Source organism: Mus caroli, unplaced genomic scaffold, assembly GCF_978045245.1.
Source record: "Mus caroli unplaced genomic scaffold, Mus_caroli_1 scaffold_14, whole genome shotgun sequence".
Classification (NCBI taxonomy): domain Eukaryota; kingdom Metazoa; phylum Chordata; class Mammalia; order Rodentia; family Muridae; genus Mus; species Mus caroli.
Genome location: NW_028227269.1, coordinates 85406959 through 85478021, shown reverse-complemented (window position 1 = coordinate 85478021; position 71063 = coordinate 85406959). Strand labels below are relative to the sequence as shown.

Sequence of the window (71063 nt, the reverse complement as noted above, 5' to 3'; positions counted from 1 at the left end):
AAACTCAAAGCAGGGAGAAGAGATACAGCTTACCTGTGGTTACAGAATGGCAGAGACTGAACTAGATTCCCATTTGGAAACAGCCTTAGTAGACACTAAAGTTAAAACCAACTAACTGCCTGGCAGTGGTGGTGCCTGCCTTTAATCCCAGGATTTGGGAGGCTGAGGAAGGCGGATTTCTCAGTTTGAGGCCAGCCTGGACTACAGAGTTCCAGGAGTGCCAGTGTTATACAGAGAAACCCTGTCTTGAAAAACAAAACAAAAACCAACTAACCAAATCCTCTAAAGATTCTTGGTTTAACTACATTTGTCTACCAAAAGTAAGGACAATCGATGGTGGGCAAAGTCCCCAGGGAGTGGGGCACACTGTCTTCATTAACTCTTGGAAGATGGCAAGCATCATTAGTCTCGTGGTTTTTGGTCATACCTTAGCAACGTTTCTAGTTTTCTGACTATAAATGTCAGGCAGGATTGAATTGTAAAGTCTTTTCTTAACCTTTCATCTCTGTAACGCCAAACCTCCTCCCCATTTGCTAATTGGAAACTTCTGAAGGTTTAAAGACAGACAATGGACTGCAAACCCAACTAGGGACAACCGTCTGGGCGAGCAAGGAAGAGAGGGTGGGGGAGGGAGAGACACTGGGGACTCTTTCTTACTCTCTCAAGCTTAGGGGTTCTCAGCTCTCTCCTTATCATTCTTCTTGCCTGGCTGATTCTCCCACTGCAAAGAGGGAACTGAAAGGGACAGTAACAAACCAGATGCCAGGTAGAACGAAACACACTGAGTGGCCAACCTTCAGGGTATTCTGAGAGGAAGATGTGTCATCCTGTTTTATGCGGAGATCAACTGAACACAGAAAGACTGAATTACCCCGAGTTCAAGCCCAGGTTGGCCTAGATCCTGCACTCCTCTGATATCGGTTTTTCTGCACCTTTTACTTCTGACCTTCTGACCCCTGGAAGCCAAGGCTCTGAGCATGAGTAACAGCCATTCCCATGGCCTTCTTCCCAGGTTTCAGTGTAAGCCTTAGAGCCATCTTCAGGAAGACTGGAGGTGATGCACTATCCCAGCAAGGTGCAAGGTTCAGTTGGGGTCCTGAAGCAAAGCTGTTTTCCTGGAGTCTTCCTCCATTACCTCCTACTGTGGTGTCTGATAAAATAGAGATGGGCAGGGAGCAGATGATCCGTCTCCACTCTAATGGCTATTGCTCCTGTGAGGGTCATCAACCCCACTGACCAACTCGATCCCTGACATTTTCAATTGTGTTAGTGGGAAATTGGCGCATTTATTCTTGGACCTTGTTTGGTCATTCTCCCTTGTTAGTGGACCTCAGAAATGCATCCATGAGCAGGACAGTCCCTGTTCCGATGGTCCTGAGAAAGCTCACCTTTTTTTTAAGAGCTGTTAGCTGTGAGCCTTTAGTTTAGACACGACTAGAGAGACATGCCCGAGCCTCCCCACTGATCTCCTCATGGCTCTGTTTGGTCTCTCCCTACTTCAGGCCTTGATTTTGTGACAATGAATCCTTTTCCACATGAATATATCACCCTTTGCTTAGAAAGGCCACTTAAGACTGGACATATAGCAACAAAACAAGAGGCGGTTTTGTTGTTTTGTTTTGTTTGTTGGTGGTTTTGGTGGTTTTGGTGGTTTTTCTAAACAGGGTTTCTCTGTAGCCCTGGCCATTCTGAAACTCATAGGCCAGGCTGGTATCAAACTCAGCAATCCCCCTGCCTCTGCCTCCCTAGGGCTGGGATTAAGGGTGTTTGCCACCACCTCCTAGATGAGTGTTGTAATCCCAGAATTTGGGAAGTAGAGGCAGGAAAATCAGGAGTTCAAGGTGACCCTTTGCTATATAGCACTTTAGTGGCCATCGTGGGCTATAAGAGACCCTGGGTTTCTGAATAAAGCCACATATGATGGTGAGAGCCTGTAATCTAAGCATTTAGGAGGTAGAGGAAGATTAAAGTTTAGTGTCATTTTGGCTAACCCTGGAATTTAAAACCATCTTGGGCTACCTAAAGCTTAATCTCAATAAAAGTAAATAAAACTAAAGTAGAAAGTTTTGTTGTTTGTTTGTTTTTTAGGAAAAGGAAAAAGAAGACATCTCCCTTGGCTATAATCCTATCCTGGGCACATGGACCAAGCTTCCTGATAACAAGAGGCGGTTTTGTTGTTTTGTTTTGTTTGTTGGTGGTTTTGGTGGTTTTTCTAAACAGGGTTTCTCTGTAGCCCTGGCCATTCTGAAACTCATAGGCCAGGCTGGTATCAAACTCAGCAATCCCCCTGCCTCTGCCTCCCTAGGGCTGGGATTAAGGGTGTTTGCCACCACCTCCTAGATGAGTGTTGTAATTTTTAAGAAAAAATTAAAGGGTGGTCAAGAACACTTATTGTGCTTCCAGAAGACTCAAGTTCTGCTCCTAGCACCTGCACAGTGACTTACAGGCATCTCTATCTTAAGGTCTAGGGAATCCGACACCTTCTGCCATCCTCAGGCACACACATGGTGCACATACAAACACGAAGGCCAAACACTCAACTACAAGTTACTACATGCCTTTGATCCCTGCACACAGTGAATCGTAGATGAGGCCATTCTACTGGAGATCTAACCTAGAGATACCTTACACAAGCAAGCAAGCAAAAAATGCACCACACTTATTTATATTAAGAAAAGAAAATATTACTCCCGGCACTTGGGAGGCAGAAGCAGGCAGATCTCTGTGAGTTTGAAGTCTGTCTGGTCTACAGAGTGAGTTCCAGATTGGCAAGGACTACATAGAGAGACCCTGTCTCAAAAGACTAAGAAAGAGAACGACAGAGTGACAGAGACAGACAGAGACACAGATAGACAGACACCACAGGGGAGAGAAAGAGAGAGAGAGAGAGAGAGAGAGAGAGAGAGAGAGAGAGAGAGAGAGAGAGAGAGAGAGAGAGTTACAGAGCTACTCAGAAGAAAGAAGGCCACTCTCCTTTTGTTCCACATCTTCAGCTCTCCACAGAGGGCATCACAGTGCAGTCCTGTGTGAGGGCTTTCATCAGTACTCAGTGTGCAAAGAAGCTGAGATCTATACCACAGCTGTCCTGGGGCTTAGCACATGCCAGAGACAAGGAGAACAGTATAGGATAAAGACCTGATTTTGGGTCACAGAGGCTCCCTACCTGAACCTGGGGAGTCCCCATCCCCTCAGCAAGGGTTAGCTTTTTTTTTTTTTTTTTTTTTTTTTTTTTGGTTTTTCGAGACAGGGTTTCTCTGTGTAGCCCTGGCTGTCCTGGAACTCACTCTGTAGACCAGGCTGGCCTCGAACTCAGAAATCTGCCTGCCTCTGCCTCCCGAGTGCTGGGATTAAAGGCGTGTGCCACCATGCCCAGCTTAGTTTATATTCTTTATAAAGTTCTGGACAAAGGGCCAGTATACAAAGAAACTTTGTCTCAAAAAACAAACAAGCCGGGCGTGGTGGCGCACGCCTTTAATCCCAGCACTTGGGAGGCAGAGGCAGGCGGATTTCTGAGTTCGAGGCCAGCCTAGTCTACAAAGTGAGTTCCAGGACAGCCAGAGCTATACAGAAAAACCCTGTCTCGAAAAACCAAAAACGAACAAACAAACAAACAAAAAAGGGCCAGTGTGCCCGAATGTATGTATGGGTGCATATATATGCATAGGTGTATATATGTCTGTCTTTGGCTTACATCCAGTGCACTTACATGTATGGTCCAGCTCCTTAAGCTAGTCTCTATATGGTAGCTTGAGTGTTCTTTGGAAGGGATGGACAGCGACAGAGCATGGAGCAGGCCAGGTATCCCCTGCAATGTTCCAGAGACCCCCCACCCCCACCCCATTGCAGCTGGCAGAATTGTACCCAAGGAGATCACCTGAGGAGCTTGGCTGAAAGGAAAAAGGGCAGAAAGAGGACAGGGAAGGGGTATAGAGCTTGTCTAGCAAGCACGAGCCTTGAATTCTACCCTTAGCATCAATAAATAAATATGTAGATAAATAAGCAAAAAAAGTATGACATTTTATTAACTAAGATTATCAGCTTATGAATTGAGTCTTGATGTTTGTTTTTGTTTTTGGTTTTTTTTTTTTTTTTTTTTTTTTTTGGTTTTTCGAGACAGGGTTTCTCTGTGTAGTCTTGGCTGTCCTGGAACTCACTCTGTAGCCCAGGCTGGCCTCGAACTCAGAAATCCGCCTGCCTCTGCCTCCGGAGTGCTGGGATCAAAGGTGTGCGCCACCACTGCCCAGCACTATGAGGATTCTTATTTGAGGAACTAGATGAGATTGGTATTCAGGAAAGACATACTATAAACAAATGAAAGAATAATAAATAAAAATATACAACAGGGCAAGCTAGGAGTGGTAGTGTATGCTTGAATTCTAAGCACTTGGGAGGCAGGAGGATCAAGAATTCAGGGTCAGCCTCAGCTCCATAGAAAGTCCAAAGCCAGTCTGGGTTTATGTGACAACCTGTATCAAGAACAAGAAAGAGTCTAATGTAACCTTCAGACCCGCAGTGGTATAACACTGTCATGTATAATTTCTCCATTATCACGACTCATCTTTGAGGTTGGCAGTGATAGTGTTCTCGACAGAAAAACATCCCTAGTAGGTCTTGTCAGTGCCTCTCCCTCCTTCCTGAGGCTCGCCCTCACTCCTTTCTGACAGCCGCCTCTAGCCTAGCTCCCTCGTCTTCCAGGGAGCCAGGGGTTTTGGTTGTGAGGAGAATCGGAGAACTTGAAGTCCCACTCCAGGGCCCAGGCTCTGGACCACCTGTAGCTCTAGCAGCCCCAGGAGGCCTGGCTACAGCTGAGAACAGGTTTGGGTGGCTGGTGGTGCCTGCAGTGCTGATGGCCAGCGCCCTGGGAGAGGCGGCTGTGGAATGCTGGCCCTGTAGACCTGAAGGAATTAACTCAATGCCCTGGGCCGCAGCCCAGACTGTCATGTGACTACCTCCCACAAGCTCCCCTTCCCCTAACTTCTTGTCTTCCTGGAGTCTAAGCTTGGAGCACTACTGGTCTTGGATCAGAGCCCAATGGCAGCTGACCACTCCTTGGGGAGCAGCCGACAGTCTCACTAGTTCACTCTTGGTGGGGTCCCGGTGGAGTTCTGGAAATATTGTTGCAGGGTGATAAAGGGCGGTGGCTGAGAGCATCTCCAAGGTAGAAGAGGATGGGGGCGGATAGGGAGTCAAAGAAGCAGCAGCAGGGAGTGGTAGTCCTCCACTTCACCAGCACCCTGCTAGGAAGCAGCCTCTTTGGTTCCAAGCCTCTCCTGCCCAGCTGGGCCTCCAGACAGTGTCTGGGAAAGAGGCCTGGGAGAGACAAAGCCACCCTAGGGCAGGAAGCCAGTACCAACCACTCCTAGTAGGCCTCAGGGACCAGCCCCCCCCCCCCAGTCTTGTGACTCCCGCCTGTCCTTAGATCCCACCCATCTTGTGCAGGCAAAAGTAGGGGTGAGCATGTTTCTGTCTACCTACTGCTTCAGACTCTAGCCACTGGGGCAAGAGGGCTGTGCAGGCAATCTCCACCATTTCCTTCTTTGTTCTGTACAGTTCAGGTCAAGCCCTTGTCACTGGAAACCAGCTTAGTCAGGACCTGTGGCTTCCCTTCAACACCTGCTCCACCTGCTGCTGGGGCCTGTTCCCAGGCTCTCTCCTTCCACACTGTGGTTGATGGCCTGGAACAGGGCTGGGGTCTCTTAAGATGGCAGAGGTGGCCCTCTGAGCAGACAGTGAGAGTGTGCACAGCCCAGACAGTAGCTTCTGCTCTAATCCCCTCCCTCACTCTCAGTTCTCCAACACTCAACTGTTGGTAGATGTCTGAGTTCAAATTCTGGCTCTGCTATCAGCTCTGAGCAAGCTACAGATCTCTTCCGGACCTTAGCATCTTCCTTTGGGACTGATATTGTCTCCTTATAACAGTGTGGGTGAAAAAAGGAAAGATGATGCTCACTGCCAGTCTAGGATCCAGGGCTGCCAGTGGATTTTAGCCATGACTTTTCATTTGTTGGTTCAGGGTGTGTGTGTGTGTGTGTGTGTGTGTGTGTGTGTGTAGGAATAAGGATGGGAGGTCAGGAAGGGGGGGCGGCGCTAAGCACTCAGTGGTTTAGAACACTTACTGTTTTAGCAAGAGGACAGGGTTTGGGTTCAAGCACCAAGTATAGTGGCTCACAATGGTCTGTAACTCCAGGTCCCGGGGTTCTAATGCCCTCTTCTGGCCTCCTCAGGCACTGCATGCATGTGGTACACCTACTTACAAGCAGGCAACATACTCATGCAAATAAAATAAAAATCAACAAAGAGAAGCTGGCGTGATGGTGCACATTTTTAATCCCAGGATTCTGGCAGCAGAGGCAGGTGGGTTTTTTTCTAAGTTTGAGACCACTCTGGTCTACATAGTGAGTTCCAGGGCAGTCCAAATTACATAGAAAGACCCTGTCCCGGCTGGAAAGATGGCTCAGCGGGTAAGAGCACTGACTGCTCTTCCGAAGGTCCTGAGTTCAAATCCCAGCAACCACATGGTGGCTCAGAACCATCTTTAATGAGATCTGATGTCTTCTTCCAGTGCTTCTGAAGACAGCTACAGTGTACTTATTTATAATAATAAATAAATCTTTGGGCCTGAGCGAGCAGAGTTGACTGGAGTGGGTGGGGTTGACTGGATCGAGCAGAGGTCCTGAAATTCAATTCCCAACCACATGAAGGCTCACAATGTACTCATATACATTAAATAAATAAATAAATAAATAAATAAATAAATCTTTTAAGAAAGCAAAAAGAAAAACCCTGTCTCAAAACAAAAACCAAAAAGAAAAAGGGAAAGAAAGAAGGAAGGAGGTTAGTTAACACATAGATGGTATAGCGGTACATGCCTTTAGTCTCAGAACTCAGGAGGAAGCCTGATCTACACTGTGAGTTCCAGCCAGGGCTACATAGTGAGACTCTGTCTCAAAACAAACAAACAAACAAACAGGCAGGTAGTATCAGAGAAAATCAATAATCAGTTGTTAGAGCCGCAGGGAGGAAGAAAGAGTTATTTTTATTTATGTATATGTATGGGTGCGTGTCTTTGTGGAGGCATGTGCACATAAGAAGGGGTGCCTGTAGCAGGCCTTCTCTCACTTGCTGGATCACAGTGCCATGCATCCCCTATCTTAGCCAACACTGTAACTGCTGACTTTCAGGGACTCCCAGACTCCCAGGTTCCACATGTGATCTGGAAGAGGAAAGAGGAAAGGGAGGGAGCCCTGTGCACCCAGGAGAAGATTTCCACCCTAAGTCATGCTCTCAGGCCCTGGAAGCCACGTCCATTTGACTTGGTCTAGGTTACATGGTTTCCTAAGCAAGAAGCAGTTTGGGAACATTGTGAGTTCCAGGAAGAACGGGCTTCACGGTTCTGGGTTTTGTGGTCACACAGGAACTCAGATCCAAAAGGACAGTTTGAACCTTTGCTGACTTTTTTTTTTTTTTTTTTTTTTTGGTTTTTTGAAACAGGGTTTCTCTGTGTAGCCTTGGCTGTCCTGGAACTCACTCTGTAGACCACGCTGGCCTTGAACTCAGAAATCTGCCCACCTCTGCCTCCCAAGTGCTGGGATTAAAGGTGTGTGCCACCACTGCCCAGCATTTTTTTTTTTTTTTCTGACTTCTTGTGGTAGACAAGTGCTTGACACTAAACCATGGCCCTCCCGTCTTTTACTTCTGAAAACCTTAGGTTATTTTATATTTTGGAGTCTCACTAGATAGCCCAGGCTTGCCTCTATATAGCCCAGGCTAGCCTCAGACTCACCATCCTCCTGCCCCAGCCTCTTGGCTGTTAGAATTATAAACATGCCCCATTATATGCCTGACCCAGCTGTTATTTTCTGGTTTTGTTTTTTTTTTTTTAAGACAGGGTTTCTCTGTGTAACCCTGTAATCCTGGTACTCACTCTGTAGACCAGGCTATCCTCAAACTTCCAGAGATCTGCCTGCCTCTGCCTCCTGAGTCCTGGGATTAAAGGTATATACATGTCTGGCCATTTTCTTTTTGAAAAAGATTTTATGTAAGTTTGTATGTGTATACTTTATATGGGATCTCTAGCTGATCTATAGGGCTGACCTTAAACTTGCTATGTGAGTGGTAACTTTAACTTCTAATTTTCCTATCCCTACTTCCTGAGTGCTGGGATTATAAAGATGCCCTGACTCACCCGGTTTATGTGGCACTAGGGCTGGAACCCAGTGGCATGTCCCAACCGCTGCTGACCTCCCCTCCCCCTCCTCCTCCCCTCCCCTCCCCTCCTGGTAGCACAGAAGTCTTGATGCACCTCCTCACAAGGGCAAATGCAAAGCAGAAACACTTAAACCTTAAAGTAAACTCCACGGAGATGACCAGCCAGGTGCTCATCTCTCAGTGTGGAAAAGGCTGCTTCCTCGCTATTTTTGAAGCACCAAGAGTTTGCCTACCAAAAAGGAAAAAAAAGGGTGGGGGGGACCTGGAGTGAGATGGTTCAGAAGGTAAGAGACATTGCTCCTGTTCCAGAGGACCCTGGTTCAGTTCCCAGCATTCATATCAGGTGGCTCACAACTGCCTATAACTCCAGCTCCAAGGGAACCCACGCCCCTGGCCTCTGAAGTCACCTGCACTCATATGGACACACACACACAAAGGCATACACACATACACATAATTAAAAATAAAGCCGGGCGTGGTGGCGCACGCCTTTAATCCCAGCACTTGGGAGGCAGAGGCAGGCAGATTTCTGAGTTCGAGGCCAGCCTGGTCTACAAAGTGAGTTCCAGGACAGCCAGGGCTACACAGAGAAACCCTGTCTCGAAAACCAAAAAAAAAAAAAAAAAAAAAAACCAAAAAAACACAGCTGGGCGTGGGAGCACACACCTTTAATCCCAGCACTCGGGAGGCAGAGGCAGGTGGATTTCTGAGTTTGGGCCAGCCTGGTCTACAGAGTGAGTTCCAGGACAACCAGGGCTATACAGAGAAACCCTGTCTCGAAAAACCAAAAATAAATAAATAAATAAATAAAATAAAAATAAAACACCCAATTTAAAAAAAACCAAAGGAAATCAAAATGCTCTGATACCTCTTCTCTGCCAGTACCATACATCTGTGTGTCCTCTGCCTCTTGGGCAAGCTGACCTTGCTTGCCCTGTCTCTAGTGCCAGAGGCAGGCTGGCCTGAAATACCAGGGCATTGGGCCACTCTGCCCAGAGCCTTCCTGTGATACATGGAGGCCCTGGGCCAATCAGCCTCTGCTAGGGTGGTTACATCAGAAAAGCCCAGAAAGTTCGGCTGATTTCACCCCACCCCAGTAGAGCGGGGAGTCCTCTAACTGGCAAGGCCGAGCAGGCTGCCCTTTACCCACACCTGCTGCCCAGACCCCCCTACCTCTCCAAGCACGGTCCAGCTACTTACTCTTCAGGTGGGGGAGGGAAGCAGAAAGACTAGAAGCTGCCACAAACTGGCTTTTCCAGATCCTGCCTGTAAACTCAGGTTAAAAATAAAACCACGTGTCCAGGAAGGAGAGGGGAGGGTGGAGGCTCAGTGCCCGCTGGAGGCTAGGACAAGCCCAGGCTACACAGAGAAACCCTGAGAAACAGGCAGATGGGGCAGGCCATCCTAGATCATTCCAGTGAGAGGCACCTTTCAGGTCGCTACCCAGAAAGAGCGACCCTTTTTGGAAGGTCGCTGTCCGGAAGAATTGGGTGGGATCCTTCATGCCTTTGTTCTCTCTGACTTTCTCCTGCTGTGGTTCCCAACTCCTCCCCTGGAGTGATCCCCACCACGGTGGAGCACTCCTCTCTCCTTGCTAGCCCTCCGTGGAGAGGCTCCAGTACCCTGAGTACCACTCCGCGTGCGCGGTACCTCTGACTAACAGGCCAAAGGCAGGAAGCTGGCTGTTGTCTGAGGGAAACACCACCCTTGAGGAAAAGGGAAAGAACGTGTGTGCTGAGGATTTGCCCACATGCTGGTTGCCTCTCACAGGGGCTGCTAGCTTCAGGACTGTCCTCAGTGAGAAAGTCTCACAGCCTGAGAGACGCCCACAACACTGGAGCCATCCTTGCACTGAAAGACACTGAGTGAAGGCTGGGACCCTGCTGCCCAGCTGTGAGGTCATTTGATCCTCACAAAATCCCTTTTTAGTCAGCAGAGAGGAAACTGAGGCAAAATTGAGGTAGAGACTGGGAATAATGGCTACATGTGTTTGTGTGTGTGTGTGTGTGTGTGTGTGTGTGCGCGCGCGTGTGTGTGTGTGTGTGTGTGTGTGTGTATGTGTGTGTGTGTGTGTGTGTGTGTGTGTGTGTTGAGACAATATATTTTTTCTTTTTTTGGGTTTTTTTTTTTTTTTTTTTGAGACAGGGTTTCTCTGTGTAGCCCTGGCTGTCCTGGAACTCACTCTGTAGACCAGGCTGGCCTCGAACTCAGAAATCTGCCTGCCTCTGCCTCCTTAGTGCTGGGATTAAAGGTGTGCGTCACCACACCCAGCTCCACAATATTTTAAATAATGTATATTTATTCATTTTAATTATGGGTAAGTGTGGTTGGTGCCTGTGGAGGCCAAAGGTGTCAGATCCCTTGGAACTGGAGTTACAAAGAGTTGTGGGCCATTATGTGGGTGCTGAGAATTTAACTGTGGTCCTCTGGAAGAGCAGTCAGTGCTCTTAACCACTGAACCATCTCTCCAGGCGCTTCTCTCTTCTAGGGAATCATCCCACCCAAGCTCATCCCCAAACTAGAATTGAAACACAAGGCTTTCTGCCTAGTGGCCTAGGCTCCTAATTGCTGCATCATCTGACTTGTCTGTTAGCCCCACTCTGATGAGCTCTCTTCTGTCCAGGGATCTCTCCAATGCCATTACTCTGTCCCTCATCCTTTCTCACTGACAGTCTTGGGCAGGAAGTTCAGGTAGAACTGGCTGGCAGCTTTCTGGGGAGGACAAGGCTGTGTGTGTGGTGTGTGGTCACTTGGAAGTCAGGACAGATAGGGGTGAGGCTCAGCAAAAACAGCTAACTTGGAGAAGGCTTAGTGGGGCTGAGATTAGTGTTTATGAATACCCCCCCCCAGCTCCCCCCTCCAGGAGCTTATGTGTACCTGTCTTCTTCTTGCACTGTTTACAGTTTTCATTTTGTCACCACTGTCCCAGGCACTAGCTCGTGTGCCTCCTCCCTAGGCAAATGTTCTCAGAGAAGATTGCGATGTATTGTTGGATTTTCGGGGAAAATGTGGTGAACGGAGCAGGTTCACATTTCCTCTGTGCTGATTGATGACCTAGGGAAAGCCACCGTGGCTGCATTTCTTCTTTGTCAGGTAGGAAAAAAAGAGTATCCGTTGAAGCTTTGTGAAGGAACCAAGTGAGGTTACGAGTGGAATAGTCTAGAATGGGAAGCCCTCCACAGCTGTGGCCTGGGAAAAGCCATGCCTCTATCATCTTTGTCCTCTCTCTCTCTCTCTCTCTCTCTCTCTCTCTCTCTCTCTGAGACATGATCTCTATAGCCCTGACTGCCCTAGAACTCACTCTGTAGACCAGGCTGACTTCAAACTCAGAGATCTGCCTGCCTCTGCCTCCAGGAGTGTTGGGATCAAAGGTGTGTGCTACCACACCCAGCCCTGATGTTATCCTCTTAAAGGACAAAGCTATTCACTTCATGTAGTCAGTGCCCAGGGTCTGAAGGTCGTCCTAGCACTAGGAGGCCAAGGCTCAGCCAACAGAATGTTTGTCTAGCATGCACAAGGTCCTAGGTTTGATTGTTAGCACCACCGGGCTTGGTGATACACATCTGTATTCTCAGCACTTGGGAGATGAAGACCAGAGGACTATAAATTCGAGGTTATTACGCTCCATAGTGAGTTCAAAGCCAGTCTGAGACACATCAGACTATTTCAAAAGAAAGGAAAGAAGAGAGAGAGAGAGAGAGAGAGAGAGAGAGAGAGAGAGAGAGAGAGAGAGAGAGAGAGAGGTGGGGATTGGAGAGATAGCTGCACAGGCTCCTTTTGAAGACAGTGCTCCTAGCATCCATATGAGGCCTATAACTCCAGCTCTCCTGCTCCAGGCTGGAGTTACTTTTAGCCTCTATAGGCACTGGTACTTATGTGTACATTCCTACTCAGAGACTCACACCCATACATATACATAAATAAAAATAAGACTTAAAGAAGAAAGAACCCAGCACTCGGGAGGCAGAGGCAGGCGGATTTCTGAGTTCGAGGCCAGCCTGGTCTACAAAGTGAGTTCGAGGGCAGCCAGGGCTATACAGAGAAACCCTGTCTCGAAACAACAACAACAACAAAAACCACAAAAGAAGAAAGAGAAGGAGGAGGAGGAGGAGGAGGAGGAGGAGGAGGAGGAGGAGGAGGAGAAGGAGAAGAAGAAGAAGAAGAAGAAGAAGAAGAAGAAGAAGAAGAAGAAGAAGAAGAAGAAGAAGAAGAAGAAGAAGAAGAAGAAGAAGAAGAAGAAGAAGAAGAGAAGAAAAAGCAATAGAGTTAGTGACCGAGGCACTGGGGGTAGAACTCAGTGCCACAAGGAAGTAAGGATAGTTGCAGTTGCCTCCTGGGTTTGGATTTGCTGTGCTGTGCTCTGGCCCTGTGCCTACAAAAGGGAGCTGGGGGCATCCATTGCCTGATGGTTCACTGAATCCATGTACCTTCCTTAGGGCGGAGTCACAGGGCCTAGAGTAGCCAGGAGCTACTAGCACCCAATTCCTTAACCCTGGTGTTCCCAAAGGAGAAGGGACTTCCTTCCACCTGGAAGACCTCTAATCCAGTCAGCTTGGGAGACTGAGGAAAGTCTGGTAGCTGGAGAGGGGCTGAGAGACCTGCATCTAATAGAGCCAGAAGTCCTTACTAATGACGGGGACTAAATTCCAATCTGGTTGTGACCGGTCATCAAAATCCGGATTGTCCTTGACAAACAGGAATGCCCAGCCCCCTGAGCAGAAGCGGGGCCCCTGGGTTACAGGAGAGGAATGAGGAAATACAACCCGGCTTACAGTCATACTTGAGTTGCTTGGCCATTTGGTTAATTATCATTTATTCAGCACTGGGAATGTGGCCATAAGCAAATCCAAATCCCTATTGTTATGCACAAGTCTAGAGAAGAAGGAGAGGTCTACAAATCTGCAACTTGGTAATGGGGTATGGTGGGGGGAGCTGCTTCGATTTGTCCAGTGTGGCCTGGGGTTTTGATGACTGAATAGGAGCTCACTGGGCAGGAACAGGAGAATCCCAGGACAAGATTAGCTGGCTAGGGAACTGCCCCTGCACAAGATTTATGAGTGGTGGGAGGTGTTCTAAGGCGACAGAAGAGCATGACTTAGAAAAGAGGCCATTCTAAATCTGATGATGCGATAATTTGGCTTCTGCCCTACTGGTCCAGTCTCCAGCTTTTCCTTAGGTGTGACTGGACGAAAACTCGACCCAAATCACATTTCTGTCTTTGACTGAATCATCTGATGTCTTGGTGGTGGAGGACAGACAGAATCTGTAGCCTCTGCTCCACCACGCTCCTGTCAGCAGAGAGACCACCTATTCATCTTGCCTTTGGTGAGCCTACAAGCCCTCTCCAGCCCTCTGTGCCTGCTGCAGCCTCTTATGGGGCACCTTTAAACCTTTCCCTGGTTGGAGGTACCCAGCAAAAGCCAGGACCTAACTTTATCTGTACTTTTAGCTTGGCTCAAGGTTCAAACATAGGCCCTGACCTTATGCCAACATTCTGGGCATATCTATGGCTGTCTTTGGCTGTCTCTGGTTAGGTTTTCTGGGTGGCTGAGTCCCTCAGGCTGGCCATGGATGGGCATTGCTAACTTGGGCTATCCCAGTTCAGCATTTCTGCTGCCGAGTGGGGCCATGGATGGACAAGGCTTCTTCGCTTTGTCACCTAGGTGTCAGGAGCACACAGACATGTGCACAGGTTTGGTCGTCTTAGCTGAATCAGTGTGCACCTTCAGGAGACGTAAAGGTCTGTCCACCAAGTTAGAGTTTCCCTATATGACAGTGTCTTAGTTATTTACTGCTGTGAACAGACATCATGACCAATGCAAGTCTTATAAAGGACAACATTTAATTGGGGCTGGCTTACAGGTTCAGAGGTTCAGTCCATTATCATCAAGGTGGGAACATGGCAGCATCCAGGCAGGCGTGGTGCAGGAGGAGCTGAGAGTTCAACATCTTGTTCCTAAGGCAAACAGGAGAAGACTGGTTTCCAGGCAGCTAAGATGAGGGTCTTAAAGCCCACGCCCACCATGACACACTTCCTTCAACAAGGCCACACCTACTCCAACAAGGCTATGCCTCCAAATAGTGCCCCTTCCTGGGTCAAGCTCATATGAACCATCACAGGCAGGTAGATAGGACTTAGTCTCTCACTTTATCAAAGGGACCACTAAGACATTCACAACTGATTTGTCCACATGTCTTTCTTGTTTTGGAGTTGTGAACATGGAACCTGGAACCTCGCTCAGGATAGGCAAGCCCTCTACCACTGGACTGTATCCCTAGCTCTCTTTTTACTTTTATTTTGAGATGGGGCATTACTAAGTTGCCCAGGCTGGTCCATACTATGTAGCCCAGGCTATCCTTGACCTTTCAGTCCTCCTGCCTCAGTGTTTCCAAGCAACTAGGATGACAGCTCTGAGCTATTTATTTATTTATTTAGGACTTATTTTTTATGTATGTGAGTACACCATTGCTCTCTTCAGACACACTAGAAGAGGGCATCAGATCTCATTACAGATGGTTGCGAGCCACCGTGTGGTTACTGGGAATTGAACTCAGGACCTCTAGAAAAGCAGTCGGTGCTCTTAATCACCGAGCCATCTCTGCGGCCCAGTTCTGAGCTTTTTGTTTAACACTCCCGGCATATTGCTTCATTTTGGGGGCTCAAGGAATTTCATATTCCTGGGGACCTCAAGTTTGTCACTTCAGTGTAAATGGACCAAAAGCAAACAAACTCTAGTCTGAAGGGAGGTGACCTTACAGACATTGCATACATGAGGTGAGATGGCTTATGCTTTTTAGTGGACAGCAACGTCAGACTAGGCAGAGTTGATTGCAGGCTCAGAAGAACCAACCTGCCCACACTGGTCAGTAGTCATTCTCCTGGTCCTCCACCCATTGCTGCAGGGTCTCAGCTCAGTGTCTGACACTTGGCCTGTGCAGAGGTACCCAGCTGAGGACATGTGAGGTGTCCTCATCCTTCCTCACCATCACCTCACCTCATCACCTCACCAGCAGAGTAGACGACACTGGGAGAAGTAAGGACATTTCAATGCTCCTGCTTCAATTCTGAATTTAGTGTGGATGCTATTGACGGGTTTTACATCCCTCCTTTCCCAAAATGTGGGTGGAGCTGAGTCTTCGGGCAGAAGCAGGACCTGGCACACAGCAGAATGCTTCTTTTTTTTTGGTTTTTCGAGACAGGGTTTCTCTGTGTAGCCCTGGCTGTCCTGGAACTCACTCTGTAGACCAGGCTGGCCTCGAACTCAGAAATCCGCCTGCCTCTGCCTCCCGAGTACTGGGATTAAAGGCATGAGCCACCATGCCGGGCAGCAGAATGCTTTTTGACTGACTGCTGCCCACAGTAAGCAGTGAGTGGGAGCCCAGAGGCCTGTGGCAGAAAGCAGAGGGGGCCATGGCAGAAGCTCATCTTAGGTGTGAGTGCACAAGGTAGGAGAGGAATCTGATTTCAGTTCCTGAAGGCTTCATTGTTGTCATCTGCAGGGAAATCTCCGAAAATCTCTACATTGTGTCTGCATTGTCCTAAGCCTTTGTTAACTCATGAGTTGGACTGGAAAGATGGCTCAGCAGTTAAGAGCACTGACTACTGCTCTTCTGAAGGGCCCGAGTTCAAATCTCAGCAACCGCATGGTGGCTCACAACCATCTGTAATAAGATCTGACGCCCTCTTCTGGTGTGTCTGAAGATAGCTACAGTGTACTTACATATAATAACAAATACATCTTTAAAAAAAATTTCAGGAGTCATCATGAAAACCACATGTGAGCAGAAGTCTGTGACTTCATGTTGATTTCTTTTCTTTTTGTTTTCAAGACAGGGTTTGTGTGTGTGTGTGTGTGTGTGTGTGTGTGTGTGTGTGTAGCCCTGACTGTCCTAGAACTTGTTATGTAAACCAGGTAGGCTTCAAACTCATAGATATCCACCCACTTCTTCCTTCTGAGTGCTAAGGTTAATGGCATACAATACCACTGACCACATGCCTTTAATCACAGTGCTGGGGAGGTAGAGGCAGGTACATCTCTGTGAGTTTGAGGCCAGAATAGTGTACAGAGCAAGCTCCAGGACAGCCATGGTGTACTACACAGAGAGACACTGTCTTGGGGTGGGGGTGGGGAGTGTATAACACAATGCTAACCTGATTTCCCTGTATTCTAGCATAAGCTCATATACACAGACGACTGTGACTGTCCAGGTGGACGTGAGTGGTAGTCCTGCATAGACCAAGTCTGTGTCAGGTGGAGTCCTCTGTGAACCCAGGGACTGAGGACAAGTGAAGGGACCTCTTAAAGAGTGTCTGGTGTGATCCAGGTCTGGAAAGCTACCTCATAACACTGAGCCATGGAGGTAGGAGGGGCTTGGCCACCCAGACCTGTGCAGAGCAGTTAGCTGTGTCTGCCCACAGCTGACAGAGGCTTTTGTGGCCTGCACTCTCTGTTCCTGTCAAGCCCAGGGGCACCTGCCTTTCCCTGCCATGTGACACAAAGTAGTCTCCCTGGGAAGGGGACGGCTGCGGGATTCTTGAAGGCAAAAGGAGAGGAATGTGAGCTGACATTTCCCCTAGTAACTGGCAAAGGGCTGACACACACCCGGCCGAGGGCCAGCCTGGTCATTAATGTGCCTGTAGTTTCATTGACAAAGCAAAAAAGCAAACAGAAGAGAAGGCTGGGTGTGAGAGATGGGTGGGAAGGATAGGGCCAGAGGGGGAGTGTCTTGGGAGAGGGCAGCAGTCAGGAGGAGGCAGAGATGGAGGAAGCAAATGAACAGAACAACCCACATCAGTCAGTGGCTGTGTGTGAGGATGGGTGAGAACGTATCTGGGAAGACCTGTCTGGGAGGATGTGGGTGGGGAGAGGTGCCTACCCATGCGTGTCTGTGTGTGTGTGTGTGTGTGTATGTGTGTGTGCATGATAGAGAGGCAGGCAGACAGATAGACAGACAGACAGACAGACAGATGGGGGAAGGGATCAAATGGAGAGTGGCTTGTGCTTCCTCTGCTCAGCCATCCGGCTTCTGGCAAGCCTGGCAGAGCGCAGTGAGGAATCTGCTGTGGGGAACTAGAAGACTACCTTGCTACGATCCCTTTCCCTTTGTGTGAGATTTTCCTGTGAAAAAAACCAAGTCTGGAGCTATAAATAATCCAGGCACAGCTGCCGCATCCTGGAGACTCATGGAGCATGCTGATGCCAGGCAGCCAGGGCCTGGGGGACAGGCCTTTAAAAACCAAGAAGGAAGGCTTTCTTCCCCTCTGTGGTTCCTCAGTTCCAGATGGCTCCCACAGTCTAGGGCTTCTCCTCTGACCCATAGAACCTTGGTGGCAGTTCTTGGGGGACTCTCAATGATCAGACCCCAGCCTTGACTTGAGCAGACTGAACAGCTATAGTGTGGCACAGTCGCTGGGGCAGATCAGGGAGTCCGGGGGCAGAGGGGATAGCAGGTGCCTTCCTGCCCAGGGGCCCCATTTTGTTCAACTGCTTCAAGGAGGGTCATGGTGTTCCTGGCTGGCATGCAGATGGCTAAGAGTCAAACGGTCTTAAGGCCTGGATTGTGGGACAATCATATCCTCATTCCTGATCTCATTTACATACAGTACTGAGCCTTTTTCAAGGTCTCACAGGGGATGGGCAAGTGGGTTCCACACAAGACTCCTGGGGAACCCCCCTTCTTAGGAGAGTACACACATGTGGTTCTTGGGATGAGGACATACATAAGGGGCTCTCCCAAGACCAGCTCCAGCCTGTTTCCAGTTTCACTTTCAGGGCAGAGAGCAGGCAGAGGTGAGGCATTGCCTTTAAAATCTATGTGCTCTGGAGAGCTAGAAGGAGGGAGGTGAAGGGGAGAGGAGAGCCTCTTTTCTACAGCACTTCCGCTCCATGCTTGTGCCTCTGTCCCTCACCCACCATGTTCTCTATAAGCTCCAGGATTCCCGAGAGCAGAGAGCAAACACTCGGGCTGTCTCTCACCTTGGCCCTGTGACTATGTGTGCTCAGGCCCCTGGTCAGCTTCCATTGGCTGCAGAACTTCAGTCTTCTATTGCTTTGTGGGAAAGAGGTCAGAGCCACCTGACTCTCTCCTGGTCCCATCTCCTGTCAGGCTCTATCTAGGTTCTACTTTGGCCTAAGGACTTCCAAGACCCCCGCTCCCAGCCTTTCCTGCCCTTTCCCCAAATTCCAAACTGATGGGCCCCAGGGGACTTTCTAATTGGCTGGGTTTAGGTCCTGTGTTCCCATCCTGGTTGCCAGCAGATACAGGGCACAGAATTCCCAGCTTTTGCAGAGGCAGGCAGATCTCCAAGTTCAAACTAGCCTGGTCTACAGAGTGAGTTCCAGGACAGCCAGGGCTACATAGAGAAACCCTGTCTCAAACAAACAAGCCAGCAAACAAATTTCTAGAACGGTATGAGAGTGATTCCCTAAGCAGTTGGCAATAAAAGATTGTGAGGCAATGGGGAGGTCACTCAGTGGGCAAAGCACCAGCACCAACGCCCAGTACCCATAAGAAAGATGGCCACAAGGATCCTTCAGTAAACCTAATTCTGGGAAGGCAGAGCCATAGTAGATCCTGGCAAGCCAGTCTACTTGAAACAGGGAGTTACAGGTTTCAATGAGAAACCGAAGCCACCCTGGTCTACAGAGCAAGTTCCGGGACACCCAAAGCTACACAGAGGAACCCTGTCTTGAAAGACAAAAATGAAAACAACAACAACAAAGGTGAGGTGGCTGGAAAGATTGCTCAGTGGTTAAGGGTACTCACTCTGCTTCCAGAGGACCCAGATTCTACTCCCAGCACCCACAAGGTGACTCACAACCATCTGTAACTGCAGTCCCAGGGGATCCAATGCCCTCCTCGGGCCTGCAGGGGTACCAGGCATGCATGCACACTGTGCACAGGTAGACTTGTAGGCAAAACACCTATATACATTTTAAAATGTCTTAAGGTAAAAGAGAGAGAGAGGGCCACAGAGAAAGACACCTGGCCGGGCGTGGTGGCGCACGCCTTTAATCCCAGCACTCGGGAGGCAGAGGCAGGTGGATTTCTGAGTTCGAGGCCAGCCTGGTCTACAAAGTGAGTGCCAGGACAGCCAGGGCTACACAGAGAAACCCTGTCTCGAAAAACCAAAAAAAAAAAAAAAAAAGACACCTGATACTGACCTCTGGATTCTACATATAGACTATCACACACACACACACACATCACCCATATGCACATGACCAGAATAAAGATAAACTAGGCCAGTGAAGGCCGAAAGGATCTGCCTGCCTGACAATAGCTCTCCGTGCTGGTGCGGAGCTTCCTGGAGTTCAATGCAGAGGATTCTACACGTGGCCTGGAGGTGATGGGGACATTCGTGTGTGCTGGTGACGCTTGTCCTAGGCATCTTTAGTAGACACTTACTATAGTATCGCTTTTCCTATCTCTTGCCCCCTCCCTCCCCCAGGAAGGATGCTTCTGGAGACAGAAAGGCCAGGATCACACTTGTCCACTCCCGACAGCGCTGTCCAAGTCCTGAGTCATCCAACCACCTCCCCTGGGTCAGCACCTCCTTTTCCTCAGAGTGGATGCCCTCCAGCCCTTTCCTTAATCAGCAGTCAGCTCCAGCACCAGCCAGGTTGTTTAAGGTCTTCTTTCCTGGGAACTTCTCCAACCCTTTCAAATCCTCAGATGCCCTGGCTGATGCTCCCTGCCATCACAGATCCACACCACGCACACACACTCACTTGCATTGCACATGCTGTCTCTGCAGAATAAGTTATAAGGAAATACATACACACAGTAGCTTGAATCGCTCAGCTCCATAGCATCCCACTCCCCAATATGATCTCCCATTACAGGGAGCCTGACAGTATTCCAACAACATGCAGCCCAGTTGGTCAAAGGTGTAGAGATAGAAGAGAAAGGAAGCCACGGGTACTCTGTGGTGGATGCTAGAGCCTTGATATCTCCACAGGGCCTCCTGGATACAGAGAAGCCCTCCAAAAGCAAACCTGCGGTCTTCTGCCTGCAGTTGTAACTCAGGGGTACAGAGCTTGTCCAGCGGGTGTGAGGACTCAAGTTCAACACCCAATACTACATCTATCTAGCTTCACTCCCACACAAAAGCAGCCTTCATTTATTCATTCACAAAAGAACTATTTAAAGCCATCTGTTCTGTGCTGGTGCCCAGAACAGATATGCATGTGCACTGAAGACAGACAGATCCCAGGGAGTCTGGACAGTGCAGTAAAATGCCAAGGCAGAGTGAGCCCAGGAGGGACTCTAATCAGGGTACCATGGTGGGGCAGTCATGCAAGAGACTGTCCGCAGAGATTTGAAGGTGTGGCTGGGATTTGTTTGTTTGTTTGTTTGTTTGTTTGTTTTCGAGATAGGGTTTCTCTGTTATAGCTCTGGCTGTCCTGGAACTCACTCTGTAGACCAGGCTGGCCTCGAACTCAGAAATCCGCCTGCCTCTGCCTCCCAAGTGCTGGGATTAAAGGCGTGCACCACCAGACCCGGCTCGGTGGCTGGGATCTGAACTGGAGGAGAATGTGTGAAGAAGGCTAGGTCCTCAGCGCCCTGACAAGTCCTTTCTTGGCCTGGGGATATGACTCAATGGATAAAGCACTCGCCCCCCAAGCATGGGGACTAGAGTTCAGATCTCCAGCACTCATGTAAGGCTGGACAGAGTAGCAGGCATCTGGAATCCCAGTGCACCTTTGAGGAGATGAGAGGTGGAGGTAGGAGGATTCCGCAAATGTTGCTGGGCAGCTAGCTTGATACATAGCAGTGAACAATTGATCTCGCCCCAATAAAGCAGAAGGTGAAGACTGATGTATGAGGTTGTCCACTGGCTGACCTCCACACACCCACCATGGCTCTGGAAGGAGTGCCCTTGAGTACACACACACACACACACACACACACACACACACACACTCATATATACACTACTCACATATCACACACCTGAGTGAAAGAAAGAGGAAAAAGAGAAGTCCACTTTGATAGGTCTGGGTTTTTCCAACACAGTCCCCGACACCCATCAGCTTGGCCCATGCCTGAGACCTAGATGGGACCCTGATAGGAAGCGTCCGCCGCCCCTCCCTTCCTGTGAGTCCTAGCGCTTCAGCTGCCCCAGAAGCCAGGAGTGCAGAGAGCTGATGACAGCTATGGATGGGGATGGGCGGCAGAGCTGAGAGAGAGGAGGCGTCACAGAGCAGGACCGCCCCTCCCCCAGCCTGCTGAGTAAAGGCTTAAATGCTCTCTCCCGGGAGAACTGGCTGGCTCAGTAAAACAGGCTCTCTGGAATCTTCCAGTTTCTCCGACCAAGCAAGAAGGAGGTTTGCCACTACCAACTCCTCTCCTAAACTTGCTAACCTCTCTTTCCAAGTCAAGCCCTTGGTAAGCCATTCCTCCTTCTGTGTAACAGGAACTGCCCAGAGGGGTGTGGCCCTGAGTATGTGTACTGCTTTGTATATGTGTGTACATACATAGAATCTGATATACATGGGTGTGCACACATAGAATCCTATATCCATAGAGATGTTTTATAGGTGCGCAAAAATAATCATTGCTGATACAGTGTGCACAAACATGTATGAGACTTGCATGTTTCCCTGAGTGTGTGGAACATGGATGTACAAGCAAGCATAGGGATCCTTATGAATGCAGTCAGGGGATATGTATGTACATGTGTGTGTACAAACATGCACACAGCTTTGCAGCTCCAGCGTCATGGCTATATTTGCAGAAGAGACCATGTTTAGCTGGATTACACCCACCCGAGCTATAAAACACACACCACACCGGCTGCTGCCGCTGCCCTCTTGCTCCTTTTTTATCTGTCCCCCACCCAGCAGCCAGTGCAAGCTTTTAAACAGTGCAGAATAAGCTGTGGCATGGTGGCACATGCCTTAATCCCAGGGCCTGGGAGGCGGAGGCAGGAAGATCTCCATAGTTCAAGGTCAGTCTGGTCTACAGGGCAAGTTCCAGGGCAGCCAGACCTATACAGAGAAACCTCATCTTGAAAAAAACAAAAGCATCCACTCTCCCGGGCCCCCTTGAAGGTCCACTCGTGATACTGCTAGGCTGTAACCCCCTCATGGCTTCTCTTTGTATTTGGAATAAATCAGACTTTTGAATATGGCCTTCAGGACTCCAGTGTTTGAGACTTGGTACCTCTCCACATTACCTCTCTAAGTGAACTCCTGCTCAGGACTTGGGCTGACTGTTGGACCAATGCAGAAAATGGGAAGAAAGGGATGCTTGGCTGGGAGGGGTGAGTCCTCAGACTACAGAGCCCACCTGACAAGATTACTGCAGGAGCTAAGACTGTCAACTCAGAAGCTACGGTTGTCTGAGAGAATGAGACAAGGCGCCACAGCCAGGAGGAACTAGTTGTAAAAACACATCTGACAAAGAGCTGATATCCAAAAATATACAAAGAGCTCTTAACTCAATCAGGCACTGCAATCCCAGAAAACCGAGGATGGGGGCATGAGGATTAAGAATTCAACATAGGAGTTGGGGTTCATCCTGGGCTTTATGAGATCTGGTCTCAAAACACCAAAAATGGAGCCGGGCAGGGTAGTACATGCCTTTAGTATCAGCACTCGGGAGGCAGAGGCAAGTGGATCTCTGTTCAGGAGTTTGAGGCCAACCTGGTCTACAGAGTAAGTTCTAGGACAGCCGGGGCTACACAGAGAAATTCTGTCTTGAAAAAACAACAATTAACCGATTGATTGATTAAAAAGATATAATAAACATACTCCCATCACCCAATCCAGCAAACATGCTCCTTGGTATTTGTCCAGATCACTAAAACACCTGCAGGAGAAGATGGCGTATGTTGTCATGGTAGCTCCTGAGAAGTGGAGGCAGGAGGATCAGGAGTTTGCCGTTCTCAGCTACATACTAAGCTGGGGACCAGCTGGGCTACAATGGGACCTTGTCTCAAAAAACAAAATAGAATATTTAAGTCTACAAAAATGCGAACATAGATGTTTATAGCACAATCGACAGAACTCTGAAACAACCAAGATGTCCTTCCGTATGTAAATGGATAAATAAATTGTGGTAAAGCCAGACAATAAAGTCCAATTCGGTGCCAAAGAGAAATGAGCTATCAAGTCCGGAAAAGACATAGAACAAACTTAAACGCATGTTACTAAATAAAAGAAGCCAGTCTGGAATGCCAACATACTACACAAAGCCAACTATATGACATTCTGGAAAAGGCAAACCAGTGGAGACAGCAAAAAGATGGATGGCCAGTGCTGGGGAACAGAGACAGATAGATAGAGCTCTCTAGTGTAGACAACTGGTGAGCTCTTGGCTCTGTGAGAGACCCTGTTTCAGAAGATAAGGTGGCAAGTGGCGACTGGCAAGTGATACTTGAAGACAGCTGATATCAACTACTACCCCCACACACATGAGCACACACACTCAAATGCATGTATGTGCACACATACACACATGCACACATATACTACACAGTCACATGCATACAACTCACAGAGATGGACACAAACAGAGACAGACAGACAAACACACTCACACAGAGAGGCAGAAAGACAGAGACACAGACAGACAGACAGACAGACAGACAGACAGACAGACAGAGACAGAGTCAGAGGTTGGGGATTTGGAGGGATGGGAGATGTGGATAGGCAGAACACAGAGGATCTTTGAGGCCATGAAGTATTTTGTAAGAGCTACAATGTAGGGCATAGGCCATAACACATTTAGGGAAACCCACAGAGTGCAAATCCTCAGGTAAACCCTGATGTCAGTTATGAGGTCTGGACAGTGACGACTGTGTTCACATAGTCTCATCAACTACAACAAGCACGCTGGGCAGTGGTGGCACACGCCTTTAATCTCAGCACTTGGGAGGCAGAGGCAGGCAGATTTCTGAGTTCGAGGCCAGCCTGGTCTATAGAGTGAGTTCCAGGACAGCCAGGGCTGCACAGAGAAACCAACCAAAACCAAAACCCTACAACAAGCACATACTCCTGACGGGGGATGTTGGCACTCATGAAGGCAAGGGGCATGTGGGAAAGCTCTGAACTTCTTGCTCAGCTCTGCTGTGAGCCTAGACTGCTCGAAGCTCATTAAAAACATTTTTAAAAGGCTGGCTATGTGACTCAGTTGGTGGAGCACTTTCCTAGCATTCATAAAACTGTATAAACTGGGTGTAATCGTCCACACTAGTAATCACAGCATTGGGAGGTAGAGAAAGAAGTATCAGGAGTTCAAGGCCACCCTTGGCTCAATAATGAGTCTGCCTAAGATTCCTGAGATCCTGCCGGGCGTGGTGGCGCATGCCTTTAATCCCAGCACTCGGGAGGCAGAGGCAGGCGGATTTCTGAGTTCGAGGCCAGCCTGGTCTACAAAGTGAGTTCCAGGACAGCCAGAGCTGTCCTGGAACTCACTTTGACAGCCAGAGCTACACAGAGAAACCCTGTCTCGAAAAAAAAAAAAAAAAAAAAAAAAGATTCCTGAGATCCTGGGTTGCCTACAAGAAAGGAAGTGGGGTGCAGTGGTGAGCTTTCCTTTAATCCCAGCATTCGGGAGGCAAAGTTTAGGCAGAATTCTGTGGGTTCTGGGACAGCCTGGTCTACGTAGAGTTCTAGGCCAGACAAAGCTACATGATAGACCCTGTGTTAAAAACAAAGGTTAGCCGGGCGGTGGTGGCGCACGCCTTTAATCCCAGCACTCGGGAGGCAGAGGCAGGCAGATTTCTGAGTTCGAGGCCAGCCTGGTCTACAAAGTGAGTTCCAGGACAGCGATGGCTATACAGAGAAACCCTGTCTGGAAAAACCAAACCAAACCAAAACAACAACAACAAAAAAACCAGAGGCTAGTGAATGGAGCTTAGGAGGGGGGGATGAAGGAGAAGAATCTAGACTAGACCCCCCTCCCTGGGATCCACTCTCATTCTTCCTTGAGCTCGGAGTCTTGGCTTCCTTAGCAGATGGATACATTCACGGGGCTTGCCTGTCTGTCTGTCCTTTCTTTCAGGTTTGCTGGATCCCTGTTTCTGGGTTTCTGTGGTTCTCTTGGCAGGCAGCCTTGCTGCCACCCATCCCCAGCATCCTGTCAGCTTCTAGAATGAATTTCATGAGCAAACAAGAGCTCCGACCTGTGCTTGCAAGCCCCGTCCTGAGATAAACATGTAACCCCCACACCCACCTAAGGTTCCTGCTCCCAGACTAAGAGAAGAAAAATCCTGGAGAAGCCATTAGCACCCCTCCAGCCAGGCTTACTCTGGCCTCCTTTGGAGTCAGGCAGTATTGAGGAAAAAACAAAAAACAAAAAAACCCATCTTCCCGCCGGGCGTGGTGGCACACGCCTTTAATCCCAGCACTCGGGAGGCAGAGGCAGGCGGATTTCTGAGTTCGAGGCCAGCCTGGTCTACAAAGTGAGTTCCAGGACAGCCAGGGCTATACAGAGAAACCCTGTCTCGAAAAACCAAAAAAAAAAAAAAAAAAAAACCATCTTCCCTCTTGGAGTAGGGATGGTGTTGTCATGTGGAACATATTTAAGGGGAGCCCACCGACTGTGCCTGTCCCACTTCTATTACCCTAGGCTTTGATTAACACTCAGCAGTACTAAGCGTTGAAAAGACTGGACCATTTCTACACAGTCAGAAGCAGAACAGCATAAAATCAATGCTAAGTTACAAGTAATCAGGAAATTCTTCAGAACTTCAAATTATTCCTGGCGACCATGTCGAGGCCTTTTTAAAAATATGTCTTAGGTAATATTTTGTGTATATGAATGTGTGGTATGTATATATGTATGTATGTATGTATGTATGCATGCATGCATGTATGCATGTATACTGACTGAATGTAAGTCCTCTTGCCTGAGGAGCTCAGTAGAAGGAATGGGATTCCCTGGAACTGGAGCTGTTGGTAGCTGTGAGCCAGCATGTTAGTGCTGGTGACTGAACCTCTGTCCTCTGCATCCTTTGCCAGAGCAACCGGGGCTCTTAACCACTGAGCCATCTCTCCAGCCCTTCTTTTTTATTTTGTTTTCAAAGAGACAGTATGAAATTCTCAGATGACTCCCTCCTTTGATGATTGCCTTTGCATGGGTCAGATACTTCACATGCCCTTGTCATCTGTTAGGAATTCTCATGCCTGGCTGCTTTTCCCCATCCTGTGCTGGGGCTATAACAGGGTGGTTCCAGAGCTGACCTTAAAGACCTAAAGGGCCTTTCTGTGAATGCAAGGTTACTCAGAGAGTCAAGTTCCTTGTCAAGAAGGCTAGGGGACTTGCTTTATATTCCAGGGCAAATCCATCAGGCTCACCGGAGATGAGTTGAGCTGTGACGGGGGTGGGGGGTGGGGTGGAGGTGGGGGTGCTTACAGAGTCCTGCGTAGCTGGACTGGGGAGGGGCTTAGATCAGTTCAGCTTGGAAAACCAAGCTTGGCTAAACCAGTGACTACTAGGTTCCATTCATAGGCAACAAATTGGGCTAGCACAGGAGACCAACAGCATATTCTCTGATGGCTTGGGGATCCTCTGATCTGGGGGCAGCCCAGAGAACTGAACACAATGCCCAAGCAACCTTTCGGGTGCTGGCTACCCACTGCCTCCTGGTAGTGGAAGAGAGTCAGAACTGCATTAGAAATAGCAACCAAAGTCATAGATACAGCGGCGGTGTTGCTGGATCTGCTAACTGGGTCAATCATTGAAGGTGTGGCTCACGTTGGTTCCCTGGGGGCTCTGTACTCCAGTTCTGCCACCATATGACACTTCCTGAAGCTGAAGGAAAAGGTGAGAAGCCTGCAGGCACACTGATGTCATGCCTGCATATTCCTTCTTACTTTGTGCAGTGCATTGTTGGTAAGCAATGTCAGTGCATAAATTGACGAGTGACTGACTGATGGACTCCTTGTAACTCTGTCCTGGTTTTTACCTACTCTGGATTGTTGGAAGATGAATGCTAGAAGCTTGGGCTCCCTGGGAAGAGCTGATGAGAACAGAAGTGAGCACAGAGCCAAGGCATCTGCCCACCTGGAGACGCATACCCTCTCCCTTGCCTGGCACAGTAGCCACTGCTGGAAAACATGTGTAGTGGCAGAAGATCCGCTGTAAAACAAAGGCATGAACTCTACATGCAGCCATTCAGAAGATGCTGTTGTGCTGGCCTCCTTCATCCCCAATCGGCCCTGTTCCCATAGCAACTGGCCTCCCTCCAAACCAGAGCTTTCATAGGGCATCCAGATTAACTCCTTCCGATGTAGCAGGGTCTTCTGTCCACATGGCCCAGATGCTTAGAGCACTAATGTCTACTGGAAGACAGAGACACTGTGATATTGTGAGTGTTAAAGGTCCGAGTTACATCCTTAGGAGGCACTTTTGCAAACCTGAGTATTCCAGGAACGCTTTTGACCTCAGTCGAATTCTCACTATATGTCTGGAAGAGTATACTTGTTCCTAAGGTACCTCAGGGAGAGAAGGGAGTGCACACTGATGCTTGGGGGATACTCAGCTTGCAGGTAGCTCCCATCACTTGGGGCCAGGTGCATGCAAGCTCACTGCTACTGTGATGGCCCTGCACAGCAGAGAGGATCTATCGCAAATGTACTGTGCTGCGATTCATCTGGGAAAGCAGAAACTCACAGCCACTATGACACTACAAAGCCTGCAGGTTGCCCAGGAGAGCCTTATGAAAATAGCCTAAATTGATTCCATCTTGAGTGGAGTCACATCAGAGCTTGCAGGACTTCAGACTTCCAAACAGAGTAGTTGGATGAAACCCGGGAATGGATGGAAAAGCAAGGACGTGAGAGATGGTCTGGGAAGGGGAAAGAAGGTGAGCTTGGTGCTAGATTAGCTAGACTCGTGTGACAGGTTGTGGGTATGGGGTCACTGCTGTCTCTGCCAAGTGCTATGTGCTCAAGTCATAAGGAAAGGTCCCTGGGGAAAGGGACAGCAGAGCCAACTAGACAAGACAGAATCCATGGCCCCTTTTTTGGAGGGTCAGGAAGAGTGAACAGGGATGAAGGCCTATTGAGTCATGTCTCCTGTCCTGATTACAGGGCTTTGATGGCTTCTTCTGCTGTTGGTTCGGGGCCTCAAACCCTGGGATGTCCCACAAACCCTGGAATCCTTTCTTGTCCCTCAATGTCTTCTGTACCTCTCTGCCCCAGCCACTCAGCTTTTCCTCTGATGTCTTCAATTGAACCTTCTTTCTAGCCTCGGCTCTGCACACTTGGGACAGGGGTCCCTTCCTAAGATGACCCTGCACTCATTCCACTTCATGTTGTTCATCCAACTGAGAAACACCCTTATACAAATCCAAACTTGTCAACTTGAAACATTTTCAATTTTTTGTTGTTGTTGTTTTTTAATTTCCACTTTGATGGCTCTAGAGGTCAAACCCCAAGCCTGGCATGTACTAATATACCAGCTCTCTGATGTTATCTCAGACAGAGCTGGGGCTGTAGCTCGACTGGCAGAGTGCTTGCCAACCACGGACGAGGCCCTGGATTCAATCCCCAGCACCCCATAAGACCAAAGGACACATAAAAGTGGTTGAGGTGGGAGGATCAGAAATCCAAGGTTGTCCTTGGCTGTACAAGGAGTTCATGGTCAGCTTGAGTCACATCAGACCCGTGGAAAGGGGGTGGGGGGAGAGGGAGAGAAAGGAGGGAGAAGGAAGGAAAGGGAAAGGAAGAGAGGTAGGTTGGAGAGACGGCTTAGAGGTTAAGAGCACTTGTTGCTTTTGCAGAGAGGACCCTAGGTTCTGTTCTAACCATCCATGTGGTAGCTCATCACAAACCCTAACTCCAGTTCCAGGGAATTTGATGCCTTAAGGCCTTTGCTAGCCAGCTCTGGTGGTGCACACCTTTGATCCCAGCACTTAGGAGGCAGAGGCAGGCAGATCACTGAGTTTGAGGCCAGACTTGTCTATGTAAAGAGTTCCAGGCTAGGTAGGGCTACATAGTGAGACCTTGTCTCAAAAGAACTCCAAACCAACCAAAAACTAAGCAAGCAAGCAAGCAAGCAAACAAACAAACAAGCCATCTGTGGCCACCAGGCATATGTGTGGTACAACCATATAGCACAGGCAAATCAGCCATATACAGAAAATAAAATAAGTCTTAAAAAAAAAAAAAAGAAAAAAAGGAGAGGGGCTGGTGAGATGGCTCAGTGGGCAAGAGCACCCGACTGCTCTTCCGAAGGTCCAGAGTTCAAATCCCAGCAACCACATGGTGGCTCACAACCATCCGTAATGAGATCTGACGCCCTCTTCTGGTGTGTCTGAAGACAGCTACAGTGTACTTACATATAATAATAAATAAATAAATCTTTAAAAAAAAAAAGAAAGAAAGAAAGAAAAAAAGGAGAAAGAGAAAAGAGAGAGAGAGGAAAAGGAAGGATCGCAACTACATAAAAGTTGCAAATTATATTAAAAATAATCCCCAGTTCCCTCCCCTCCAGTTCTCCAGACATCAGCTTGCACTGAACTTGTGCTTGTGCAGGTGTGCTTGGAGGGGGGTGTGTTCTCCTCCCAACTCCATCCTTAGGAACCTCCCTCGGCTAACGTGAACTTGGCAATGGGTGGGAATAATTATAGCACAGACGTCTCTTTAGGACCTTTTTCCTCTAGAGGTTTGGGTGCTCAACAGTTTTCAGAATACAACCATCTATTCATCTCTTTTACTTTTCTCTCTGTACATTTGGGGTGTGTGTGTGTATGTGTGTGTGTGTGTGTACATATTCTTTTCTCTTCCTGGTCTGAGAGTAGGTTCTCCACCCTTCCCAAGTCATTTTACCATTAACTACTTCCATATGTATTTTTCAAAAGTAAAGGCATCCTCTTTTATAATACCACAATGTATCTATTGAAATCAGAAAATAATCATGACCACAGTTCAGTAGATGCATAGACCTCATCCAAATGTTGTCAACTATCCTTCTAATACCCTTCATAGGAAAAGAAGAAAATTGTTCTAGTCTAGGGCTCAGTACAGGATAACAGATTTCATCTAGTGTCGGAGTCTCTGGTTTCCTTTAGTATTATTTAGCATTTCTCTGTTCTCCGTGACCTTGACATTTCCTTCAGAGGACAGATCACTGACTCTCTGTATGCACTTCAGGTTTCCTAGGGTTGTGTTCCTCCATGACCAGGTTCAGGTTCTCCATTTTGGAGGAACAATGACAGCACAGAAGTTCTGCTGTGGCTGGTTCGGTGAATCCCATCCGTAGGCCACAGCACTGATTTACCCCACTGCTGGTTTCAGATCTGGGACCACTTGATATTTGCCAATTTTCCCCTTTGTAAAGATTCATTGTAAAGATACCCCCCCCCCACACACACACACACACAGATCAATTTGTAATCTTTCTTCTTGTGTGGGAATGGATACTTTGGGACTGAAACTATTTTGCCTCCTATAGCTCCTCACTGGTTGTGTATCTTTTATCAAAAATAAATAAATAAATAAAATAAAGCCGGGCGTGGTGGCGCACGCCTTTAATCCCAGCACTCGGGAGGCAGAGGCAGGCGGATTTCTGAGTTCGAGGCCAGCCTGGTCTACAGAGTGAGTTCCAGGACAGCCAGGACTATACAGAGAAATCCAGTCTCAAAAAAAAACAAAAAATAAAAAAATAAAAAAATAAAAATAAAATAAAATAAAATGCTTGGGACACAAAGTTATTTTACATGTCAGAGTTTTTAGGATTTGAGGATATTCACATAAACTTTACCGGTTGAGCATCTCGGTTGTCTGACTTTCCTTGGAGACGCCTGTACATGCATCTGATCAGACCAGATAGGTTACTAATGACAGCCCAAAGAACTTGCCACCCAAATGGTGCTTAGTGAGCCACTGAGCTTGTTGCAGTCACATGCCGGTGCATGGGTGACTCAGGTGGCTGCATCTGGAAAGAGCCAGATGTAGTGTGAGTTGTCACTCCCCAGGGCTGTGTCACAGCACCAAGGAGGCTTCCTCTCCCTGAAGCAAAAGTTTCTCCGTTAACTCCATGTTCTGGAAGGATCTTGTGAATCTTTTTTTTCTTTTCTCTTTTTTTTTTGTTTTTTCTGTGTTGCCCTGGCTGGAACTCACTGTGTAGACCAGGCTGGCTTTGAACTCAGAAATCTGCCTGCCTCTGCCTTCCAAGTGCTAGGATTAAAGGCGTGTGCCACCACTGCTGGGCTGACCTTGTAGATCTTACAACTTTCTTTTAATTTCTTTGTACCTTGCATGAGTTCCATCAGCCTTCCCAACTCCCTCCTTTAGAAGTCGTCTGTAAACGTTTTTGAACCTTGATATGACATCTAAGATACACTTCTGGTGGTGCACGCCTTTATTCTCAGCCCTCAGGAAGCAGAGGTAGGCAGATCTGGGTAACTTGAAGGCCAGTCCGGTCGACAGGGTGAATTCCAGGCCAGCTAGGGCTACACAGTGAGACCCTGTCTTACTCACTTTCCTATTGTGAAGACTCCATGACCAATATAGAAGAATTTCATGGGAGTTTAAAGTTTCAGGTGGTGAGACTATGCCATCATGGTGGGGAGCATGGCAAGAAGCAGGCACTGGAGCATGAGTGAGAGGGAGGGAGAGAGCTAGAAGGTAAGGAAGTAAGCATGAGAAAAGGAAGAGGGAGGAGAAAGGAGGCCAGATGGCAATGGTCAGAGTCTTTTTTTTTTTTAAGATTTATTTATTATATATGAGTACACTATAGCTGTCTTTAGACACACCCGAAGAGGGCATCAGATCTCATTACAGATGTTTGCAAGCCACCATGTGGTTGCTAGGATTTGAACTCAAGACCTCTGGAAGAGTAGTCAGTTCATATTGTTCCACCTATAGGGTTGCAGATCCCTTTAGCTCCTTGGGTACTTTCTCTAGCTCCTCCATTGGGGGCCCTGTGATCCATCCAATAGCTGACTGTGAGCATCCACTTCTGTGTTTGCTAGGCCCCGCCTGTCAGAGTCTTTGAAGCACAAAACCCCACCCCTAGATACACACCTTCTCTAACAAGACCACACCTCTTAATCCTTCTCAAAAAGTTCCACCAACTGAGGTCCAAACACTCAAAATGAGCTTATGGGGGCTATGGCTCATCCAGACCATTACAGATCCTGTTTTGAGAAAAGACACATGTCTGATCTGGGGTGGAATGTTTCAGATTTGGGATTCTCAGACTCGGGTGCTCAGTCTGCAGTTATAGCCCCCATGGACATTTCATCTGTAACCATATCATGGTGGTCATCAAGTGTTAGTTTTCAACCTCTGCATTTATTCTTTTTTCCTATTTGTTTTGGAACTGTCTTACTTTGTAGCCCAGGCTGGCCTGAACCTCATTCTCACCTGTGACCTTAAGTTCTCAGCCTCAGCTTCCCAAGAGGGATAACAGGCAGGAGCTACCTCACTCACCCTGTCCATGTTTGCTCTTTACTCTTCTGCCTTAAGAAAGAATGTTCAGGCTTTCAGTAGAAACCCATGTGGTAAAAGAAAGCCAGTTCACACAAATTGTCCTCTGACTTCTACTCGAGTGCCATAGCATGCATGCACGCACACACACACACACACACAGAGTAAGATATGTAGTAAAATTTGTTTAGTTTTTGTTTGTTTTAAGATAGTCTCATGTAAGCAGGGCGGTGGTGGCGCACGCCTTTAATCCCAGCATTCAGGAGGCAGAGGCAGGTGGATTTCTGAGTTCGAGGCCAGCCTGGTCTACAAAGTGAGTGCCAGGACAGCCAGGGCTACACAGAGAAACCCTGTCTCAGAAAAAGAAAAGAAAAGAAAAGAAAAAAAAGATAGTCTCCTGTAGCCAAGGCTGGCCTAGAACTCACTATGTAGCCGAGGATGGCCATAAACTTCTGACCCTGCTGCCTCCTGCCTCTACTTCCCAAGTGCTGGGATACAAGTGTGCTAGCTCAGGATTTCTACAGTAGGTTTTTACAGTGGACTAACTTGTTCAGGACCAGGTGGCTTTCTCTTGAATTTCATCATATTCTCATCTTGCCATTTCATGTTCTCTTTGAAATCAGAGACGTCTATGAAGCAGAAGGAAGTCTGAAGGAGCTTTCTGTAAGCACAAAGCAACATTTCCACAGTCAGAGACCACTATTATGGATAATTGGCTGAGCTTTTCTTTCTCAGTTATCCCAAATAAAAGCTGGAGGTGTGGTCAGTCAGTAGAGTGCATGGCTAGAATTCACTGGCCCTCGTTTTGATCCCCAACATGCAAAACTAATAAAAAGTATAACAGTAATGTAGACAGTCAGGAGGATTTAAGATCTAACAATCATAAGTAGTTATTCTTGAAGCAAAGCTCACTGAGGGGCAGGAGAAAGGGCTCAAAGATTAAGAGCACTTTCTGTTCTTCCAGAGGCCCAGAATTTGGTTCCCAGCCTCCAAATCTGGTGGTAAACATTTGTCAGTAACTCCAGTGCCTGGGTATCCAAGGCCTTCTTCAGGCCTCTGCAGGCTTTCTACACCCCAACAGACATGTATGGCATATGTCACACGTACACACATATACTTCATACCTTAAAAAACAAAAAACAAAAAAACCAAGCCAGGCGTGGTGCCGCATGCCTTTAATCCCAGCACTCGGGAGGCAGAGGCAGGTGGATTTCTGAGTTTGAGGCCAGCCTAGTCTACAAAGTGAGTTCCAGGACAGCCAGGGCTACAGAGAAACCCTGTCTCAAAAAAACAAACAAACAAACAAAAAACCCAAAACAAAACAAAACAAACAAACAAAAAACCAACCAAACAAAAAAAGCCAATTCATTCCTGTGTCAAAAACAAAGCAAACCAAAACAACCCCCTCCCTCAGTTGGACTCAGTTGCAGAGTCCGTGTCTACTGTGCACAAAGGCATGAGAATCCAGAGTTCAAATCCCAACCCTGTAAAATAAGAGAGCAGTTGAGCATAAAACATGCTCACACCACTTCCGCACTAACGCTTTTCCTTCCTAACCCCACCAGATTTGGTAACATGGGTTTGGGGGGGTCCCTCTTTGTTCTTCTCTGCCTGTATGCCCCCTGAGGCACACCCCTGCCTGTCTATCTTGAATTCATACTTGCATCCTCAACTCCCGACGCAGGCAGGCATTCAGTAATGATTTATGGAGAAATGATTGGATTAATTTAATCCTCAGGACGAGCCAGCAAGCAGGATGGCTCTCCCAGTTTTACCGACAAGGAAACCCAACCTCATGAGCCCGGGTTTGTTTACCATTCCTCTCCCAGTAAGTGGTGAGATTCATAGAGTCAAACTCAGATTCATCAGATGCCAGAGTCCTTGTGCAGTTTCAGCAGAGGAAACTGTCTTAGTGGTCCCTGAAGGAGTGTCTTTATTCTTAGAAATTAGGGCAGCACAAATACAATGTGAGAAGGGACACAGAACGGGGGCTGGTGTTGCAAAACCAGCTCCCAGGTGGGGCCAGCCATTCAGTTCATTATTTGTCACTGCCACAGAACTGCCTGGTGGCCCGCCCCCGCAACCCACCACGAGGAACGAGGAACGGAAGATGTAGCTATGACAGGCAGCAGCCAGCAAAGTGGCTCAGCTCCACTAGTCAATAGCAGTGTTAGGTTTCTGTTGCTGGGAAGAGACACCATGACCACAGCAACTCTCATAAAGGAAGACATTTAATGGGGTGTGGCTTACAGGTTCAGAGGTTTAATACATTACTGTCACCATGGGAAGCACGGTGCCATGCCTGCAGACATGGTGCCAGAGAGGTAGCTGGGAGTTCTACTTTTGGATTGCAGGCAGCAGGAAGAAAGCGTTGACACTTGAGCATCTGAAGCCTCAAAGCCCATTGCCACCCACTCTGGGACACATTTCCTCCAACAAGGCCACATCTCCTACTAGTGCTACTCCTTATGAGCCTATGGGAGCCATTTTCATTCACACCATCACCAGCAGGTATAACAGCGACTTCCTTAGCATATGGGACTGACCGACTCTTTTTCACCAACCTACCTTGAATCTTCTGGAACATGTACACACCAGCTAGGCAGAGCAGGGGTTATTTCTTGCTTTACAGATAGTAAAGGTTCACCAAGGCCCTCAGTTTGCCCATCTGCGCCATGGGAGGATTGGATTTGGTGGTGGCATAGTTTCTACACCATTTTTTCCCCAGCCTTCCAGGCACTTGTGTGGCAGTCAGAGGACAGCTTGTGGGGTCATTTCTTTCCCTTCACTTTACAAGGGTCCTGAGGATCGAACTCTGGTTTGTTCAGCAAGCTGTCTTTACTCATGGAGTCATCTCACCACCCCAAATTTGAACTTCTCAGGTACAGGTTCACAGGTGTTGTACAACACTAACTACCTCAGACTCCATCTCTCACGGTCTCAAACTCCCATGCTCATTTCTCTTCCCTCCCTTCTTCCTTCCCTTCCTCTTTCACTCTTTCTTGTCGTTCCTTTTCCCCATCCTTACAGGAAAAAGGAACACACAAAATGATTTATGTCCCTAAGTCCTGAGAATATCCGACTCCCTTTTTCCCCTTTCTTTTCTAGACAGAGTTTCTTTGTATAGCTATATCTGTCCTAGAACTAGCTGTGTAGAACAGGCTGGCCTCAAACTCACATTGTCTTCCTGCTTCTGCCTCCATTGTGTTGGGATTAAAGGCATTCACCAGCAGCAGCACCAGCAGCATCACTACAAAGCCGAATATCAGACTCTTGTCCATGCAACACTTTGCAAGGAAAACATCTAAGAGAAAAGCCTGGAAGAACCTGTGGGCCTCCATTTATAGGAGGGTAAGGCTGGTCAGGTGGCACAGCTGCCCTGTTGTCCCTATTAAGCCCACTTTCCTACAGAGTCAGGTGGGGAAGGGAAAGGGTCAATGGGCCTTTGTGGGAGCTGAGGATTGTAGCTCGGTTGGTGGAGTACTTGTTTAGCATGTGTGAGTTCAGGGTTGGACCACCAGAACTACATAAAACTGGGTGTGGTGGTACGGGCCACCAGAGCATTGCAGAGGTAAAGACAGAAGGATTAGATACCCAAGATCAGCTTTATAACAAGTTTTTTGGTTTTTTGTTTTTGTTTTTTGGTTTTTCAAGGCAGGGTTTCTCTGTATAGCCCTGGCTGTCCTGGAACTCACTTTGTAGACCAGGCTGGCCTCGAACTCAGAAATCCGCCTGCCTCTGCCTCCCGAGTGCTGGGATTAAAGGCGTCCATCTTCTACTCCCAACGGCTAGAGCCTACAGTTCTGTGAAGCATGGTAAAAGTGGGTAGTAACCATATTTGCTTGGAGTCGGGGCTTATCCCTGGAGTATATCTGGGGCGTTTTTTCCGAGGGGTGTGATGATGAAGGCCTACTTAGCAAGCCAGTAAAGACCTAAGAACAGGCAGGAAGCAATGTGCCCAGGGATGCTTGGCCCTGCTCTCCCTCCTGTATCTAGTGGGTGAGGAGGTGCTGTATCTTACTGACTGAGTCTGGGAGTGACTGGGTAGACTGCAGCCCAGTAGGAAGCAGTTAACCCCAACCTAGTGGTCAGTCTGCCCTCCCCTGTGTGTCTGTCCCAGTGCCAGCCTCGAGCAAGGACACCCTTGCAGGTAGAAAGGCTGTAGGTAACTCCAAATGCTCCCATGCCTTCAGACACACCTGGGATTGCCACCATGATAAAAGCCAGGGCATTGTTTCGCTTGCTCTCTCTAGGGCCAACACCCCTGGGAAGGACTTCAAGGACCCAGGAATGGACAGGTCATTCCTAAAAGGTGGCTTTCAAAAAAAAAAAAGAAAAGAAAAAGAAAAGAAAAGAAACAACAACAACAACAACAAAAAAAAAAACACCTCTGCTTCCTGCTGAGGACACAAAAATACAGCTTCAAAGAGCTTAAAATCATGCTTCCTTAGGGCAACCTGAAGGACCCACAGCTGAGCAAGCACAGATGGGCATGCTCCCTCAGACCTGCGCATGCACAAGACACACCACCCACATCTGCAGCAGTTGTATACCTTGTGTGTACACACACACAGAGAATGTAAAATTTACAAAAAAAAATATTTTTTCTATACATGAATATTATGTGTTTTGTGTTGCTATCCACGTTGTGAGGGCTTTTCCTCTACTGCTCGCTCTCTCTCTCCCTCCCCGCCCCCCTTTCTCTCTCTCAGAGACAGAATCTGCCACTGAACCTGGAGCTCACTGATTCAGGCACTGCAACCCTCCTGCCTTCATCTCCCTAGGGCTGGGATTGCAGTCGTTTACTGCCATGCCTGGCTTTGATGTGAGCGTTAGGGATGGAAGTGGGGACCTCAGCCTTGCATAGTAAATACTGACTGAGTCACCTCCCCAGTCCCTGGGTGACTTTTTAAGGCAGGGTCTCACTGTTTACTCCTTGCTGTCCTTAAACTTGAGGCAGTTCTGACTTCCAAGTACTACTGTTTACTCCAAGTACTGGATTACAGGCAGGAGCTACCAGGCTCAGCTGTTGGCTTTTTTTTTTTTTTTTTTTTTTTGAGGGGGGGAGCTTGGGGGATGGCTAATGCCTGTAATCTCAGGAGGTCAAAGTGAATTAGATCAGAAGTTCAAGGTCACTTTCCCTTGCCTAGTGAGTTCAAGGTCAGTCTGAACTACAAATGTTGGGGTGGAGGACTTGGTCATTTGGTTTTGATGTCCTGCTCTTAGAATCTCAGCATGAAAGAAACGGAGGCAGGAGGATTACTAGTTTGAGAACACTCTTGAACAAAAGCAAAACACAAACCTTGAAGCTATACACTCTTATCTTGCCACAAGCTTTTTGCCTTGATATCTGGCAAATCTTGTGCCTGGTAGTAAGACATACTTCATTCCTGCGACTGCAGCAAGGACTTCCAAGTCCCATGTCCCTTTCTGGGAGTGCTGTGGTCCTCTGCCTGGTCCAGGATTTCATCCGCATCCTTCCTAAGGTAGAGAGCACCATAAAGAGGGCACATTCTTCAGTGGGAAGGATTCTGCCCCACACTCCCCCCACCCCACCCCAGAAGCATTCAGGGGCCCAGAACTTCACAATGATAAGTACTGGAGCCTTTGATATTTTCCCCATTGTGAATGGGGGAATGTAAACATAGCTTAAAGAAAGTGTAAATAGTGCTTAAGCCAAACGTTATCCTCTGCGGGAGGATTGGCTTCCTGTTTCCTGTTTCCCCAGGTGAGATAAAATGGGGGGGGAGAGAAGAAGGAGTGGTTTCTGGCCAACAAAGGGCAAACACTATTAAGGGGGGAGGGAAGACCCTTCTTGGCAAGGCTTGTCTCTTAAGACTGTGGTAGTGTGGGCGGTTTAGAATGAGCAGGGGTAATGAAGGGGTCATCGGTTTCTGCTGTGTTGAGCTAGGTAGGTGCAATGGCCAACCAGCTGAAGTTGCTTGTAAATCCAGGTCAGGACTCACTCTCAGATGAACTGCTTTGGTTGAGTCTCTCTGGAAGCTTCCCTGGCCTCCCTGTAGCACGCCTCTCATAGAAGGCTCCAGTCCCTTCCAGGTCCTCCTCAACTACAATGTCATCTCTGCTGTCCCTTCCATCCTACCTGCCTCTGTATGTGTCACCGACTTTCCAGTAGTATAGCACTCCACAGACAGCTAGAATTCAGCATGTGCTAAAGGAGTCATGGAATCTCTCTCCTCCATTCCTTCTCTATTTCCAACTAAGGGGTCCTGCAACTCATGCAGAATTCAGGGGCCGTCCTTGCCTCTGTGCCAGCTTCCACATCCTAAGACCCTGTATTCTAAATCTCTCCTGTCCACTCCTTCTTCCCACTGTAGCCCCCAGCTCACAGCTATGTCCTGTCTTGCCTCCAACTCCATGCTGGGCGATTATGTCATTCTGTTTTTTTTTTTGTTTTGTTTTGTTTTTTTTTTTTTTTTTTTTTTTTTTTGGTTTTTCGAGACAGGGTTTCTCTGTGTAGCCCTGGCTGTCCTGGAACTCACTTTGTAGACCAGGCTGGCCTCGAACTCAGAAATCCGCCTGCCTCTGCCTCCCGAGTGCTGGGATTAAAGGCGTGCGCCACCACGCCCGGCTTGATTATGTCATTCTGGCTTGAGCCCTTCAGTGTCTTTAATTGCCCCGAGGATGAAATCCAAATTTCTTAAGTCTTAAGTTTAGAATCTGGTTCCCTCTTGCCTTTGGTAGTCCCACAGCTCTCTGCCTTCCCTCTACTCTGCGGGCTCCACTCAGAGGCTGTCCCCTACTTGGAACAACTATCCCTTTCTGTGTCTGGCTGGTTCCAAGCCTGGGTCCTGTGCAGGGGGTCTCTCCCACTACGAAGCCTCCTTGCATGCTTCTGTGCTGCTGCTATGCATTGCACTGGAAAGCCTTTGTCCTCTGGTCTTAAGTCACCGGAATGTGTCTCTATTCCAGGATCCACTAAATTCCAAATGTGCAGGAACCTGGTCCGTGTGGCTAGCATTGCTTACCTACCCAGAAAAACAGAAAAGTGAGGAAACCTGACAAATTCGAGCACTTAGAAAGTACAGACAGAAAGATCAGAAGTTCAAGGTCAGCCTGGGCTACCTGAGACACTGTCTTTAGAAACAAAGGGCTGGATACACAGCTCAGGTGGTAGAATTGCCTGCCTAGCATGTGTGCGCAGGGTTCCATATAAATCTGATGTGGTAGCTCGCACCTGTAAATCCTAGCACTGGGGAGGTAGAGGCAGGAGGATCAAGAGCCCAAGGTCATCTTGGCTACATCAGCAGTGTGAGGCCAGCCTGGGCTACAAGAGACCCTGATTTTAAAAAATTATTAATAAGCCAAGTGTAGTGGTCCACATTGGTTCCAGCACTCTGAAGGCAAAGGCAGGCAGTTTGAGGCCAGACTGGTCAATAGAGGGGGTTCAGGACAGCTATAGCCAGATTGTGAGTACCTGTCTGGAAATAAATAAAAAATTAATAATAATAAAATATGTTTGGGTCTGTCTAGCTTCAATACAGTGGTATACACATATAGTAAATGTAAAAAAATGCAAAAAGGCAAAAAAGGGTTTTTTTTTTTTTTTGGTTTGTTTTTTGAAGAGGCTATAAAGATGGCTCAGTGGTTAAGGGCATTTGTTGCTCTTGCAGAGGACCAAAGTTCAGTTTTCTGCACCCACAACGTAATTCCAGCCAGAGGATCCGAGTCTTTTTTTTCTGACCTCTGTGGGCACCAGGCACACATGTGGTGCCCATACATACATGCAGGCAAAAGAATATATATTAAAAACATATATAAACTTATATATATTAAAAACAAACAAAAAAATCTAAAAACATTGTTTATATAAAAAAGCGAATGATTTTTTTTTATTAACGAAAATAAGATTATGTTATTAGATAAACGAAAATAAGAAAATGTTTGATGCACATCTTTGTGCCTCATGCACAGACTTGAGCTAATCAGGGGCAGGCAGCCCAGGCCTTCCTCAACCCACACCCCTTGGTTCAGCGCCGGCCCTGGCACGCTGCTGAGCTCTGCTATAGAGAATCGAGAGTGATCAGAAAGTGAAAGATACATGGAGGTGAGAGAACTAGGCGAGGTCTAGGGAGGAGGGCCCAATCGGGCGTAAGTTCACCCAGCCCAGTCTAGAGCTGCCCTTGGGTAGCTCACTTCTCAGGAGGACGAGTATGGGAGGGAGTTGAGGGGAGGGGGAAGCGAATGGGCGGGGATGAGAAGCTGGCAGAAAAGAGAGGGACTTATGTAATTACTCATCCTCCCCACCCCCACCCCGAGGGTGAGAATTTTCTGCGGAGGTGGGTTGAACAGATTTGTAGAATGGCAAACAGGCTAACCGAGGCCATGTTGGGTCTTCAGGCCGTGGCTGTAGTAGAGCTTTCTAATTTGTTTTGTTTTCTATCCCACCCCACCCCACCCCCACCCCAACCCCGCAATTCAAGGTTGGTCCTAGCCATGGAAAGTGGGAGGAGGAAGCTTTCCTGAAGCCTCGGACTGCCCTCCAAGCGGTCTCCTGAGACCATGACTGAGGACAGGGTGGTGCACACGCCTGCTTCCTGGAAGGATCGGCTCAAGGGCTCTAATTTAGTCTAGGAAGTCCTTAGGAAACACGAAAATCTCCGAGATAAGACCCCGGGTAAAAAGCTTGAGCCACGGAGTTAGACATGCCCAGGGTGGAGTCATGTTCAGAGGTTCAAGACCCGAATCAGCTACGTAAATAAAGCATTTGAGGCCTACCTGGGCTACAAGAGAGTATCTTTAAATAAATAAGATGATTTAAAAAAAAAAAAAAAAAACTGTTTTCCCCTTAGATGGATTAAAAAAAACAAGACAAAACAAAACCCCAGTCTTTCCTTCTTGCTAATGGGGGAAGCAGACAGAAGTGTGTGAAGGGGAAGGAAATGGTGGTCACGTGCTTCACCCCTAGGGGTGCTGGAGCCCAAAGTTAAGACAAAGTGGCTCCTGGCATCAAAGGCACATTTTGGCCTTCAATCTTTTTCCAGAACAGTAATTTTTTTTTTAACTTTTAAAAACCATGAATCTTTTTTTTTTTTTTTTTTTGGTTTTTCGAGACAGGGTTTCTCTGTGTAGCTCTGGCTGTCCTGGAGCTCACTTTGTAGACCAGGCTGGCCTCGAACTCAGAAATCCGCCTGCCTCTGCCTCCCGAGTGCTGGGATTAAAGGCGTGCGCCACCACGCCCGGCTCTAAAAACCATGATTCAAAGGACTCAGCACTCAGGAGGCAGAGAAGGTGGATTTCTGAGTTCAAGGCTAGCCTAATCTACCAGGTAAATTCCAGGACATCGAAGGCTATACAGACAAAACCTGCCTCAAAAAAACCAACCAACCAACCAACAAAAAACCAAAACAAGCAAACAAACAGCTCCCCCTCTACTCCCCAAGAAACAAACCATGAATCAGAGTCAAGTGTGCTTGCCCACGCTTTTAATCCATTCCAGCAACTGAGTGGTAGAGGTAGGCAGAAATCTGTGAGTTTGAGGCTAGCCTGGGCTACGTAGTGACCCCATCTCAAAACAACAAACTCAAATGACACGATTAACACTAAAACATACACCACATTTCAGTCTATTAGAGGTGAGATGTTTAGATGAGGTTAACCATACAACTGTATACAAGGATGCAAATCTTCAAAATAACGCGCTCCTTTGGACAGACGCAACCACCCTTAGGTTTTTCCTGTGTTTGGTTTTCTTGGTGGGAATGGAACTCAGGGCCCTGTGAACATTCAGAGAGCACTCTACCGCTTTGCAATCCTCCAGGCCTCGGGGTTTTGAGACTGGGTCCCATTATGTAGCCCAGTCTGGCCTCAACCCCTGATGAGCTGCATCAGAATGGGGTTACCGGTATGCAACACTGCCCTTGGCTATGTATTTTAGTATTTTATTGTTGAGCTGGAGATTAAACCCCAGAGCCTCACTTTTACTAAGCAAACAAACACTTGATTGCTGAATCAATATTCTAGCCCGCATTTCTCTTTTAAATAAAAAATTTGGCTGGGCAGTGGTGGCGCACGTACGGCTTTAATCCCAGTACTTGGGAGGCAGAGGCAGGCTGATTTCTGAGTTCGAGGCCAGCCTGGTCTACAGAGTGAGTTCCAGGACAGCCAGGACTACACAGAGAAACCCTGTCTCAAGCCCCCTCCCCTCCCCCCTCCAAAATGAGTGAAGATTGGAGAAATGGCTCCAAAGTTAAAAGCACTTGCTGCTCTTACAGAGGACCAAGATTCAATTCCCAGCCCCCACACCGGGCCACTCATAACCTCTGTAACTCTGATTCTAAGTGATCTCAAGGCCTCTTTGATTGAGTAGCTTTGAGCACAGATAAGCAGGCTCTCTTCCTCCCCCTCTCTCCCTCTCCTCTCCCTCCCACCCCCCATCTCTCTCTCTCTCACACACACACATTAAAATTTTAAGAAATTCTGAGTGACCCACTAAGTCAGTCCATGACTCACAGATGAGTCTTACTTTACAAAGTGGATGAAACACTCCTCAGGAGGCCCCGACACCACGCACTGCTATCTATGGCTAGGCCGCAGTTTCCCTCCTGAGTTCAGCCAGCCCCTTTACTTTGCTTGCTGTGTAGCAGACACAGGACCCACACAGACTTCTATCTGCTTCAGGTCAGGACACCTGTTCCCATCAGGCATCCTCCTCCCGGGGAGCCACTACAGGATGAGATAAAGCAACAGTTCCAGAAGGCCGTGGGCTTTGTGGCTGTTCACATCTGACGGACTCATAGGGCTCAGTGACAGAATATTCAACTGAAGCAACTTCATACCACTGGAGGGGTGGCGCATGCTTTTAATCCAGCACTTGGGAGGCAGACACAGGCAGAGTTCTGTGAATTTGAGGCCAGCCTGGTCTAAATAGCAAGTTCCAGGACAGCAAGGGTTATACAGAGAGACTCTGTCTCCCACAAACAACTTCCCCCTTTGAAAAAACCAAACCAAACAAGCAAACAAAACAACAACAACAAGCAAGAGGAATCAGTAAGTCAACTGTTAGTCCGGGAATAGAGGATTCCAGAGTTAGTAAATGCTCATGTGACCTTCTGTTTATTTCCCTGTTGTCACTGCCAACCCTTGTCAATCTTTTTTTTTTTTTTCTCTCTTTAGTGGCAGTGTGACCAGAATCTATGACAGGGGGGCCTGCTGGGTAGCAGGAGAAAGGAAGGGTGGGGCTGAGGTTTTCGTTGGCTGAGTGACTGAGTGAGTCACTCCCTGAGTGGCTGGCCCCTTTCACCCATGTAAGGACAGGCTGTAGCCACCCACTGGCTGCCCAGCTGTGTCTGGACAGAAATGGGCATGTCTGCTCTGCAAGCAGCCCCACCCGTGCTGGGATAACCCTGTGAGTCAGGGAGCCCAGAGATCTACACTGGCTTCTTTTCGTTAGTCTCAGGGCTCAAAGCAGAACTGACCTCTGGGACCACCTGGGACCCTAAGCCTGTGAGGGAACAGAATACCTAGCATGCTGACTAGCCCTGTGTGGGATTCTGGGAGCAGGAAGGGGTGAGAAGTCATGAAGCAAACTCTTTGATGCTCTCTATTCATTTTGTGCCCCTTCTTGGTCTCATGCCTAAGGACCAGGACTCATGTGGGTTCTGGCCAGGACTTCAGCCAGTTCTCATGTGGGTCTGTTGTCTGTCAGCTTCCCCAGCAAGAGTTGGGAGTTCAGGGGTGGTGGGAGGATTGCTCCTGGTGTCTAAGTCAAGGGTAACACCTAGGAGTACAGGTTGGGCATGAACTGAGCACGTTGTGTGAGCTCAGGAAGACCCTGAGTCCGAGGCTTCCCTCATTTTGGAGATATGGAAACCCTGGCTCCAAGAGGGCTGGTGACTTGCCTAAGACACAGCTCCTTAGCGGAAGAACCATGAGCTGAGGTCTCCTGGGTTCCAAGCTGTCACTAGCCTCCCTTGCCTGGATCTCTGATTTGCTTCCTAATTTGTTGCAACCCAAAGATCACCATGGGTAGCCTCAATGAGAGGCTGCTGGCCTAGGCTCCCTGGCCCTTTGCTCTGACCTGCTCATTTCCCTGGCTGCCACAGACAGCCCGTTCAATCAGCTCACCTTTCCTCTCTTTTAATAGCTGTTGTGCAAGCAGCTCCCCTTCTATATGCACCGCCTGCTTGGGTTCCCAGCAGCCAGGAAAAGGAGCTCTGTTTGTTGCTTCTGTGCTTAGGTGCTGTTCACTATGGCCTGGCTGTCACCCTGACACGCTTCATATAAAGTTTGGTTTACCCAGACACTTAAGAAAGTAGAAGCACCAGACTCATGGGGAGATGCCATTACCGCAAGCCCTGTGAAGGTAGCCTGTCTGAGGTCACCACTGGTAAGTGCAGGGTTAGGACTTAAAGAACCCCAGGTCTGGTTGCATGCAGAACTTAGCCCCTGAGGACCCGTGTTTGGTGTTCTGAAGGCAGAGGAAGCTAGAAAAGCAAGCTAGAGGCAAAGAGAAGGAAGATATGTGCTGCTGACGGCCTCAAGTGTCACTTGTGAGTCAAGGTGAAGTCTGAGGTGAGACATTAAAGAAGCATGCAGACTCACCAAGTCACATGGGTGACACACACGGATTCACGCATCAAACAGAGGCTTGACACAGGCATACAAGCACTAGCTCCACGCATACACACTAGTGGTCACAAATAGATGGGGCTGTACATAAAGTATATAAAAAGACAGACACGGAAGTGCACACCTGTCCGTGACTGACACCAGTCTACAGCCAGACCCAGACAGACACCCTGGGACACACACATCCTGGAGGGAAGGGAAGGAAGAGCCGCGCCGCCTCATTTCCTGCCCTGTCCTCCAAAGCCGAGGGAAAAGCCTGCCTCAGAAGCGCTGAGTCAGCAGCGGGTGACAAATGAGACTTGGGCGGCGGGGCGCGAGCACTTAACATGCGGTGTGCGTGCGTGCCAGCTCCAGTCCTTACCAGCTTGGGGGGTGGGGTGGGCAGGGAGGCTCAGCGGCCCCTTGCCTGCCTCGAGGAGGCCGGAGGGAGGAAGTGACTGGCTTTGACTTTACAAAGTCATGGACTTTGCAGCCCAAGGTCACTCAGCTGGCGTTGCCAGCCTTTTTGCTGCCGGGAGGTGGTAGGATGGGCTCTGGCTAGAGCTGGGCTGTAGCCTAAGGGAAGGGCTAGAACAGGTAGGAGAGGGAGAAGAACCGGGAATTGTCCAATCTGGTGCGGGGCAGCTGTCAAAAGAGAACCTTAATTAGGTGTTTAGGAGTAGGAATGACCTGGAGGGCTCCCCATCTAAGTATGGCAAGGGCCTGGAGTCGTTCCTAAAACCCGCCACCCTGGAAATTAGGACTAAGGCACGTGTCAGCATGCCTGGCCTGGCTCATCTTCCTTCTTGCCCCCTCATTTATTCTTCCTGGAGCAGCCAGCAAGGTCTATGCAAAACATCGATCATGTCATTTCCTCTACCCCTGCACTTGGAACGAATTCAGCCACTCATGGGGGGCAGCAGTACCAAGGCCTAAAAGGAAGGCTTACTGGATGCCAGAAAGCAGGACATTGCATTAAAAAGCAGGTCTGGTTCAGCACTAATCCCTACCTACTTCTGCTTGGTCCCGCCAGCTCTCTAGCCAGGGATTCCTGAGATCTTTTTGTTCTGTCTCACTTCCTTCCTCTGGCCATCTACCTAAGGAGGTCCTGTTTGCAAGCCATTGTCCATGACATTGCTTTTTGTTTGGGTTTTTGATTGTTGAGTCTGGTCTTGAACTTGTGATCTTCCTGCCTCTTCAATGTTAAGTGAACTACCATCCCGGAAACTTTATTTAGTTTCCTTGATGATACTCCATCCTGTATTTGTTTTGAAATTGTACACTGGTGTGAGATCCCTAGGAACTGGAGTTACAGACAGCTGTGAGCTACCATGTGGGTGCTGGGAATTGAACCCAGGTCCTGTGGAAGAGCAGACAGTGCTCTTAACCACTGAGCCATCTCTCTAGCTCCTTGTGTGCTGGTCTTAAACTTGAACAGGCTGCCTTGAAACTTGCGATGCTGTGGTCTGGGGTTAAAGGTGTATGCCTCAGCCTACTCTCTGAATTTATATTTTTACTTTATTTGGTTCTCTTTTGTAGTTCTGTCTCCCTCATCAATAAAAGCTCTTGATATTGAAGACTTTGGCTATTTTGTTTGACTGTACTGAGTCTCTATCACCAGGGTAGGGTCTGGGACAAAGTATTTACCAGCCATTTTAAATATGTTTATACAGGAGAAGAACAGCCTGAAAGGGAACACAGGCCTTGAGTCCACAGAGGGAAAGAGATGGCCTGTGTGTGCATGTGGGACTGGTTGTGGCATGGGGCATAGCTCTGGGGTACCAACTGCACCAGGAAAACAGATCCAGACCTGCTGAGACTATGCCGAGGTGTTATTTTCGAAGAACACAAAAGCCAGGTGTGGTTAACTTGGGAGGCTGAGAGAGGAAGATTGCCATCCATTTGAGGTTAGCCTGGGCTACAGAGTAAAACTCTGTCTCAAATAAAAGGGAAAGAAGAGAGAGCAGCCCTCTGGAAGGGTTACTGATGTCCTTCAGCCCTTTGGGGGTATCTTCTTCCTTGCCCATCTCCTCAGCACTCACTGGGCCTTTGTAGGGAATCCAGCCTTGGTAATGGGAAGACAGTAGCTGCCCTTTTGTACCTGCTCCGCTTCCATTCCAAGTATACCAGGCTTGACTCAGTATTGGAGCCTAGGGATTGAACAGGGCTCTGCTATTCAGAAGTGGAGCTCCTGGGGAATCTGGCAAGACAGAAAACATAAAGTATTTTCATCTTGGCTCTCTGGCTTCCTTGGACTTTGAGCCTAGAGGCTTTTGTTCTTAATTCCTGTCTCTTTTTGTGCAGCTCCGGGAAGATAATTACCAGGATGGTGCTTTGAAACCCATCCCTGGCTGGAGCCCTAGGAAGGTGCTATCCTTTGTGTCTGTGTGCTGAAATTCCCTCTTGTGGATATGGAGCTCGGAGGCTCTGTGCTTCCCCTTTCTCCCCAAACCCAGGGGGCCCCCAGGAAACAGTTTTTCTGATACTCAGTCTTACCTCTTTTCTGTGAGCTGAGGCTACAGCACCAGATGGAGCAGAACCTGCTTCAGAGAGGAACAGAGAAGGAGGCCCTGGGGAGAGGAAGCAGCCCCCAGGGGACATACAGCCTGCACGAGAGGCAGCCACACACCCCTAACCCTGGCCTCCAGCTACGTTCCCGGCTTCCTAGGTTTGCTCGTGGCGGGTGCTCCTTCCTCCACAGCCTGGAGCGGATAATGAGAGGATGGCCTAAGGCCACTGCACTCTTCACAAGCTTCTGTCCTGAGTCAACTTCTCCCTGTGGGTGCCTGGCAGCTAGGGATACACCCTCATGGGTTCCAAGGCTGCCACCACCACCAAAACACACCTCTGGGGACCACGGCAGGCTTGTGGGGGTGGGGTGGGTGGAGAAGAGAAAGAAGGAAAAAGGTGGTCATGGCACCAAACATCCTCTGGCTCCACCCACAGCCAAGCCTGCACCCAGGGGTTGAATCAGGCTGATAAGAGTGCCGTGGTGGCGGCAATGTTGGCAGCAGTGGTGATGGTGAAGGTGACTGTAGGCTCAGAGTCACAAGGCTGAAGATAACAGGCAGGCTTTCACTTAGCCTTTGTTGTTGATGGTTTTGTTTTTAGTTTTGAGACAGGGTCACTGTGAAGCTCAAGTTGGCCTCCAACTCATGTCAGTTGTCCTGCCTCAACCTCCTGAGTCTTAAAATTTAGGTATGAGCCACTGTAATTAGTGCCATTCATCTTTTAGTGAACCATGCTATCATCATCATCTTCTTCTTCTTCTTCATCATCAGGTTTTGTGTGTTTGTTTTTGGACAGGATTTCACTATCTAGTCGGGACAGGAGTTCACTCTGTAGACCAGGCTGTCCTATTCAGAGATTCAGAGATACGCCTGCTTCTGCCTCCTGGGGGTTGGGATTGCTTTTTTTTTTTTTTTTTCGAGACAGGGTTTCTCTGTGTAGCCTTGGCTGTCCTGGAACTCACTTTGTAGACCAGGCTGGCCTCGAACTCAGAAATCCGCCTGCCTCTGCCTCCCGAGTGCTGGGATTAAAGGCGTGCGCCACCACGCCTGGCCTGGGATTGCTTCTTAGTTAGCACCACTGTAAAGTAGGAGCTGGTGCAGACATTGATACATAGTTTCAACAAAGATTAAAAAAAAAAAAAGATTTATTTATTTTATGTATATGAACACACTGTAGCTGTCTTCAGATGCACCAGAAGGGGGCATCAGATCACAATTACAGATGGTTGTGAGTCACCATGTGGTTGCTGGGAATTGAACTCAGGACCTCATGAAGAGCAGTCAGTGCTCTTAACCACTGAGCCATCTCTTCAGCCCCTCAACACAGATTTTTAAGTGGAGGCTAGAAGGGCTGGAGATGATGGACCGATGGTAAAGAGTATACACTGCTTTTTAGAGAGGACCCGAGGTGAATCCTAGCATTAGGCAGCTCACTACTGCCTGGAACTAACTCTAGCTCCAAGGTCTCCCATGCTTCTGGCCTGTGTGGACACAAACAGTCTCGCATACATACCTCCACACAGATGAACACACACATATATAATTAAAAATAATATATCGGGCTGGTGAGATGGCTCAGCAGGTAAGAGCACCCGACTGCCCCTCTAAAGGTCCTTAGTTCAAATCCCAGCAACCACATGGTGGCTCACAACCATCCATAACAAGATCTGACTCCCTCTTCTGGAGTGTCTGAAGACAGCTACAGTGTACTCACATATAATAAATAAATAAATCTTTAAAAAAAATAATATATCTTTTTTCTTTATTTGGGGGCTTGAGAGATGGCTCAGCAGTTAAGGTCATATACTGCTCTTACAGAAAAACCTGGGTTCAGTTCTCAGCACCCACATGATAGCTCACATCTGCCTGTAACCACACCTCTGGGGATCCAGTATCCTCTTCTGGCCTCCGAGGGCTCCTGCAGGCACATTGTCCATATGAATTCATGCAGGCAAATGTGCATACACATAAAATAAATAGATACAGCCTTAAACCCAGCACATGGGGGGGGGGGCAGAGGCAGGTAGAGCTCTGTGAGTTTGAGGTCAGCCTAATCTACAAAGAGAGTTCCAGGACAGCCAGGGCTACACAGAGAAATCCTCTCTCAAAACAAAGGAACCAACTCAAACAAGCAAAAACTAGAAATAACTGATTTTAAAATCCCTGTCCTTCTGAAGCTTCCATTGTAGGAAAGAAAATATGGTCAGAACCCAAAATACATGCAATCCCATCTCAGGTAGTGATAGGCCCAGTGGAGAAAATAAACCAGGAAGGGAAGTTTAGAGCATGGATGGCTGACAGCATTGACAGGGAGAGCTTCTCACAGAATCATTGATCAGGATTGACCAGATGGCTCTGCTGGTCAAGGCCCTTCCTGCCAACCTGAACTGGATCCCTCAACAGGATCCCTGGGGCCCATGTGTTGTCTTGTGCCCCCACCCCCACATACATAGACATTGGTGTATACGCATGCAAATGAATTTGATTACAAATTTGGTTACAAAAATTTCATTTTCTTTAAAGAATCATTGGTCTGTCCCAAGAGCTGCAGGTGGCTGACTGGCATCGCCATGAAGGATGACAAGGCCAGGGCCACAGGAGCTGTACAGGCTAGGAGGACTGGGAAGAGATGGAGACACTGGAATCTGAGCTCAGATTCTGCCTGAGGTTTGTAACCACAGCATTGCTATTGGAGAGAGAGAGGGGTGGGGGAAGAGGATATAAGAGGGCGGATGGCGAGCTTTTGCAATGGTGGCCATCTGTTTTCCAAGCTGAAAATCAGGACACGCTCTGAAAGGATTTTCCTGTTGCTGGAATTGAGAGCTGCCGTCTGTGAGAGGCGGCTTGGATAGTTGCCTGAAGGGTGGTATTTTTGAGACATTCCAGTGGCTTGTGGGGCCCATGAGACAGTCCAAGGGTAGGGCATTGCCATGGGAACCACTGGGCCTGGCCACTGAGCCAGGATCCTGGTGCAGGGCCACATGGCCAGGACACTTCATTGGTTGTGAACCCAAGACATCGAGGGTCACAAAGATAAGCCTGATCCACTGAGCAACCCACACTGGAGGGACATGGAAGGGAAGAAGGCTGGGTGTGGCCCACATCAGCCTATGTTCTGGGCCAATCAAGACAGTGGTCTGGCAGACTCCAGGAAGTGCTCCAGGACAGGTCTGCAGGCGACACGAGGAAAAAAAGTCAGGCTATGTCATAATCTGTGTAGACACTTGAGTCTTCCCTCGGTAGCGCTATGCTCCCCTGCCTTTCTACGTCATGCGGAGACCACCTGATTGCTGGTTCATCTTTGTGGTGGGTAGGGATAGTGACTCTCTTCTTGGGTAATGCCTGGAGTTTGGGCAGAAACTGACTGATGTGTGCATGGCAGTTCCATAAGGCTGTTGGCTGTTTCCCTCTGCCCAGTAGGAGGCTGAGGGCATGCCAGAATGGCGAGCTCGGCAGAATGGGAGAAATTTGAGGGCTTGGGAAACACATGACCCACTCACCCAGGGCAGTCGCAGGTTCCCAGCCAAGCCCTGCTTGTGGGTTGGTCAGGGCTTTGTCAGCAACAAAAGAACAATACCCTTCCCAAAAGGCTAGGCACTAGGAAAGTGCAAGCCCTCCCTCTCCTCCAGTTGCCAACATCGTGCATCTAAATGGCCCTGCTCCTCCCAAGCCTTGTGTACTGCGTACTGCGCTGGGTTCATGAGAGCTGTCAGGTGCCTCCAGGACATCAAACTTCCTGCTTGGTAAACTCAGCACTGCCCTGAGGTTCCTAAAAAAAAACCTCGGAAAAAAAACAAAAAAACAAACAAGCAAACAAACCCCAAAAATATTGCTTTTAAAGAAGGGAACGAGGGGCTGGGAATGTTGGTAGATGTTTTTACCTAACATGCTAGAAGCCCTTGGGTTCAATCCCCAGCATGGCCATACTCAGTCTGGTGACTCAGCTGAAATCCCATTACTCAGAACCTAGAAGCAGACAGGTCAGAAGTTCAGGGTTATCCTAAGCTACATACCAAATTTGAGACCAGCCAGGGAAACACCATGTCAAAACCAAACCAAACCAAACCAACAACAAAACTTTTCAAAGCAGGAAAGAACCGGAAGACATCTGTCTCCCCTATTCTCAGACTTCCATCGACTGCGTTTTCTCCCTCAGGCCTTGGTCATGGCAGAGCCAAGGAGAGCTGGAACCCAGCCCAGCTTTTTACCAATAATTCACCACCTGACCTCACACTTCCTCTCAGAGCCTCCTTGCCTTCCTTTTTAAATGGAGGGGTTCAGACTAGACTGTTTCTCAGGTCTAATCCTGACCTCTAAACGATTGTATTCATTGATCTTTTCTGCTGGTTCATTCATACACAGCACTTCCACTTCCTGACATAGTATTTTTTTAATGTGTTTGTTTACTGTCTGTCTTACTCGGCTTCGGATCCTTGCTCCCTGAGGGCAGGAGATTTGGCTTGTTTTAGTCACTGCTAGATTCCTGCCATCTGTAAAAAGAAAAAAGAAAAAAAAGAAACAAACAATCAAAAAAAAAAAAAAGATGTGAGTTTGTGTTCTGAAAGGAAGCTGAGGTTGCGCACTTAGAATCCAGAAGGGGACGTCACTGAAAGCCTTCTTCCTAGTTGTAGTCAAGGTAAGAACTCAGCTCTGGGTAGTGAATATCTGGGGTGGAGCCGGAGGGTTAGACCAGGCTTCCCATAAGGGTTGCCTAGCAAGACCGCAGCCACGCCCACCTGGCCCAGTTGGAAAGCAAGCGTGGACTACTCCCACTCAGACCTCCTTTTTCTTCAGCCCCTGCTTTACCCTAGAAGGGTAGAAAGGAGGGACTTGGATCTGGAGTGGGGCGGGGCTCACTCAGCCTAGTACCCGATAAACACATCTGCTGGTTACTGGCCCCGTGCCAGCGTGTACACTGCTGACCAGCATGTGATCTGCTGGCGCATAAAGCTAAGGCTGTGCCCACCAGGCTGCCCTACATGACCCGACACGGTGTTGGGAACTGTCCGCTCGCTCTCCCTGGAGCTGCTCTAACTGTGTCTAGATCCAATTTGGGGCAGCCAGCCTGGTTTGTAACATTACTGCGAGGATAGAAATAGAGCATAGTTGAAGGCAGGGAGGAGACAGGGGTCTGTCTAGTCCCTGAGTGCTGGCTATGTGGAGCTACCAGCCTCAGTAGGATGACTTTGAAGTTTAGTTGACTAGGATCTAAAATCCTACTCCATCATTTCTTTGCTGGGCAATCTTGGGCCTGCTTCTTGACATCTCTGGTCCTCTTGTTTTATCCTCCATAAAAATGGGGATCAAGGGGATGTAGAAGGTCTGTGAGGATTTAAAGAGCATCTGTGCACCAGGCTTAGCACAGAGCCTGGACACACCGGGAATGCTCTGTTATTATAATTAGAGACCAGAGGCCACCCCCTTCCCTATTCTCGCTCCTCAGGGATCTCCACCCCCTCTCCAGCTCCATTTAATTCTGAGTGTTTTAGGTCATTCTATGGCTGGCAGTCTGCCAAGGCTCTGACAAAGACAGGAGTTCCTGCTCATTCATCCTAATGCAAGTTCCTGCGTTTATGATAATAGGGGAAATGCATGAAAGGGCTCACTGCCTGTGGAGGGGAAATCGGCTTAGAATTGAAAACCGAGCCCTTCCTAGGCCCAGCTCTCCCCTCCCAGCGCTTTGGCTGGGGCGACAGAAGGGAGGGTGGCTGGGAGGAGCCGAGAGGGGAAGAGGGCGGTGAGGCAGAACTCACTGAAGGGAACCGAAGGGCAGGCAGGGGGCCGCGGGAGAGGGCCTGGGTTCGCCCGGTGAATGGGTTTCAGGGTGGCTGAGGAAGCCTGCCAAAAAGGCGGAGTGAAAAGGCCAGACCCTGCGAGGCGCTGCGCTAGCGGTTTCCATGGCGACCCCAGCTGCCTCTGGGCCCCGGTGGCTGGTTGGCTGGCTCCGTGGCGGGGCCTCGTCTGCCACCGCACGGTTACTCAGCTTGAAAAAGAGGCAAAGAAAATCTGAAGGGTTGTCTAGGCCCAGTCAGTGACATTGTGGCTCCCAGCTTCACGGGGATGGAATCCTGAGGTCAGTGGATGCAGGCACATCTGGTCCAGCAGAGGGGTCTGGATAGCAGGGACAGGGTTTGGAGAGAGAGAGACAGACAGAGAGACAGGCAGAGACAAGACACAGAGAGAGAGACACAGAGAAACAGAGAGAGACAGAGGAGAGGAACACACACACACACATGGGGGGTGGGGGGGAGCGGCGAGCCTGAAAGAGCGCCCTGGGCTCTGTTGGTGGAGTGCTTGCCTACACTGAATAGCTCCCTGGGTTCAATCCCCAGCACTGCATACATTAAGTGATGTTCTACACCAGGAATCCCAGCATTTGTGAGGTGGAGGTATGAAGATCTGAAGATCAAGGCCATCTTTAGGTATATACTGCCCTAGCAATTAGATATTAAAACATAAAAAGACATTTTAAAGGGTGTGTGTGTGTATGTGGCCTACATGAATCAGAGACTTAAGGTCTCTTGGAGTTGGGGTTTTAGGCAGTAATGAGCTACCTGATGAGGATGCTAAGAGCTGAACTTGAGTCCTCTGGAAGAACAGCCGAGGTATCTATCTTTCTGGCCTCAGCAGGTAGAGTTGTTCAACTCAGACAGACCATTGGTGAGGCTGAGGAGATGCCTCAGTGGGTAAAGGCGCCTTCCGCCAAGGCTGAGGAGCCGAGTTGCATCTTAAGGACCCTCAGCCGTTGGTGGAAGGAGGGAACTGACTCCGGAAGGTTGTTCTGTCTTTGGTGTTCACACACAAGAGATGAATATATGGCCCGGCGTGGTGGTGCACGCCTTTAATCCCAGCACTCGGGAGGCAGAGGCAGGCAGATTTCTGAGTTCGAGGCCAGCCTGGTCTACAAAGTGAGTTCCAGGACAGCCAGGGCTATACAGAGAAACCCTGTCACTGAAGAAGGCCCTGGGCAGGTGTTTCAGAACCTGGGGTGCGGTGGGGGTCTGCACAGGTATATGGCTACCTGGTTCATGTTTTTTATGGGGAGCTTTATTGAAATCTGGGCCATTCATTCCCATCTTCCTCTGCGTAGAGTGCTTGCTTCTGTGTTTACAACCCTGGCTTCTTCCTCTAGGAAAACCTTTACTCAGATTGCCGATTGCCTTCCAAAGACCCACCTTTTGGCACACATCTGTAGATCCAGCTAGGGAAGGCTGAGGCAGGAGGATTGCCTGGACTACATGGGGAAGTTCAAGACCAGTCTGGGTAATTTATGGAGACCTCGTTCCTGGAAGACTAAAAAGAGAGAGGGGGGTAGGTAGAGCACTCACACAAGCCTTGGGATCACCACCACCCAGCACCTACTCTTGGTTCTGCAGCAGCCTTGACACCGGCAGAGCCTGCTCCCTTGCTTATGGGGGAGCTGGAGACAGGAGGGAAGGCCTAAGAAGCAGCGTCTCCCTGGGTGTGGCCCATCACCAGCTTCAGTTCTAGAACAGTCCTAGGAAAAGGAGGGACCGGTAAGCCACCTGAACCAGCCAGTTTTTCTTAAATGCATATACCCTCTGTTGGGGCTCAGAGAATGTACTGGCTGGTTTTGTGTCACCTTGACACAGCTGGAGTTATCACAGAGAAAGGAGCCTCCCTTGAGGAAATGCCTCCATGAGATCCAGCTGTAAGGCATTTTCTCAATTAGTGAGCAAGGGTGGGAGGGCCCAGCCCATTGTGGCTGGTGCCATCGCTGAGCTGGTAGTCTTCCATTTTATAAGAAAGCAAGCTGAGCAAGCCAGGGGAAGCAAGTCAGTAAGAAACATCCCTCCATGGCCTCTGCATCAGCTCCTGCTTCCTGACCTGCTTGAGTTCCAGTCCTGACTTCCCTTTGTGATGAACAGCAATGTGGAAAGTGTAAGCTGAATAAACCCTTTCCTCTCCAACTTGCTTTTGGTCCTGATGTTTTGTGTAGGAATAGAAACCCTGACTAAGACAGAGAGCCCTAGGGCATTCTAACATTCACCTCTCCTGTTCCTAGTGGGACCTGGGCAAGGATACTCTTTATTAGCCTCTCTGGTACTCACAGGTGCAGGCCTCATTAGGATGTTGCAGATCCAGCCAGAAGTGGGACAACAAGGTTCCTGCACTCCTGCGGGTGGTTGGGTAACCAGACCACCGCATAACAATGAATGAGTACGCTCAAAAGGAGTCAGGCCTGGGCTGGAATATAAAGAGGCCCAGCAAGCTGTGCAATGATGGTCCTGCCTGTCATCCCCGCCTTGGGAGACAGGGACAAGCAGAGCAGGGTTCCAAGGCCATCCTTGAGGTCATAGGAAGCTTGAGGCCAGCCTGCATGACCTGAAACCCCCTCTTCTTTAAAAATATATATCATGGAATACCATGCAAAAATAATCTAGGGTAATTAGAAAAGATCTTTTTGTTGTTTTGGTTTTTCATGGCAGGGTTTCTCTGTGTAGCCCGGGTTGTCCTGGAACTCACTCGTAGACCAGGCTGGCCTCTAACTCAGAGATCCTACCTGCCTCTACCTCAACCTCCCAAGTGCTGGGACTAAAGGCATGTGCAGCCACTACCTTGCCTGAGAATCTCTTTTTGAGAAGGTGCCAACTGGGCTAAAGAGATAGCTCAGCTGTTAAAGGTCAGGCTTACAACCCCCAAAAGAAAACAAGCAAACAGAGAGGCTGGAGAGATGGCTCAGTGATTAAGAACACTGACTGCTTTTCCAGAGGTCCTGAGTTCAATTCCCAGGAACCACATGGTGGCTCACAACCATCTGTAACATGGAGCGATACCCCCTTCTGGTGTGTCTGAAGACAAAGACAGTACATACATGAAATAAATAAATCGCAGCACTTGGGAGGCAGAGGCAAGCAGATTTCTGAGTTTGAGGCCAGCCTGGTCTACAGATTGAGTTCCAGGATAGCCAGGGCTACACAGAGAAACCCTGTCTCGAAAAACCAAAAATAAATAAATAAAATAAATAAATATTTTTTAAAAGGAAAAGAAAACAGACAAACAAAAAAACTAAACTGAAAACAAGAGAAGGTATCATTCTAGGGGAGACCTGAAGGTTTTCATGCAAATAACAAGTAAAAAGTCCTCCCAGGAGAGGGAGTGTCTGGCTTAGGGTTTCTGTTGCTGTGAAGAGACGCTATGCTCATGACAACCTCCGCCCCCACCACTCCCCTTGCTTGCTCTGGGTCCCCCTTGCTTATGTTATGGTAACTCTTTATAAGGAAAGCATTTCATTGGAGTTGGCTACAGTTCATGAAGTTCAGTCCATTATCATCTTGGCCGCATTCAGGCAGACTTGGTGCTGGAGAAGGAGCTGAGAGTTCTACATCTGGATCCGTAGGAAGTAGGAAGAGAATACCACCTTGGGCGTGGTTTGAGCATCTGAGATGGCAGAACCCACCCTCTAGTGACACATTTCCAACAACAGGGCCATATCTCATCATAGTACCAGTCCCTGATGACCAAGTCTTCAAACAAATGAGCCTGTGGGGACTTTCCCATTCAAACCACAACAGGGAACCTTAGGTGCAGAGGTCCTGAGGCAAGAGGAAGAGGTTTGGAAGGCTGCTATCAGGGGACTGGGCAGGGTCGGTCACTGAAGGGCTTTTCAGCCCAGAGGATGGAGTTTGTATAACCATTGTGAAGTTTGTCTAGGGGACTGACAGGATGTGGCAATACTCTGGCTTGGGTAGGAGTGAGGTGGCTACAGGAAGGTCTCTGGAAGTAGAGAACAAGTGGGAGGAAGTGAGAGGTGGGGAATTTAGACCTTGGGGGGAATTGGTTCTCAAGGACCGTTTGTGGGCTGGGGTAGGGAAGAGGAGAGTCACAGACTTCAGGTTTCAAGGTGAAGGGTCCCAGCATGCATGATAGATAATACAGTGCCCCTACTGTCAAAGAAAGCCCCCCAACTCACCATAGAGCCTATGAGGACAGACCTGTCAGAGTCCGAGTGAATGGCACTGTACACAGATGTGGGAGACACAGTGTCACAGGAGTTAACAGGTATGTTAACCAGTTAGACATGCTTTCTGTTGCCTGTGTGGAGCTCTTGCTTCTGTTGTAGGGAGACATGATCTCAGGTGGCCCACCTTGACCTTAAGTTTGACAGGTATGTGTAGCACAGGCTGGCCTTGAACTCCCATTCCTGCCGGTGTGAGTGTAGGATATGTTTCAAAGGAGAACTCTTTTTCAATGACCCAAACAGCCTTTGCCTATTGGACCAAAAATTTTGCATTTTGTGATAACATTAAGAGAATGCAGGTCAAAGGTTAAGATGATGAGCTGGGGAGAGTGTTAGATGAGGTGGGGGGGGGGGAGCCTCGCCAGGGTGGCTCCTCTACCTTCTCTAGCTGAGCATAGAGTCGGGAGAAGATGCTGGCCTTTGTCTCAGCAGATGCAGTCCAGGCTTCCCAGATTGGGGCCCAGCAGAGAGCTGGGAGAGAGGAGGAGACTGGCTGGGGCCCCGGGGGGTGGGGTGGGGTGGGGGGGCGAGGAAGGCTGAGGCTGCCAGCCTGCCAGCTGACCCTGTTATTTTTAGCTCTGGAATGTGTCTCCTGAGCCCCCTTCCCTTCTGCTTATCTTGCTTTGGAGTCCTGATTCCCTCTGGCAAGTCAGTATCAGGGGAGAGAGCGGGGGACCTGAGGGTGTCATATGGGGAAAGATGGGAGAGACAAGAGACCAGCTGGGGTAGGTCCCCCCTCCCACTCTACCATCCATCGATCAAGGGCTGGCTTTCTCTCCTTTCTTTCTTTCTTCTTTTACCTTCCTTTTCTTTTTTGGAGACAGACTTTCAGGATCCTCCTGCCTCAGCCCTCAGAACAGTAGAGTTGTGGGCTATACACCACACCAGGGTCCTCTCCTTCCCTTCTGATTTTTAGTTGGTGAAATGGAGACGCCCTGCTCTGGGAAACCTTGGCTCCCATTCAGTTGTGCTGTCCAGCGCAGGCCCTTCACTATGTTTAGCCAGGATTCCCCCATTGCCCTTCCAGCACCTCAGAACACACCATAGGTCTCTTGAAGAACAGCAGGAACCACATGATTGAACATAATCAGCTTGGAGTCTGCCCTTTCCTCTATGAAGTTGAGAGCAACACAGAAAGAGGGAACTCTCCTGACGCTGGAACACTGTGGAATAAGAATCAGGCAGGTCTACTTACGGTCAGTCCCATGGCAACAGCGCCAAGGGTACTAAGGGGCCCTGAGTCTCCAGAGGTCTTTGTAGGTCACTCGGAAGAAGCCACTTCCTTCTCAGAGGGCTGACTTAGATCTGGAAGGTTCTACTCTATGATAAGGAGCTATCATCTGCTGCTTTTCTTCCTATGCCACTCCAAAAGATCTGCTCTAATGTTAAAAGTGAGGGGCAATTACCTCCTGTTCCCAGTCAAAGACTTAGATCTCAAGGGCACAGATGCCAAGCTGGTGGAGGGCAGCACTGCTTTGATATTCTCGTGAGGACTTTCTCAGGGAGCCAGGCTGCCTCCTCCTGTGCTCTCCTTCAAGCTGGCTGAGCACTGGAACAAGCGGTCAGCACATACCCTAGTTGTCCCACAGTCGAGGGGACAATAGGAAGATTGTGGCTGCTGGTGTGGCCAGTGTGTCAGTCCAGAGCTGGACACACACACGCCAGACCCAGAAATGACCTGAGGGCCCTGTGTACTGTGGTGTGGGCATGCCCAGGCCAGATGTGGTAGAGGACGGGGTGGGGAACATCATCCGGACAACCTCTTGCCCCTGGGCATGGAGCCAAGGTCACTTAGAAGGAAAAAAGGTGACAGCTGCCACATCCCGGGAAAGGCATTGACCTTTAGAGAGGGAGACAGAAATAGCCCCGGGGTGAGAGAGGGGTGGGGGGACGGATATGCTCCTGTGTGGGAGAGAGGTTCAGGCTGGCAGGGCAGGCCCAGCAACTTGGCAGGGGAGAGCCACCTCAGCATCCCTTGTGCCAGGCACCCTGCGGACCAGGCCACATGCCACTTCCTCAGTTTCCAGCATCCACTCTGCAGGTGGGGTTTGTCTTTGTTTCGAGCATCAGAACCAAGTCAGAGAGGAAAGGCCAAACCTAAAGGAACAGAGCCGGACTGATCCAGACCTAGCTGGTCTGACCTAGCCCTTTGTTCAATGGCCACTGCCCTCCTGGAGTGCTCCTAAGTGGCTGTACAGGATAAATGAAAATGCATTCAAGCCTGGCCTGACTTCCCTTAAGGTCAGGAGGCCCCAAAAGGCCGAGTTCAAGTACTGTGGTTTACCAGATGGACTTAAGCTTTTACCTCTAGATATAGTACCAATTTTCCTCCCTCTCTTACTCAAGAAAGGGAAAAACGGGGGCTGGTGAGATGGCTCAGTGGGTAAGAGCACCCGACTGCTCTTCCGAAGGTCCAGAGTTCAAATCCCAGCAACCACATGGTGGCTCACAACCATCCGTAACGAGATCTGGCACCCTCTTCTGGAGTGTCTGAAGACAGCTACAGTGTACTTACATATAATAAATAAATAAATCTTTAAAAAAAAAAAGAAAAGAAAAGAAAATTTATAAAAAAAAAAAAAAAGAAAGGGAAAAACGAGGAGTTCTTCAGCCCACCCCATCCTCGAGTGTGCCAAGCTCCCTGCTGGGCTGAACCCTAGAAACCCTTCCCCAAAGGCTGTGGCAAGGACACACCAGGGGAACGGCCCTAGCTCAAGCTGATGTCTGGATAGTGCGTGTAACAGGCTCAAAATAACCCGAGAGGATGGGCTGGCTCCTTTCCTCCCCTGCGGCTCCCAGCCTCAGCAGCTCCAGCTGTTTCTGCTTATCTGAAGCCAGGGAGGCTGGTTGCCTGGATACCAGTGCTGCTGATTAGCAGTTAGGTCCTTCAGTGGCAGACAGAGATGCAGCATCCCCAGCCAGCTAGGCGTGGCATCCCTACCCCCCGCAGCTCTGGCTCTAAGAAGGATTGGAAACTGGGTTGGGGTGTTCTCTGCCAGTAGTCATCTCTAAGGGGCATTTTGCAGAGGAGAAGCCAAACCCTGCCTTTTGCTGCTGCTGTGACCTTACTCACATAAAATAAACCTCTTTCTTTCTTCAGTTTTTTGTTTTGTTTTGTTTTGTTTTTTTGTTTTGTGTTTTGTTTTTGTTTTTTTGAGATAGAGTCTCTTGTAGCCCAGGCTGGTCTGGAACTGGCTGTATTGCTGAGTATCTTCTTGTCTCCACTATCAGGTGCTAGGATGACAGGTGTTTGCCAGCATACCTGACCAGTCTCTTGACATCTCTGAGTTTGTCTTTTTGCTCAGAAGGGAGATGCAGAGCTCCTAACCCAAGAAGCTATTACAGAGTAAATTCCATGATTGGATGACCAGATAAGCTTGAGGCGTGACTGCCTCCTCCAGCTTAGTTAGGCTCTGTCTGGAACCCTCTGACTTGGTGTGCACTGAAAAAGCTAAGGGAGGCTGCTGGGGAGGGCACTTTGGAGGCAATCTTGTGGCTCCCTGTCTCCAAGGAAGAGGCTATAACATGACATTGTCATGACATGATGTATGACCAGGGTGTTCAGGACTAAGCTGCTGCAGGTGGAAGCAATGGGGGATGGGCTGAGAAAAAACAGGCAAGACAGCAGGCCACCCATCCCAGTGGGAGCCCAAAAGGAGGACAATATTGGCATCTATCCTTATGAAAGTTCTTGTCTAACATCCATTTCCTGCCAAGGGAATGGGCCAGGCTGTTTGACTGTAAGCAGACCAAAGCACAGAGGAGAACAGGACTCAGCATTGCCAGCCGTTCAAGGTGGCCAGTCACAGCCCTGGGGCAGGACAAAAGGCAAGGCCAATGGAGTAGAGATGTAACCCAGAAGGGAGGGCCTTCTGTTATTCCCACCTCTAGCGGTCCTGCTGTGTTCAAAGATGAGCTAGGGAAACCCCAGGGATAGAGGGCCCGCTGGGGTTGGTGAATATTGACTTTGCTTGGGGAAATGAACTTTTCCAGTTCATTGCTTAGCTCTCTAGAGCCCCTGTCCAGTGAACCAGCCTAGTGGCGTAGGCAAAGGGACAGGACAAGAAGCAACAGATGATCACAGGCCTACGGGGAGCCTAAGGCCTGTAGGGTCTCTCTTAATCCTCTACATTTAAAGGGCAGGCAAGAAAAGGCTGGAGGAGGGACTGGGTATCATTCACCAGGGCCTCTACCTTTTCTCTCTCTGAATGGGGTGGTGAGATCAGCCTATGCCGGTTGGTAGCAGAGAGGAACCCATGAATAATGCAGGCAGGAATGAGGCTTCTAGAAAACGGCGACCATTTCATCAAACCAGTGAACGTGCGTCGAATACAAAATGGAGGGTGGCTGGAGCTACAGCAACAGGGAGAGCTTGGCTGCTTTTGGGACATCAGGCTGAGGGCGTTGAGATATCAGCTGGCAGAATTGCCAAACTGCCCTAGCTAGGTAGGATTTCCCTACTAAGGCAACAGCATTGGCAGGAGGTGAACTTCCTCAAGGAAACAGAGGGGGCTTCCAGAGATGAGTGTGAGTCGAGGCAAAACATGGATGGATGGACTGAAGGACTTTTAGCACCTTGGGATCTTTATACTGGGGAAAACCAAGAGGTGTGTGGAGCAGGGATTGCTTAAGATTCTAATGAAGCCGGGCGTGGTGACACATGCCTTTAATCCCAGCACTTGGGAGGCAGAGGCAGGTGGATTTCTGAGTTCAAGGCCAGCCTGGTCTACAAAGTGAGTTCCAGGACAGCCAGGGCTACACAGAGAAACCCTGTCTCGAAAAAACAAAACAAAACTAAACAAAACAAAACAAAACAAAAGAGTCTAATGAAAAGAAGTAGGCAGGTGTAGTGTTGTGTTGCATGTCCATGACCTCAGTACTTAAGAGGTGGAGGCAGGAGAATCATGAGCTCAAGGCTATCCTTGGCTACATATGCAATTGCAGGCCAGGCTGGGCTAAATACAATACTACCTTTATAAAGAAATATTAAAAGAAGGGATTAGATTATACCTTAGGAAAAAAGCTCCATCTCGCAAGGAGCTCACAACAAAGCACGTGAAATGATGTCTGCGAGCTTCCATGTAAGGATTTTTTTCTCCCTAGACAGGGTCTCTCTGTGTAGCCCCGGCTGCCCTGGAACTTGCTCTGTAGACCAGGCTGGCCTCAAACTAAGAGATCTGTCTGCCTCTGCCTCCCCAGTGCTGGGATTAAAGAAAGGCTGCACACATAGCACACAGCTCCATGGAAGGATCTTACAAGACAAGAGCAGTTTTGAGTATGAGCTAACTGTGACACTGTCATCGCATTGCTCTGGGACATCCAGAAGGACTTGATTTCCAGACCCAGTGGTCCCAATGTGATTTGAGGATTGGAATGCAGGGCTTGCTCCAAGCTATTGGAGTAACCTAGGTACAAGAGGCTGGCAAGAGCCGGGCAGTGGTGATGCATGCCTTTAATCCCAGCACTTAGGAGACAGAGGCAGGTGGATTTCTGAGTTCAAAGCCAGCCTGGTCTGCAGAGTGATTTCCAGGACAGCCAGGGCTACACAGAGAAACCCTGCCTCATAAAACAAACAAACAAACAAACAAGAGACTGGCAAGATCAGGCCCTATGGAGGCCTTCAGGAAACACCAGCGACCATTCTTGATGACATGTTGGAGGGCAGGAGAGAAGGGAGCGTCTAGGTGTAGGATGCTTCCATGTGGGAGAGGTGCTAGACACAGCCTCTGAAGCTGTTCCTCAGGAGTGTGGACAGACAGGTAATGTCTGGCCTTCAAGGCCACCAGAAAAAGGGGCCAGGTGAAGAATGGATCATAGCAAAGTTCTGAGCCCTTAGCTGTGGGTAATTCTGTCACTTAGGTAGGAGAGAGCCTATTAGTTTTGGTTCCTGAGTCTCCACAGGCCCAGGCTATCTGGAATCTTTTCTCTTTGCCTGCACATGTGCCTTTGGGCTGTTGCCACTGCTGTTGCCACTTTGAGAACACTTTCTCATAGGAATGCCCCAGGAGACAGACTTTCTCCTCCCACCAGCTAGCTCCTCTGCTGCCAGCAATGAGCCCTGAGGGGTGTTGCACAAGTGGGTGCTCCCAGCAAACTCCCATGGGTGCCCCTGGGGTGTTGCTCCGGGAGGTGGGATGGCACAGATAAAATGCAGTCTCTCAGGGGGCTGGAGCTGCTTTCCTGTGGAACTCAGTTCATGGCAACATCCCCAAACAGCAGGTACACAAACCTAATTCAGAAGCAAAGGCTAGCTCAGAGAGGCAGCTCAGTGACTGGCCTAAGCGAGGGAACAAGAGAGAGCACAGAGATGGGGTGACAACATGATGGAGGTTGTTTGAGGAAACATAGTGACTGGGACCAAGCAGGAGGCAGAGGGTCCCAGTGAGTCCCTCTGGGTGCCAAGTCCGGTAGCAAGTAGGGGAATTCCGGACAAAAGAGTGCCCGAGGATCTAGTAGGTAAATGTCACTTGTCCACATATTCTTCATTCGTTGCTGTACTGACAGTATTGGGGGGGGGGTATCTCCAGGCTCACAGAAGGAACACAGCCCTGGTTCTGGAGTAGTTCCCTAGAATGGGTAGAAGGCAAAGGTAAGACAGGCCTGCAGAAAATGGAAAATGACCTCCTGACTTAGTCTGGAAGGTCGTGAGGGTGGGGACTGTGTCCTAGAGATGATGGGCCCCAGGGAGAAGCCACAGCTATGCAGGTAAGGAAGGGCCAGGCATGGCAGAGTTACAGCTGTGCAAAGGCTGAGGCACAGGAGAGAGCTAGGGGCTTGCAGATAGCTCTGGTGGCCTTGCTTGACAGGGCTTAGCATTTTTTTTTTTTTTTTTTTGGTTTTTCGAGACAGGGTTTCTCTGTATAGCCCTGGCTGTCCTGGAGCTCACTTTGTAGACCAGGCTGGCCTCGAACTCAGAAATCCGCCTGCCTCTGCCTCCCGAGTGCTGGGATTAAAGGCGTGCGCCACCACGCCTGGCTGGGCTTAGCAGTTTTAAAGTGCACCAGTGTATGTGTGTGTGTGTGTGTGTAACTGTGTGCCCCTGAGTATGTGCATGCCTCTGTGACTGTGCACCCTAGTGTGTACAAACGTGTGTGTATGCGTGTCACTGCATGTGTATGCATAGCACAGCTTGGTGAAGAATGAGACAGTGCTATCTGCAGTCCCATGTGCTCTGTTCCTCTGAAGACTTGACTGCACCAGGCCACACTCAAACCATAGAGCGAGGTATGTGTTTGTACAGTGGAGACCAGAGTTGGCAGACAGCTGGCTAAGAAGCCAGCCAGGAGAGGGGTGCTGGTATTGCATGGCTTTAATCCCAGTACTCAGGAAGCAGAGGCAGAGACAGGCAGATCTCTGAGATTGAGGCCAGCCTGACCTATAGAGTGAGTTCCAGGACAGCCAGGGCTACACAGAGAAAGCCTATCTTGGGTGGGTGAGGAGGTGGGGAGAAGAGGAAGATCTAGGGCATTGCTACACGGCAGAGTGCATGTCAAGGGCACATAAGACCCTGTGTTCAATCTCCAGGTCCATGGAGGAAAAACAAGCAAGCAAAGCAAATTTGAGGGACACATAATTTCATGGGTCAAGCAGTGCTCCTGTCCACTTGGAAGCTGGAATTGTCGTCTTTATTAGGAAACAAAGCCTTTGCAGGAGAAATTAGGTGAAGCTGGGGCCACAGTGGATCAGACTGGCCCCTAGTACAAAAATGGATGCTCTCATACCAACAGGGAACTCTCAACACAGAATCATAGAAGGAGCAGGGGAGACATGCGTTTGGAATAGATCGAGCAAAGGCCCAGGCCTGCTGCTGGCAGCCATCAGAGGGAAGAGGGAGAGGGGAGAAGGAGGAGGAGGACCGAAGAGGAAGGGCTTCCTCTCTAGATCCCGCAAGTCGCAAGTTGAGTGTGGCTTTGCCAGCACCTTGATGTCAGGCTTGCAGCTTCCAGAGCGTAAATGCCCGTTCCAGCCTCCCAGTATGTGTGTGACAGTTTGTTATGGCAGTCTTAGGAACCCATCACTTCCTTCCCACTTCAAAGAACCCAAGGCTTGCAGAGTAGGCTGAGGGCATGCCTAACTCAGTCAGGCACTGCCTAAAAGCAGGAGGGAAGAGGAGGGCAGCGCTCCTGCAGGAGGCAGGTGAGCTGACGTGGCAGGCCCTTGAGAAGGACAGGCTGACAGTGATCATGGAAGGTCTTGACAGGAAGAGGGAGGAGTCTGAGACTGCGAAGGGAGATGGCAGATGAGCTCAGACAGGAAGGACATGTTCAAAGCTGATGGAAGGGCACAGAAGCAAGGGCAAGAATAAAGGAGCAACCAGAATAGAAGTGGTGTGTGGTGTGCTGCAAACTGCATGAAGCTGAGCCCTGCGGCAGGGGCTGAGAGCAAAGCAGAATTTGGAAGGTGGGGGAGGTGGAGCTGAGTCGTTTTTTAAAGCATCATTAGAACCAGGCAGAACCGCTGAGGGCGTCGTGGGCTTATTTAGCCCTCACAGATGTCAGATATTCCTCAGGGCTGTTCATTGTTGTTCTCTGTAGAGGTAATGGGGCACACATTTCCCTTTAATGTTTTTTAATTGAAAAATAAAAAGAAGTATTCTGTGTGTATGAGTGTTTTGCTTGCATGCATGTTTGTGTGCTATGGCGTGCACGTGTGCGTGGTGCCTGCAGAAATCAGAAGAGAGCGTTGCGTCCCCTGGAACCGGAGTTGCACGTGGTTGTAAGCCTCCATGTGAGTGTTTGGAATTGAACCCAGGTCTTGTGCAAAAGCACCCAGTGCTCCCTTTTCTAAAAAAAGATTTGATCGATCGATTGATTGATTGTATGTGTATCAGGGCTCTATCTGTATGTACACCTGCATGCCAGAAGAGGGCATCAGATCTCAGGATAGAAGGTTGTGAGATACCATATGGTTGCTGGGAATCGAACTCAAGAGGTCTCTGAAAGAGTATTATGCATGTTTAAGAGCTGTTTGGAGGTTCTACCAGGGGAGTGCAGCTACTATATACCCTGGGCCAGACAAATCCTCCTCTGTTTGGGGAAGGTCACCACCCCCTTTGAGGACTGTGTGTCCCTTCAGGAAAGAAACAAAATGAGCAGTGAGGGAGGGAGACACTTGCTTAGTCAGCCAGATCAGCCTAAATCAGCTCTGATGACCAGTGGGGTGACACATGTCACAACTACATTGCTTGCTGTTTTGTTTCCATGTATGTCTGAAGGTGCCAGATCCCCTAGAGCTGGAGCTACAGGCAGTCGTGAGCTGCCATGTTGGTGCTGGGAATTGAACCCAGGTGCCCTGGAAGAGCAGCCAGAGCTCTTAAGCGCTGAGCCATCTCCCCAGTGCCCCCCATCCCCCAACCAGTATTTAGCCTTAACCAATGTGCTTTCTCTAGGTCCATCCCACTCCCGTTGAGACAGAGTCTCATGTAGCCCGTGCTAGCCTCAGAGTTGCCGTGTAGTCAAGGACAATGTTTTTGTACTCCTGATCTTCCTAGATCTGCTTCCTCAGTGCTGGGATTACAAGTGTGCAGGGCCACACCTTGTTAATGAGGTACTAGGAACCATGAACTCAGTCTTCATGCTGAGCAAGCACAGCCCACCTTGCTACATCCTCAGGCCATCAGCTTTGTATTTGTTACAAAGTATCAAATGTGCTTCCCTTAACCCTCTTCGGGGTCTCCCTAACCCTGACCTTTAGCCCATCACTGTCAACTCTGGTGGCCTAAAGACTGACGAACCTAGAAAAATCCAGGCAGCCCTTATGCCTGGTGGCAGAGGGGTTTTGCCCTGGTGTTGCCTCTCCCTCCTGGGCATTTCTTTGTTCTCTGTCTCTCTGCCACCATAGTTGGCAGGATTCACCAGCTGGATGAACCCGGGCTGGCCCTTGCCTCTCCCACTGCCTGTCTGTTCATCAATGGGGCCAGGCATATATGGAAGACCCCTGGGCTCCAATAGTCTAGGGTAGTGACTGGTTCCTCCCAGTCACTGGGGCCTTTCCTCTGAACCATTTCCCCTGTGTCTGGCTGCAGGTGGAGGGAGGGAACCCAGAAGCTTGCCCTTGGCTGAGGATGAGGATCTACATGATGTCTTTTTTGACCTTGGGAGTGCTTCTGCCTGCCCCGTCTGGCAGGACAGGAGCTGGAACGTTCCCCTCTGGCACTGTCTGTCTGAAGGCAGCTTCCAGACATCTCCCAGGGACTGTCTTCTCTTAATGAATCGAATTCCCATCTGAGGCCTGAGGGACAGACAGGGTGAACAGTGGGAATGAAGGTGCCACTTCTTACCTTCAGGGGGCTGGGGTCCTAAGAGGAGGGACTCCCATTTGAGCTATGGGCCCCTGACACAGCTGTCAACCTTAATATAGGGCATAGACCAGCATCTTTCACTCTTGGTTCACCCTTACCTAGGGAATCATTTCTCTCCTGTTCAGACTCAAGAGCCCTAGCTCCTCTGTCTCTCTGCATGCTGTGTGACCACTGGTTATTGTCTTTCTCTCTCTGGACCTCAGTGTGTGGCAGCGCAGGTTTATTAAATAGTTCTGCGGCCTGCTGTAGCATTTATTGAGGAAAACAGAGGGTTTTGCTTGATTCTGGCCACATCTGAATCTTTTTTTTTTCCCTTTTCCTGAGATCAGTGGAATGAGTGTATGTCTTAGCTTTTTGTCATTGTTTGAGACGGGGTCTCATACAGCCCAGGCTGGCTTCAAGCTTGAGTAGCACTTGAGGATTATCTTGAATTTCAGATTCTCCAGTTTCTGTCTACCTCTGTAACCTATAAAGATTACAGGTATGGCCCTAGGGCTTGGTACTTGACAGGCAAGCATGCCTAACTAAACTACATCACCTGAGCACCTGTCTATCTGTCTGTCTGTCTGTCTGTCTGTCTATGTACTTATCTATGTATTTATCTATGTATCTATGCATGTATTTGCAAGCCAGGCAGGGTATTCCAGCAAGATGCTGTCTCACTGGGAGTGTCTCATGGTTGGCCCCTTTCCCCTCCGTCCCTGTTTGCTCTCCTCAGACCCTGGCATCAGTGATGTCCAGAAGCAGGGTTCTTCCCTTCTGTTGACAGAGGGAAGGAAGCACTGCAACCATTCATACCACACAGTTGCTGCCAGTGCTCTCTGAGGTGTGCCCGACCCTCTCTCCAGCTCTGCCACCACCCACTTCCTCCCAAGAAAGAACCCTGCCTTTTCTTGCCTATGCCCCTGTGCTGGCAAGAAGCACACAGCACCACTGGTAAGGTCCCAAGGCCCACACCTGGGTTGGCTTCTTCCTGGAACTAGACCACATGCCTAGCACAAGAAGAATATTTATTATTGAGCTCTTTTTGTCTGGGAGACTCCAGGTTGTCTGTGTCCTCCTGCCTCCTTTTATGGCGGCTAGAAAGCTTTTGGGGAAGCACCCCCTGGACACAGAGAAGCAGCCGGAGGCAAGGCCCGGTTGGCTTCTGAGGTGCTTGGAGCTTCTCAGAGTCTTTCTTTGCACCCCAAGTGCTGCGAAGAAGAAGGAGGGGGGTGGTGAGGTGGCTGAGGAAGGACGAGAACGTGAGAAGAGAGAACCATCCTAGTTTCTATAGCAACCACACATGTGAGCCAGCTGCTGTCACCATGGAAACAAGGGGAGCCTGCTCAGAGCCTGCACTGTCTCAAGGGAAACACTTTTTTTTTTTTTTTTTTTGAAAAAAAAAAATCCTAACAACAACAGAAACCCAAACCTTTGATAAAAAAATAAAGAAAAAGAATAATGAAAGCCACCCTCTCTGGGCCTTTCTGGCACTGCGGCATGAGGTGACAAAGGAGAGGAGGGGGAGGGGAGCTGCTTAAGGAGGAGGTGTGGGCAGGAACACTTGCTGCTGTAGAGGAAGATTTGTTGAGTCAGTATTTCAGAGCTGAGTAGGGGGGAGCTTTGAGCTCACCCTTGTTGATGGATGGGGGAGGCTGGGTGTGGGAGGGAGGCTGGAAGGGAGGCAGTGGCTCATACTGGGGCCCCAAGGCAGAAAGAAATGCATGCAGGAAAACTGGTATCCCTGGAAGGAGGGGAGGGCTATTGGGAGTCTCCTGCTTAGGGTCACGTCAGGGAAGACCCATCATGACCAGAGTTTCTGAGTGACAGGGCTTTGTACACCCTGGTAAGGCCCCACCTGACAGGTGAGCTGAGAGTCCTTAAGTCACGCTGGACATCTCTGTGTGTCATCCTACCTGTATACATTTGCCCAAGCATCATGGCAGAGGAGCTTATCCCAAAGATGAAGATTAGGGACCAGGAAGTTGCCTCAGGTGCCCCCAGCCTCTGTGGAAAAGGCTGAAGGTACCGGGGGTTGGGGTGGGGAATGGGGCATCTGCTAGGGCCGTGGCCGTGGCCCACATAATGGAAGATCAAGGTCATGCTTGGGGGCCTAGCTCTGGCTGCCTCTTTGTCCCAGAGCTTCTCTGTCCGCACCTGGGGTTTTGTGTGGCTTCCACAGGAGACCCAGAGGTGAGGGTGAGGAGCAGGAGGGACAGCAGGAGTGGACCGATGGATAGCTTCGCTCTGCCCTCATCTTGCAGGAGCGTTGTGCTCCCGGTCGCTGCCCTTCACCTCCTTCACTGCCTCTACCCGCCGCCGCCCCCCACCCCCCCAGCTTCTGAGGTGCAACCACGTGGCTGGGTTGCCATGGAAACAGCGGAGTTCCATTTGAAAGCATTGCTCAGTGTAATATGAGATGGCTGCAGGGGGGTGGCTGGGGGAGCACCCACACCTGTTCTTCAGCTCACCTTTTCCCTACAGGAACTGTCTGGGCTCTCTTTGCCCTCGGGGTTCTTTAGAATAACACCTCCCGAGGTCCAGCCACAATCTCGGGTGGTAACCTGACAGGAACAATTCTCTCTATTGCATAACTCCGGTAGCAAAGAACCGGAACGTGTGTGGGGTGGGAGGGGATCTTGGGATTATTTGTGCAGAGAGGACTTCACACCACCAGGGACCCAGAGCTCTAGAGAAGGGAGAGACAGGATCGTGGCACCCACCTTCCCTCCTCCTCTTTGTATCACCCCAGCAAAAATTCTGGCCACTGGCCAGGAGCTGAGGCAGGCTAGGGACTGAGTTCCACAGGAGACCAGAGAACTGGGTCTGACTTAAGGCAGGAGGTAGGGTTACAGTGGCCTTGATTAGAGCATCCCTCCCACTGCCAGGCTCCTGGGTGACCCTGTACAAGCCGGTTCAGGACTTGTTTTGGTCATGCCATAGGGCAGAGTGAAATCACTGGCCATCACTGTAGCCTCTCCTACCCTTCACCCTCTCCTCTTCATAATCCCCCAAATGGAGTCCCAAGCCAAAGAAACAGCTAGAACTGGGTGCCAAGACTTGCCCTTTATTTTCCACAATCTCCATCACTGCCACAGCCAGCCACAGCAGAGGCATTAAGA

General features: G+C 49.1%; 2 long non-coding RNA genes across 2 annotated transcripts in view; one reads left to right on the top strand and one right to left on the bottom strand.

Moving 5' to 3' along the window:
- LOC147001281 (uncharacterized) overlaps positions 1-2387 on the top strand; it is a 4628-nt gene extending 2241 nt beyond the window's left edge. The window contains exon 2 of the long non-coding RNA XR_015045132.1: positions 2089-2387. This is a non-coding gene — a long non-coding RNA (uncharacterized LOC147001281). The remainder of the gene's footprint in view (positions 1-2088) is intronic.
- An 11713-nt stretch (positions 2388-14100) lies between these two features.
- LOC147001280 (uncharacterized) lies at positions 14101-45636 on the bottom strand. Its single transcript, XR_015045131.1, has 3 exons — positions 45550-45636; positions 37900-38078; positions 14101-14164 (listed from the first exon to the last, which is right to left on the bottom strand). It is a non-coding gene; the product is annotated as an uncharacterized LOC147001280 (long non-coding RNA).
- Between the last annotated feature and the right edge of the window lie 25427 nt (positions 45637-71063).